This window comes from Pempheris klunzingeri, chromosome 16 (genome assembly GCF_042242105.1).
Source record: "Pempheris klunzingeri isolate RE-2024b chromosome 16, fPemKlu1.hap1, whole genome shotgun sequence".
NCBI lineage: Eukaryota > Metazoa > Chordata > Actinopteri > Acropomatiformes > Pempheridae > Pempheris > Pempheris klunzingeri.
This window is the reverse complement of record NC_092027.1, coordinates 10,942,344-11,003,291: the sequence shown is the minus strand read 5'-3', so window position 1 is coordinate 11,003,291 and position 60,948 is coordinate 10,942,344. Positions and strand designations below refer to the sequence as shown.

Below are 60,948 nucleotides of genomic sequence, written 5' to 3'. Positions count from 1 at the left end.
AAGTTCCTTGAGTCCTTGAATATTGAGTAGTGGTGCCTTCATACGTGTTTCAGTCTCTGAAAAAGCTTGACTAATATGGATAGATGGCAAGCTAATAGACCTTAATTTCACTCGGTGAAGTCAGATAAATCCTACGTTTTTATATCTTAGAGTGCTGAAATTGTTAATTAATCCTTAACTGTGTAAATGATAAATGGAAAACTGATTTCCGTGACATCTGCAGCGAGCCTTAACGGAAGCCAGGCGTACATCACGCGTATCGCTCGAAAGTTTTGTATAAATCTGACGATCTTTGAAACGAGAGACTGAGATCCTGTCGTCTGCAGCTGTCTGCCGTGACCGTGAGGCAATAAGGGCACGTAGATAATACGTTAATCCTAAACTCTTATCCAGCATTTGATGTGTAGAAGAATTAGTCAGTCAGTAAGAATATACAGAAAACACGTAGAACCCGTGTGTTCATATGATCAGATAAGATATTATAAGATATTCCCTTATTTGGGTTACAGTAGAGTAACATACACTGAAAACACATTTTTAACTTCTTCCAAAGAGGTTTACATCCATTAGAAAGCCAGTATTGCTCTGTGGTGGCAGATGAAATAAGTACAGAATAAATGTTGGTATTTCAAGTGATTTTTGAGCCAAAATTGTTTTTTACCGTGCATATATTTACACTAAAACAAAATAGATTGTCAAAGAAGCATCTTGAAGGATTTAAAGGTTAAAATTACAACAATTCAGGTCGGTGTAGTTTGTCTGCTTGGACCTAGGTGGCGCTATGACTATGGTTCAAAATTGGCAATTTCATGTCTTCAGAGTCGGACAGTCATCAAATGGTAGAAATTTGGTGAAGATAGGATCTTGGAGAGTGGAGTTTCAGCACTTTTAATGCTCATGGCGAAGGAACATTTATTATTGAAATTCGTTGCCTCGTCACGGCAACAGCTTTTGATGGAGACTCACAGTTTTCACTACAGACCAACATCAATGTCTTGAGTCTTTCCTGACCAAATTTGAAGTGGATCTGATCAACTGGCTGGTCTTGAGCCAATATAGTGTAAAACATAGCATTTCCTGTCGCCACCAGGTGGCGCTATGACTTTTCCATTACACAGTTTTAGCTCGACTCGACTCGGTTTGGTTGGTTTTCCATTACAGTTGCGTACTACCTCAAAGTGGTCGTCATAGCAAGGCGGCCCAAAACTGGCGTAATTTGTATGCGGCACAAACACAACTAAGGACATTGAGCGTTTGGTTTGCGTGTAGCCGTTTACCTCGTTCACAGAAATAAGAAAAACGTCCAGTCTGTTTCCAGCGTTTTAAAAATGGCGGGTTTGACTCTTGTGAACAAGTCGCTCTCATGACTCATCCAGTGGCGTCACTCCCTGGCCAATCAGTGGCCTGCAGTATGTTGACGTTACATTTTCAGCTCGCTTGGAACGCCGGCCGAGTAGGTACTAAAATAGTACCTGGTAGCTGGTACTGGTACTATGTCTAGTGGAAAACCAAAAAGGTCGAGTCGAGCCGAGTAGGTACTAGTGGAAAAGCGCCATTAGTAATTAGGATAGGATAGGATAATTGAGTGATAAAGAGTGTGAATGCTGCAACACAGCATTCACACTCTTGTTATGAGCCTGAGCTCCAGGTGACACCACAGGGAGCAACGTCACTGCGGCCTGATCTGCTCCTGAAGAACATCCCGTTTCAAACAGGCCACATGCTAATGCTACATGCTAACACTAGTCAGCGTGTTAGCCACTGATTAGCCACATGGTGAAACTGATCAGTGATTATTGACCCTGCAGTCCAGTCATTAGCAGCAAACTCACTGCAGACACACTTACTAATTAAACAGGACTTTAAATTAACGTTACACTAAGTCTGAGCTTTAACTCTCCTGCTGCTGCAGAGTGTCTGTGCGCTCACCCGTCTCCTCTTTCTCCCAGGAAACAGCCGCGAAGATCGATGAGGAACTTCTGGAGGTTCTAGTGTAAACACAGAGAACATTAGAACCATCAGTGTTTATTACAACAGTAATCTGGTACTTTTGTTCCCAAATAGGTTCACCAGCCACAATGAAACCACCAATATAGTGGTGTGCCAATATAATGGTGGTTTCAAAAATGGACCAATATGGTCCAACAAGCCCTTTTTGTATTCATCATATGTACATTACTGGCTCATTGATCTTCATCAGGGCCACCCACACATTACCTCATTTGCAGTGGGCATGGTAAGCAAAATAGTAGATCCCTGGTACGCTACAGGTGAAAATGCCAGTTGGTGGATTGTAGTCCTGGAAGTTTATTCAGAGCACAGTGAGTTCGTTCAACAGGAGACATATACAGTGACTACAAACAGCCGATCCAATGAACAACACAAACAGAGACGATAAAATGGGGTGGGTCCTGCCTCAGTCTGCAGCCGAGAGTATTCACTGGCTCATCCAGCTATTTCTGGACAGACTGACTGGAACAGAACTTCGACTGGATGAAACTAGCACACCCAGAGTGTCTGAATCAGAAACCATAGCTGAAATGCCACCTGCTATGTTTGTGGGGTGAAAAAGGTCTATTGGGACCTGAAGTCCCATCTCATGTCCAGCTTACTCTCTGTCCTACCAGCCTCAATTCAGCTAGTAGCACAGAGAGTTTGACCTGGATATGACATAGGACATCAGGTCTCTTACTGGCAACACAGGCGCCTCAGTGCTGAGCATGCGGGCTCACTGTGTTGTCTTGAGTTTCCTCTGAGTGCTTCAGTTCTACCCAAAATTTTAAATAAAATTTTTTTAAAAATTTCCAAATTATTTATATTCTTATCAAGCGGTGCGTAGGAGCATAGGTGTAGATGTGTAACTCAAACTCAATTGTCACTCAGGTTATATACTCAGGTATACTCAAGTATAAAATAAAAACACTATTATAGGTACAGTATATGTAATTCAAACTTGTTTGCTTTATTTGATTCAAGATTCAAGATGTTTATGCCAGAATTGTCTGTCAGTATATATGCTGGATATGTACTGTATTTGTATGTATGTGTACATATACAGTTGTGCTCATAAGTTTACATACCCTGGCAGAATTTGTGGAATACTGGCCATTCTTTGCAAAATATGACGGAAATATGAATATATGGCCCTGGTTAAAAGTTTACACACCCTTGAATGTTTGGCCTGATAATATTCACACAGGTTTAAATGACTATTAGGGCTAATAAAACAACCTCGCTGTAATTTAGTGAATTCATGTTACAAATCTGCCACCATCATCCCAGTACCAAAGAACCCCACAACAACCTCCCTGGATGACTATCGCCCCGTAGCACTTACACCGATCATCATGAAGTGCTTCGAGAGGCTCATTAAGAAACACATCACTCGGAATATACCCCCTTCATTCGACCCATGTCAGTTTGCTTACCGCCCAAACCGCTCAGCAGAGGACGCCATCTCCTCTGTTTTCCATCTGAGCCTGCAACACTTGGAGGAGATGAACACCCATGTTCGAATGCTGTTCTTGGACTTCAGCTCAGCGTTTAACACGATCATCCCTCAACACATGGTGAGCAAACTGGCACCCCTGGGCTTCAACACCTCTCTGCGTGAGCTTGAGCACAGGCTCTCCCCAGGACTGTGTCCTAAGCCCACTGCTCTTTACCCTGATGACCCATGACTGCAGCGCCAGGTCCACGACGGTCGTGGGCCTGATAAGGAACAATGATGATCAGGCCTACAGAGAGGAAGTGAAATGGCTAGGGGACTGGTGCAAGATGAACAGCCTCATCCTGAATGTCAGCAAAACCAAGGAGATCATTGTCGACTTCAGGAAGCGGCAGACCCAGTACGCGCTAGTGTCATGACCAACTACATCTCGGTCTGATGCAGCAGCTGTTCAGCTGCAGACTGGAAGGACCTGAGGAGGGTGGTCAGAAGTGCTGAAAACATCATAGGGGGGCCTCTTCTTTCCATCGAGAATATCGGGCTCAGTCGCTGTCTCACCAGGGCCACCACCATTATAAAGGACAACTCCCATCCCCAACATGGCCTGTTCTCCCTGCTGGCCTCGGGCAGGAGGTACCGCAGCCACAGAACCAGGACAACCAGGTTCAAGAACAGCTTCACCCCCCATGCCATAAAACTCCTGAACTCAGGCCCCACGACAATCTAATGTTTATGTACAGATTTTAAAGTGAAATAATTTATCTGCAAATGTAAATTTTATTTATATACTTCTTATAATTTTTATATTTCTTATTTAAAGAAAATGTCGTTTTGGAGAACAGATGCAACGAAATCTCGTTCATACGTGCACTGTGTGTATGTTGTGAATGACAATAAAGTCTTTTGAACTTGAACTTGAACTTGAAGTGTCCAGTAGCCTCTGGAGAGATTGCTGCACATTTCATCCAGAGCTGCACAGATTTTCTGGATACTGAGCCATGGGGAAAGCAAAAGAACTGTCCAAGGACCTGCGAGAAAAAGTAGTTGAACTATATGAATCAGGAAAGGGATATAAAAAGATATCCAAAGATTTGAAAATGCCAATTAGTAGTGTTCAAACTCCGATAAAGAAGTGGAAAATTAGTGGTTCTGTTGATACCAAGCCACGGTCAGGTAGACCAACAAAGATTTCAGCCACAACTGCCAGGAAAATTGTTTGGGATGCAAAACCCACAAGCAACTTCAGCTGAAGTACAGGCTTCTCTGCAAAAAAATAAGGAGGTGTGTATATACAATAAAAAGTTAGGGATATTCGACTTTCAGGTGAAATATATGGAAAACGTAAAAAGTGAATGCTACAGTGATATTATATCATGAAAGTAGGGCATTTAAGTAGAAGCATGCAATGGTAATGTTATTCATCTTAAACAATTTATTGAAAGAAAATCTAACAGTGGTAGGTATACCACAACAAAAAATTTTCGGTGCCTCAATAAATTGGGTCTCATGATGTCAGAATGTGAACAGCATGATGAGGAGGACCGTTTAAATACCAATTCTAACTGAAGCAGGAAATGTATTGGTCGATTCATGGATCAAACCTGTTGTGAATTTTGCTGTTAAGCTTCTTGTTAGAGAACAGCAACTTGTGCAAAAAGTACTGAAACACTGAACAGTTGGACATGTGTCACATTAAGTTCACCTGGAAAGGTTAGAATGCATTTTAGGTTCATCCTGAAATTTCACCTGAAAGCCGAATATCCCTAACTTTTTGTGAGTAGTGTATATATATATATATATATATATGTGTGTGTGTGTGTGTGTGTGTGTGTATGTATATGTGTGTATATATATGTATGTATGTATATATATTTATATACATATATATACACACACACACACACACACATGTATGTGTATATGTGTGTGTGTATATATGTATATGTATATATATATATATACACACACACACAAAGATAGAGATAAATAAATCAAAACTCTAAAAGCTGTGCAAGATAATTTGCATTCATCAGCCCAGAAGCTAATATGAATGAATAAATGAAATGAAATGAATAATGAAATGAAAAAGTAGAAAGATGTTTGAGTGTAAAGAGAAAATATTTGTATTTTCCTATTATTAGATTAATTTAAACATTTCTCTGTCAGCATGAGACAAGGTATTTTCTAAATAGTTCCGCCTGTATTCCTGTATGTCTGTCTAGCCACCCACCAGAGCGCTTTGTTCTTAGTCTAATCTGAGGCTCTCCCATCAGAGCTGTCCTACTGCAGCACTGCATTGCCATGGCACTTCCCCCCTCAGTCACGTCATACCTGACATCTCATCCAGGGGGCGTGCCCAACAGAAATCCCCAGCAAAGCATAGATGTAGCTGCAGCTCAGAGAGAGGGAGAGGCAGGGAGGGAGGAAGAGTTTGAACACACTGCAGAGGGAGTGCAGCTATGGGGAACGCACAGGAGAAGCCCCCAGGCAGTGGAGGAGGGGGAGACAGATCGGATCAGGGCAAAGCAGGGATTGGGCCAAGAAGCCGGGGTGGAGGCAGCGCAGAAAAGCCCCAGACTCACAGAGCTCCAGAGAAGGGGGTGGCCAATGGCACTAGGAGAGAAAACAGCCCTGCCGGTGGACAAGTGGAGCAGGGCGGCCCTGCAGTGGACACAAGTTACCTGGACACCCCTGCTGGGGCCCTTCCTCCTCACCTGGCCCGGCTCAAGAATGAAGGGAACCACCTCTTCAAACATGGCCAGTTTGGGGATGCCTTGGAGAAGTACACACAGGCCATTGATGGATGCGCTGAGGCAGGTGGGCAAGATATAAGCAGTTTGTGTATTTTCTTAGAGAATTCATGTCATGACCACCATTTCGTTTTAGAAGAAACACCTTTGTTAATTAGACAAATATAGCTTACAAATGTAGGTTTACTCTGACACCTCTTGGATTTGATCTGAAATCCTGGTTCTGAAAGCAATTTGGAGTTGGTAAACAATATACAGTACCACCAAAAAAATCTTAATTAACCCTAACTGACATTATCAGCGTCAATACAGTTTCATACCACATGAGAGCTTATGTCAAAGTAAATTACAATAAAGAGTGGAGATTTTCTCAGTTAATCTGTTAATAGTTTGCTCTTTAAAATGTATGGAAATAGTGAAAATGCCTGATAGATACATAAATATACCTAAAGAACAAGCTAAAGTATTCAAATAGCTTATTTTGTCTGACCAACAGTCTAACAACAATATTCAGTCTAGAAATTAGACAAATTCACATTTCAAAGATGGAATCAGTGAATTTCTGGCATTTTTGCCTAAAACATTTTAGGACATCTAAGACTAATCATTTCAACTCTAGCAAGAAGATATATAGGCAAACTTACAGCCTTACACTTCACTTGTACTAATCAACTTCACAATATACAGGAAATACTTTTCTGTGTCTTCAAAAGCAACGTCTGACGGCCAACATGTAGAGACAACAACAGATCGGTGGCACAGAGTCAGACAGAAAGCCCAGTCTGGCATCTGTGGAGTAGCTTCTCAAAAGGGTAGCAGACACACGTTGACTAAGAGTGCCATTTGGCTCCACAATCCACAGTATCCCATGTCGATTTTGAATGCATTATGCTCATGCTGTATAATTTTATGCCAAATATATGCCAAATCATTATGCGAGTGCTGTCCTTCCCACACGAGGCATCCTAGTAGAGCATGAGTATAAGGCACTGTTTCAAATCTGTCACCTGTGTGTTTGGTGAATTGGTCATCACAGGTTTTTAGTCTAACTTCCAAAAGCTGCAGCTGAGAGTTCAGGCATCATTGGTGATTTGTGAATGCGGTAGAGTGTTGGCACAAGACAACAGCAGTGACCGTAGATAGGAGTCACGTGCTAGCAGCTAGTGCGTAGGGCTTTTAGGTGAGATTGAATGTCATGTCGTACCTTTAACAGCACTCATCAACTTTTACTCTCGTAGCTGGCAAGAGGGATCTTTTATTTTTTCCGCAGCAAGGGCTTAAAAAAGATTAGACTTAGTATCATAGCAGGCTTAAGAGAGAGACTCTTGGAGGAAAGCACTGAAAAGTGTTTGTGAGGATGACTTTTTATAATAAATCACAAATGCAGAGGAGCATCAGTGCTGTTGACATCACTTTTTTTTCAGCTGGCAGTTGTGAGACTGCAGTGGAGGCTCAGAAGATAAAGGACAGAGTAGAAAATCAGTCTACCAGAAAGACTGGTCACACATCCGTTTATCATTCGCCCCTTCAGCATCTCTGAGCTCTCTGCACTTTACATTGAGCTGTTTCTGTCTGGATGTGGACTTCTTGAGACTAAGGCCACAAATGGTAAATGGTAAATGGCTGTATTTGTATAGCGCCTTTCTAGTTATTTCAACTACTCAAAGCGCTTTTACATCCTCATTCACCCATCATTCATACAGGAGGAATGTAATTTGGATTCTTTCATACTCATTTACACACTGAAGCCATGGGGATCGAACCCCCGACCTTCTGATTGAGGGACGACCCACACTTCTTCTGAGCCACAGCCGCCCCATAAGATACGTTAAAAGTTAAAAAGAGCTGTTCTTAATATCAAGTACAAGCCTGTCCTTACATCTGTGTGTTGCACTGAGATCAGGGATGACTGGAGGGTTCTTTCGGCATCTGGTCTTTCAGATAAGTGTGTTGTGGTTGTTCTCCTGCAGGCATTGATAGTCCAGAAGACCTGGGTATCCTCTACTCCAATAGAGCAGCCTGTTACCTGAAGGATGGAAACAGCACAGACTGCATACAGGACTGCACCAAGTACGTGTCAGCATGTGTTTCCGGCTTTGTGTGATCAGTTGCAAATGTTCTAATCCAAGGACTTAATTCAAAATGTTTTTTAGGTTAAATTCAGTCTATATCTTGTTTTACTACTTTAGGTAGCAGACATTACAATTTCATGTCAGCTTTTTCTTAAAGCTGGTAGTTAATTTCATATAATTTCTTCATGATTTTTTAAATTTAGTTTTAATTTTAACTCTAGTCGACCCTTTATGAAACCATAAACACACAACGCGCCTGTTTGTTGTGTTGAAAAGCTGCAGGAATCTCTTTGTGTGAAAGCCAATGCTCAATCACATGTTTATGAATGGCTGCAGATCAGCCCAGTTAAACCTGTGACACAGTGTGCAGGTGTAGGCAGTTTGATCCTCTGTCTCTGCGTCTCTCTGATCCTCTTAGGGCTTTGGAGCTGCAGCCCTACTCCTTGAAGCCCCTGCTGCGCAGAGCTATGGCCTATGAGTCACTGGAGCGCTACAGAAAGGCCTACGTGGATTATAAGACCGTCCTGCAGATGGATACTGGAGTGCAGGCAGCTCACGACAGCATCCACAGGTCAGCTGAAAACAGCCAAACTTAAGAAACTGTAGCTACTTGAAGTGGTTTCTGTAAGTGCTCTAAAGACTCTAAAGTCTAAAATCTAGAGGTTTTAAGATTAGCGTGCATTCAAAGGTGTTTTTAATAGATGTTTAGGAGCTTATTAATCTTGTGCCATCAAGGCCTGAGAGTTTGCATATTTTCATTCAGCCAACACATTGAAGAGGATCTTGGAATCACCTGCTGTAGTATTTGGTTTGGGTTATGTTGGGTTATGTATGAGAACTCCTGGCCTATACAACAGACGGCACACCATAGAGAGTCCCCATTCCTTCAGTGTTGAATTGAGACCAGTTGCACCAGGGTGGCTCAGTGCCAGTGAGAGCTGCTGCTTTGCTCGTCATGCCCACCTCCCAACTGAAACTTCAATAAACTTCAATAATTGCCTTTATACTTTCCTCATTCTAATTTACCCATTATGTGCCTAAAACTGTCTTGAAATTTAAAAGTGGAGAAGAAGGTTATGAATAAAGCTGACCAAGATGTGCACCCATTTTATTCGTTGTTTTAATTGACTTTGTTCAATTCACTTTTTTCTTTTTTTTGTGCTGGCTGTATTCTACACCTCATGATATTTCTTTTTCTTTTCTTGCTGCTTCATAATGTTGCGGCAAATGAGAAATCATCCAGACAATGGGAGATTGTCAGCAATGTATTCTAGCAACAAACACTGCCTGGCAACAGCCATTTACAGTATAGTGTTTTTGGAGTTAGTATACAAGAAACCAACATAACCACGTATTTTAATTCTCGTGATGTTTGACATCAATCAAAATGAACCTTTAGAATGTCAGTGTTAAACAATATAATAATTTGTTTCATTATCAGTTAATCTGTGGATCCCTTTCTCGATTAATGAATTAGCTGATGTCAGAAAATGGTTAAAAGTGTTGATTACCGTTTCTCAAAGCCCAGGATGACATCCTCAAATGTCTTGGTCTGTCCACAACCAGAAGATATTCGAATTCAAAAGATATTTGCTGTCACAGATGAATAAATAAATCACAAAATATTTGCATTTAAGAGGCTGAAAATCTGAGAATTGGAATTTTTTTACTCTTAAAATTGACTCAAAATGATTGATCAATTATCAAAGTAGTTCAAATTCATTGAAAGGTTGATGAATCAATTGATTCATTGCAGCTCTAAATTAAAACTTCAGAGATGTTTCAATCAAACCAAAATTAGCTTTACTTTATGTGTCACTCCGCCAGCCTGAATACACATAATATACTCAAAATATGCTTAAATCGGCGTGTGGTGTAATGATGGCTGAATTCCATTTAGCTGCCTCAGTACTCATGCTGTTGTTCTCTCTATTCCTTCTGCCAGGATCACTAAGATGCTTATTGAGCAGGACGGGCCTGGGTGGAGAGAGAAGCTACCAGAGATTCCCGCCGTCCCTCTGTCTGTCCAGCAGCAACACAGAGAGAAACCGATCAGCGCTGAGGTGGCTCAAGCGCGAGCCAGCAGGGCCGCACTGGAGGAAGGTCAGTGACACCACCTGCTCGTAGCCTAGAGAGGAGTTATGTTAACGACAGAAGTGGTTAAACAAACCAAGAGATATAAAGAGTATGTGACTTCCTGGTTTGGCCCTGAAACCATGCACACGTTCTCTTGATGCCTTTTCTTCCTACCTGCTAATTGTCCTTTTCAAATACTGCCTGATTAATTTTGGGCAGTAAAATTTAAATTAAACCCATAAATAATGAAACTGTATAGCACCAGCGGCAGCAGCAGAAGTCAGTCAGCGAGAATCAGTGTGCAGTGGTGAAGGCACTGAGAGATGGTGTGTGTGTGTGTGTGTGTGTGTGTGTGTGTGTGTGTGTCTGGGTGGATCATCAATAATGCAGAGGGGAAGGCGATCCACACAGAGTGTAGTGCTGCTGTAATGGAATAATCCAGGTCAGGTTTCCTGTAGGCTGCTCCAGCTCTCACAGACCAGAAGGCTCCACATGGATCATATATTCAAATACATGTAGTTTAGTGTACCGCCGTAAACACACATACAAGCAATTAAATTCTTTTATTTGTATGCATTACATAAAATGTTCAGGATTTAAATCATGTACAGATAAAGCTCTCAACCTACACACACATGCGCACACTCACACACACACACACACACACACATATATACACACGCACATATATATGCATACATAAACATTTAATGGCTATAGCACACACAGAAGGAGTTAATCTCAGAATAGCACACTGCTGTTGCTGGGGAGACAGATGGGAAGTGGTTCAACTTCAGTGTTTAACGCCTCGTACTTACTGATAAAAATCCTGCTTTGTGACCGCAAGTATGCAACAAACTCTACGTCAATAGTTTGGTCGTCAGCCATTTTAGGGGCAGTGATTCAGTCTGAAACCAGGCTAATAAGTCACAGACATACAAGCTCGTCAGCAGGAGACGCTCAGGATTACATTCAGAACAATTTTCACCATCACTCTCTCCACCTGTAGTAGTCTAAACTACTACAGATGAACATATAAGGACCATATACAGTAAGTCCGTCCGTATATGTCTGATATCAGCCAGTCACAGAAGTAAAAACAGCCTGGTGTTCAGACTAAGCTGAAGCCTGAGCTTTTTTTCTCACAGGGATTATTTTTACTTTCTTTACCTCATTTGAGACTATGTCATGAACGTCTAACGTTGTAGCATCATATATACACAACACAAAAACCACAACAGGCCCCCTTTAGGAATAGTGAACACAAATGGATGTGGATCACATACTGAAGGCAGCTCCTAAAAGGCAAAAAACAAAATGCCTCTTGATTGACTGACTGTTTTTAACACCAAAGGAAGCTTTTCTGTGAGAACATTTAAATAACTACAGATAATCTGCCAATACATGTTTGATATAATTCTGCTGTATAGTTCTGGTGCTTTGTTTATTCATTTATTTTATCAGATACAGAGCAGGATTGTTGGGTTGTTATTACATGTAACTGGGATTATGTAATCCGATTACATAAAAAAAGTCCTCCATGTGGCTTTTATAATAAAAAAAAACAGCAGCTCAAACTTACACAAAAGAAACAGCATCCTACATGTTGTAGAATACACACGGTCCACCTGTAGTTTGTGCCACCACTGTTTCTGTTGGGGAAATTTGATTTGACCAACTGTAAATGATAAATATTTGAAAAGCTTTATATTTCAATGAAAATATTTTGAAATGTTTTAAGACGAAAAAAAAAAAGTATTCATATTAGATTACATATTTTTGTAATACAAGGCATTACGTAACTATTTACAGAGGTTGCTATATAATTTATAATAAAGTGTAATTTCAAAGTAATCTGATCCAACCCTGCAGAGCAGTTTTTGGAATAAAAACTGTGTGTGTGTGTGTGTGTGTGTGTGTCTCCAAGTCATTAATATAGTGGCTTTCTCAGCACAGCAGAGAGCTCAGTAAGCAGGAGTCTGCTCCATTCAGGCGGCTGCTGACAGGCTGATGGGTCTATTGATCACTCCTGACTAAGTTTCTATGCTGAACTGATGGGAAGAGCTTCTTGAAAGACAAACATTCAGTACCGTCTGCCGCGACACGTGGAATATATCCTCTGGGAAGTCTAGTTCTCAGGTCGTCACAAAGAAATGTTTTAAATGTGTTTTTGTTCTAACTTTTTCTTCTTTCTCATGTTTCTTGTTTCAGCCAGAAAAAAAGAGGCGCGCTTCACTCTACTGAAACGGGAAGGCAATGATCTGGTCAAGAAAGGCCACTTCCAGGAGGCTCTGGAGAAGTACAGTGAATGTCTCACCCTAAAACCAGACGAATGTGCTCTGTACACGAACAGGTATGCATCAACCAACCAGTGTTGGAGGAAATATTCAGATCCTTTACCAAAGTAAAAGTACCAATATCACACTGTGATAGTCTATGAAAGAGTCCACCACAAGTATTCATAACATAAACTAAAAAATAAAAGAAAAAATCTAAATACTCACTCTGCAGTAAAATGCTCTGTCAGTGTTTTAATACTATATCGAAGTAGTGTGAAAGCAAGGGATGTAACAAATATAAAAATATATACAAATACAAAAATATGAGAATAATATAAAACATACACATGTGTATATTGTACAGGATATTACACAGTAGTAAGAAAACAAATGAGTAATGACAAAGTGCTGGTAGTGGCTATGATATTGTCGTTGTTGGAGATTTATGTAACGCTGTTGTTAAACAGCCTGACAGCAGCGGGGATGGACGACCAGCGGTAGCTTCCTCCACTGTGGGTGTGTGGACTGGTGTTGTTGAGGAAGAAGACAAGCCGGGGAAGGGGGAGGGGGGAGTGGAGGGCAGCTTGGAGAGGTGTGAAGAGGGGGCAGGGTGGGTGGGGGAGGGAGAGTAGGGAGAAACAAATCTGTTGAAAAATAGGTCCAGGCTCCGTCTCCTCTGCTCTGGTGTCTCCCTGCACCTCTTCCACGTCCCGAGATCCTTTTCAGTCCTCTCCAGACGTCTCTGGTGTTGTTCTGTTGTATTTTCAGCAGCAGCTCCAGATTTTATGTTTTTGTGACATTATGTGTTTAGTGTTATAAAATATCTATCAATCAATGAGTCAATCAATCAATCAATCAATCTTTATTTATATAGCGCCAATTCATAACAGCATTATCTTAAGCGCTTTCCATAAAGAGCAGGTCTAGACCAAAGTCTTTAGTTAAGAGAGAGACCCAACGATTCAGGAATTCAAAATTAAGGATTCAAGAATCCCCACATGAGCAGCATCAGATATTAAAAAATAATATCTCAATAATATTTTTTTTAAATAGTAAAACTGATGCTACAGACGCAGAGGCTGTCCCAGAGCTTGGGATTTAACTGCTGTTTCTGAAACTGGCTGATGATCTCCTGTAAGGACAGTATGAGAGTTAAAACAGCAGAGGGCACCACATGATCATCTTCGCACCATCACATACAGTCTTGCTTGTGGGAATGAGGTCAACCACTCTCAGTTTTTATAACAGATATTATCAGACTCGTGAACATGAGCTCAGTTTAACTGTAGTTTTATGACTTAATGTGAAATCTGTGACATCTGGACATAGTTTCAGACTTTTCAGTGGGGAGTGGATCTTCCAATCAAATACAGATGTGACAGGTAGACATTTATTTTAAACTGGGCAATACCACACCAGTCTCTCCATTTTATAACTTTCCTAACCAGCTTAGTTACCCGTAGCAGTATCCTAAATGGAAGACATTGACATGCTGCTTTCTATGACTCCTGTCCTCTTGACTTCTCTGCTTCAGAGCCATTTGCTTCCTGAAACTGAATCGCTTTGAAGAGGCCAAACAGGACTGTGACTCTGCACTGCAGATGGAGCCGAGCAACAAGAAGGCCTTCTACAGACGAGCCCTCGCTTATAAGGGTCTACAGGTGCCTGTCACCGCGCATCACAAACACACATTCATTCTTTTGACGCAGTTGGATCAGAAAGGTTTGTTCAAATAGTTATTGATTACATCTTTTCACCGACTCCCACATGTGTGTGTATCTGTGTATGACCCCCAAACCCAGGACTACCTGTCGGCCAGCAGTGACCTCCAGGAAGTCCTCCAGCTGGACCCCAATGTTCGGGAGGCGGAGCAGGAGCTCGAGACGGTGACGAGTTTGCTGAGACAGAGTCTGATGGACAGCACTGCTCACACGCCAGGGGTAAAATACGGTTTATCACACACACACACACACACACACACACAGAAACTTCTTCATCTAAACTATCTTTTTTATTATCAATTTAGCCTTACTAGTGTCAAAATGAATGAAAAATTTAATTTTTTTGCATTTTTATTTAATTTAACTTTGAATTGATTCCCTTAAAAGTTTTATAGAGGATCCTCATTTACTTTTAATGTCCGGGAGATTACTCGTTTAAATAAAAGTTGGCTTTAAATATAAATAAGTGTTGATTTAATAGAACATCTGTTGAAGAACCAGGGTCAGCTGTTGTTTAAAAAAAAAAACAGGAAAACATGCCATGTTTTTAAAAACATAAGATACAAGAAATATACATGTATATTAAGGGTTCGGCATACATGTGGATGTTCTCGCTGAAGCATAACACATACCAACTTATTCATGTGTTCAAATGCTGGAATCAAATGCTGGAGACAAACAATAACGAAGCACTTGCATTGTAAAAAGTTAAAAAGTAAAGATATATTGTGCCTTTTTAAAAGTTGCATCAAGAGGCTGACTTGTCCTCATTTCCCCCAGGTTTGATGTTTGTTTGTGGAGCAGAGGACTGAAACAGGTGTGGACTCTGACTGTACTGTAGCAGCTATGGAGGAAAAGGACTTTTTGTGAAAAAGGAAATGGCGGCCATTGACCCCGGGTACGACCAGCTCTCTCTCAGCTCTGCACCAATCGCACCGTATCTCCCGAGTAAGCCACCTTACATATTGGGCAGCTTTATTTAAAAAGGCTAATGACCTGCTTGCACTACAAATCATTCACATTATGACGTTCATGTACTGTAAACATACAGGTTCATGTAACAGGCTGCAGAGCGCAGTTCTATGGTGGAGCAACACAGGGAAAGTGAAGCGTGTATTATGTGTGCCTTATTGAGATTTCTACCACATCTGGATGAAATACGCCAAGATTAAGAGCTTTATTTTTATTTGTTTTAAAGAGGTTGTGTTTGGCTCCAAAGTGGTTAATTAAACTGATTCAACTCACTGTATTTTATGTAAAGATAAATACGTCCAAAGGTGAATTTATCTGGTTTGTTCTTAATATGGGTTTCATCTGTTCCAGCTTTTTCACTACGTTTGACATAGTTTGTTTTATCATTACAGCTGCTACTAGTTTAACAAGATGAGCCAACAACCTACTTTAAAACATTTCTACGGCTAACGAATCTCTAAAGTGCAGAATTATGACCTAAATGGTTAAAAAAAATGATTTACCACAGTTCAAATATAAAAAAACAAACAAAAAAAAACCTGAGCTCATGTCATTATTTATCACATTGTAGGTCTCAGGTTCAATCTTGAATGTAACAAAGATGACTGCGTGTGTCTTTGTGTGTGAATAGATGTACAGTGTTCACGTTTGGAAATCAAAACTCTACACTAATTATTCAATTTAACTATTATGTGATGAATTCTTTATTTATCCTTTATTATAGTTTTATTAATGCATCCGTGGGGACTTTGAATCCAGTTGCTACAAGGAACTAGGCCCTTTTTATTTGCTCTGCTCGGCCCTCACAGCCTCCATTCAACCAAAGTCAACTATGCTTGGTAACAAACGTGCAGGTCAGAACAAAAGAAAAGTAACCTGCAGCGTCACAGCTGATTTGACCCCATGCAGTCCAGTCTGTGAAGTAACGTCTATACAGGTCAGTCTCTCCACCCTCAGACTGTAACATATCCAGACTTGTTGGTCCACATAATCAGATGTTTTCCCTTAAAAACACAAATTAGAGCCCTCAGACCTGCGTGGTTTGTACAGAGAGCGTTTGACTGATGGCTCCCCTGTTTGCATTTACACACCTGTTCAGGAGGTATAACTCTGACTTTGATTTGTGACCTCAAGTAACCAAAATGTGTGCAGGGCCTTAAAAACATCTCTTTTCAATCATCCCTACTCTGGCTTTTTAAATTTCCCATGTCAGCACGGTACACACGAGAGAATGAAAGTCTTTGTGCAGCACAATGTGCCAACTTTTACTTCATTCATTCTTTGAGGTATTAATGTATCAATACATATCTTCTCTGGCACCATATTCCTCATATTGTCTAAATAAAAGCATACAAATCTAAACTAAATGAGAACACTTGATATGAGGCTTGACGTGTTGCTTCATAGAATGTAAAGAGCATGTACTGTATGTAAATAGTTTGAATGCAAATGTAAATAAATAACTGCTATGTGGACGCTTTAATGAGCCTTTTTTTTTTTATTACAAGGGTAAACTGAATGTGTAGCCAGATGGAACCAACAATAACACTGAAACCACATTAGTAAAAGTTAATGCCGATGTCAGTCACTTGGCATGTCATAATAAACGTAACCCACACCCTTTAACGCTGCTCAGATGTCATCAGGTCCACAATAAATGACTGAAAGGAATGACTGAGAGGAAAACATCATTTCTATGTCAAAAAATGCAGACAAGCTTGATTGAGAATTTTATTGTTTATGGATATGCATTTACATGCACATTATAAAGCAAATAATTAGAGATAATATTTATTTTTTCCAAATAGCAATAAGCCTCTTTTGACCAAGTTAGAAAATAGACCTGGCACTAGTCTTCAAATAATAATATAAAACTCACAGGTGTTTAACAGGCATGTTTACCAGGAGGGACATAAACATGGTGGGATTCTCCTGCAGCTGGACACTTCTGAGGTGCACCAAAAACTCTTTCAGTCAACACCACAGCTCCTCTGGTAACCAGCTCTTTACTGCCAACGGCTGGTTGGCTGGCTGACATCCCAGCAGGGCAATCTGTGGTCAGGCTGAAAATTCACTACAGCTGCTGAGCACAAACACCTGATGCTCAAAATGCTGATGACTTTGGATAAACAGGGTTTTTATTGCCAACAGGAGCTGACGACATCACAGGTGAACTGACTTTGGCTACTTTGCGGAAACATTTTGGTCTCGACTATTGCCCCCAAAATCAGGTTTAATTCACTGTTGTATTGCGATGGCTTTCTGATCTGAAGGAGCCATTTACTGACCCTGTGGACTGAACTCTCCTCGTGAATTTAAAAAGAAAAAAACATTCAGGTACCATCAGTGGCCTGACTGCAGTCTTTGGTGGGCTTAACAGGCTTGTGTGGCCTCTAACATTAGCACTCAGGGGAGGGTGAGTATCTAGCATCAACTTTTTTTTTTTTTTCAATTTTTTCTTTTGAGGCAAATATTAACTCTCTCATGATGTTTATGTTTACCATTTGAAGACATACAGAATGAGGAAAAGAAGTTAAAATAAAAAACACTGTACAAAGGGTTTTTTCCCCAAAAGGCACTGTGGGTCCAACAAATATAAAATTATTTGCATTAATCATTTGCAAGGATTTAAGTAAACGACTCAAAACACATAGTAGTTAAAATACACCTAAAGCTCTGGATCAAAAATTAGATTTTGATTTGGAAATTACTCAGGAAGAATCAAAAGTGTAACCCTTTGTCATCATCATCATCATCACATGTTCACAACTGAAGATTAAATCACTGAAAGATGTATGTGCTCAAATACACAAGAGGAGTTTGTCATTGCACCTTTAAGTATATCAGAGCTTTTTTTGCTGTTAAGTTGATGTGTTCCTCTGAATGGACACATCAGAAAGCTTCTTTATCTTATTGCAAACACAATGTTTGGTTCACTTTCCAGTTTAAGAGACTGATTAATTGACAATAAATTGTAACAATTGCTACCGTTTCAAATTTCTTTTCTGCTTATTTCCATTCCCTTTCTTTAATATTCCACTTTATACTATAAACTGCAGTGAAAACGTTTGCACAGAGGCAACCACAAACAGGAGAGTTTTTTGTCTTTTTTTTTTTTTTTTTTTTTTTTACCAGTGCAGACATGGGCTTGAGAAGATTAATTAATGCAAGATGGCAACTGTCTGAAATCCACAATATTTAATAAAAGGATGAAGGGCTACGGTTTGAGTCGTCGTCAGCACAGTTCCCACCTGATCATACTAAAAAGTTTGGACCCAACACAGGGCATCAACATTAAAACCAACTTTCCCAAAATGGAAAATAAAAATAAGCAAAGACAAAAGCACAAAAAAAACAGGGGTCACATTTTAAACAAAAGCAACAGTAATATTTCTTATAGATGATTATGGAAAAATTATGAAATTTTCTGAAAATGTGCTACTGTGTGGACTGGTCCCTGTTAGGTCCAACAATCCTTGAGCTGTGGTGTTTGCGCCATTTTAAGGAGTCACAGAATGATCTGGTGGCACAGCGGTGGACCACAGTGATGACATTTCCGTCTCTGATTCATGCAAACCCCAAAGAAAACCAGATGTTTGCAGATGTCACAGGAGAGAACAGGTTTAGGCTTTAAAATAGCAGCTCAAAGTATTACTGACTCCTGTCCAGCTTTATCAGATCTCTTCTGTAAGAAAAGGGTAGGAAACCACTTTGAGCTTAGATTCAGAAAATAAAATGGGGGTCAAACTTTGCAGATCGTCATAAAAGCTGAACGGACCTTCTGCAGTGTCTCACCATCCAGATAACATGCTTTACATCTGTCCACATACATTCGACTCTACCTCCTCTACGCCTCGCTGCTCCACTTCGGCAACAGGCTGAAGCTTCTGGTTCAAACACATCAGCTTGTTCTGTCGCTGAAGAGCAGAACCCACCGACCCGCTCTGACTTAACTCTGCTCCTGTTTACTTTAATCTCAAATCTCTCTTCAACTTGGACCTCAACACTCTATGTAACTCTTTAGACTGACATTCACATAATATTCCTGCTTCCACAGCAAATAAAAACAGAATTAGACTTATAGCCTTAAATTTGACTGACAGCTTCCCAAGATGCTTCACTAAACGGTGAAATTAGGTGATAAGGCTGACTGAGCTAGCAGTGCTAACACCGCCAACACCCAAAGAACACCAGAGGTTCCTTTAGATGTCTGTTTGTATACAGCGCTTCCTTGTTGGGCTTACAGGCTGTGCGGCAGTGTTTTTGGTGTCTTTCTCTGGCTTCGTGTCTGCAGTGTCGCCTCCGCTCTCCTCGCTGATGTACAGAAATGTCCCACTACTCCCCTCTTTTGGTGAAGCAGGTGGAGATGACGACAGCAGGCGGTGGGTGAAGGCTGCGTGGCTACTCTGAGGCGGATAGTGCTCCAGCCGGTCGTTCTCCACCTCGGGCATGGGCGTGATAGCTACGTCGCTGAAGGCAGTGGCGGGATGATGAGGGTGCGTGTCCATCGGGGCGGAGCAGGGTGGTGGGTCTGGTCGAGAGGTTTCAGGGTCCGAGCAGCTGAGCTCGGACGACAAGTGGCTACAGTGCGAGTCGGCCACTGAGGGCAGGCTGCCGCTCAGAGATGGCGAATCAAACTCAGAGGAGTTAGTGCTGCGCTGCTCCAGGAGCTGAGCATCCATATCTCCTCGTGTCTCGTTAATTCTCGTTTCTCCTTTGCTGCTGCCGTCTCTGTTCCAGAGCTTTCCTTTGCTCTTCCTGCCCCCAGAAGTGGAGGGATCCTTTGACCAGGGGGATGAGGGGCAGAAGTGGTTGTCAGGCTGCGCACTGCAGCAGGCAGAGGGGCACGAGCACGATCCGTCGCCGGCGCCTTTGAGGCCGGCAGTGCTGCTGCTACAGCTGGCTTCATCCAGGCTGCTGCTGGCACTGCAGTGCCTCACCTTCTCCTGTTTGGACTCCACGTCTGCCTGAACCTCCAAACTGTTGTCTCTGCAAAACAGTAAGAGCACAAATCAGTTCAGTGTTACACTGTCTATGGTATCTGTCATGCATATTCACTTAAATGTTTATTAGGAATCAAGTGCTCCTTACTTCTCACTCACTACAGGATGAAACCTAACTTTGCACTAATTTGTTTTTGTGCTTCCAGCATTATTTTCCATTAGAGCAGAAAGCATGCAGCAAATGTGCTGCCGCAACAAGTAGGATGAGGCTACTGACCTCTCCAGAGGCATATAGGCGTTGAGGATGGAACCCGCCATGGCTTTTGTGCTCGCGTTGTCACTGATTGTCCCAAGACTGACGGTGGCTGACTCTCCACTCAGACTGCAACGCTCCTTCTGCACATCAGCCTGCACTTCCATCCTGAAGAGTGAAAGGTGTACATAGTGTAAATATTTATTATTATTACAGTATTACTACTGTATTTTTCTTATTCTGTCTTTTTATGGTAATGTCCTCTTGTTTTAAAGGGCTACATAGTGTAAATAATAATTATTGTTATCAATATTGTTTATTTTTTGTTAATTTTATCAGTCTTTGTGTCCTGCATAACTTTTCTACTATTGCTTATCTTTTCTATTATTGCTTATCTTGCCCCTGCCCTTGTTGCTGCTGTAACATGTAAATCTCCCCTGATGGGGGATCAATAAAGTCCATCTGATCTTATCTTAAAAAACAATTGGCAGGTACTAACAATTGGTGCTAATGCAGCTCACGGCCATGTTTATGCTTCATTTATGCCTCAGTTTTCTCACTAGTGATGCAGAGATCATCCCGGTCCAGTCTATTACCTGTTGTAGCAGCTGCCGGAGAGGCTGCCTGTGATGCTGGTCCCAGCGAGGGCTGTGGTGCTGGCATTGTCACTCATGTTGTCCCGCTGGGTGGAGCTCATGCCGCAGCGCTCCATGTGGCTCCCGCTGACACTGAGGCTCAGGCCCGTCAGGCCACCAACACTCGCTCCATCCCCGAGGCTGGGATTGTTGAGCCGAGTCTCTGCCACAGAGGTTGTGTCTGAGGCAAAAAAAAGGGGTAATCAGGAAGTGTCCCTTTATTAATTTACAGAAGGTTAGGACTGACGGGGGCAGAGCCAGGCACATCGTTTCTGATGAGCACTAAGAACTATTTAGCTTAGAAAAACCAAAGTGAAAGAAAGAAATAGGTTGAGGGGGAAGTACAGATTGAGCCTTGTGGAAGAACTGGGGCAGTCGACCCCAGATAACAGCAAGCATAACAACATTACCGAAGTTATATAAATAAAGTACTGACTTTTATAGGCTTTATATTCATCCTCAAACAACAGGTTGATGACTTCTAAGGTGTGAATATGTGTCATCAAGTCTCACACCTTATGTTCCTGGAAAGGTCAAAGTCTCTGTCTGTCATTTGGATTCATAATTATCAGCTGCAGTGTTGATGGAAGCTGTGAGAAATACAATCCGTCGCCTGCTGGAGAAGCAAGATGAGTTCGACCTCGCACGGCCGTCGTTGTGACAAATACACGCCGACAGGAAAAACCACTGACAACGCACTATTCATTTCACTCCATCACACACACTTGTCTCCCATCAACTGTTTTGGCGCTTCGTGGGCTATGAATAATTTACACGCACACACAAAGGCACTGACAGATGAAGGTGTACTTCTGCAAGCCAAACAGAGATGCATGAACACAAATGTGTCCGTACTAAGAGCCTCCACCACCACACGTGTGATTGTTGCGAATAAGTTGCTGGTGCTTTCCCAACATTCAGGTGCTGTGCTAGATGTGACTCAAGATAATTGTGTCAAACTGATACATAAGCCTGTCTTCAGTGACAGGATGGTAAATGTTTATAATATGCAAGCAAGTCATTGTCAATCCGACAACAATATGATAACGTTATTAAACGTGAATAAACTTTGGTTTTGCAACAACATTTGACTGGCATTGATAAAAATAATATGAATAACAAGTTAATAAGAATGCATAAGTGGCACAAAACAAAGCAGCGCGAGACTGGAACTGCAAGAAGCGTTCAAAGGAGACAGATATGCAACAGGTTTACTGATATTACTGTGTTTACAGGTGTCTTTTAATCTGATATGTTTCACAGTCTGTTGAGCTTCTTTGGAAAATGGCTGGATGTCCTGTGGTTTTCCGTTATGCTGGCACCTGATGTGCAGTGTTTAATATGAGGTTACATGGTTTTACACATTTTTATTACATGATTTATGTATTTTATTTTAACGTCTGTGTTTCAATCGACTGTGAGACAAATCTCTGCTTAGGGACATTAATAAAGACATGTTGAAGCTAAAGTTTAAGTTGTACTTCTTCCTCAGTGGCATTGCTCTCCTTTGTGCGTCACCTTTCTTCCCATCAGTTAGAGGTGCTCACCTGTGGCTGCTGCCCCGCTACCTATGTTGTCATTTTCGTCATCAAACTCGATGCGCACCCCTTTGCCATTGCCGGCAGACACTCCACAGCCACCGCTCCGGCACAGTGAGATCGGGACAACACCGTAAACGTACGCCAGCATGATGGGGACACCGATGCCTAAACAACACAAACGAAACACACACTTAACCAATGGAGGTTTTATTGACTGTATAACGTATAGCATCTTCATTTAATACATCTACCTTTTCAGAGAATTCAAAGCAGACAGACAAGAAAAGCATGTGGCAAACTTCCAAATCTGGGATGATGCTGTTATATGGTACTACACCAAGGAAACCCTTTTGAATAATTTAAATGTTGTCTAGAAACAGATGGTGAAGGAGATGGCAAGTCGAGAGGGGAAAGAGAGAAAATGCTTTCTTTCTTACCAACAGTGACTGCTGCGACCACGGGGGACACGATCACAGACAGCGTCACACCACCAGCTATTACCAGGTTCCTCTTGTGTTTTGAGATGTCCTTGCCCTCGTAGCGATTGTGGATCTGAGGAGGAAGATCATTGCTAATTACACAAATTGAATTAAAAACATGAATCTCTGGAACGGAGACTGTGTAATTAATAGCTGGGTTCCATCAGATTTCATCAGATTTGACCACAGTTTCATCTCACCTTCCTGCCGACGTAGACTGGGATGCCGATGATCATTGCAGGGATGGCAATGCCGGCTATGAGGGCGATGCCCACGGGTGCACCCACCAACGTGCCGAGCTGCCAGAGAATCTTCTTTTTTCTGCTCCAGGGCTTCTTTCCCCAGAAGGTGCAGCCTGACGGACTGTTAGAGGATTGGAGGGAGGGAAAAAAAAGATCGTCAGGGCCGTCGGACACAGAGAGTCTGAGTGTATTTGTCATTGTTATCGGAATACCTGAAAACGGGGCTAAACATAGGTTAAGTATTGATATAAAATAATTTTTTATCATTTAATTTCTAATTTTTGACTATACCCAGACTATGAGCGCACAGAGGAGACACTCACCATACATGCATCATAATCAACCACGAATAACATGCACATACTCATCACAATGTCATGACAGTAAATCATTCTTTGAAAGTAGACAGAAAACACGCAATACAAATATTCTTTAAAACAGGAGGGAAACACAGTTGAGTGCTTTTTTTATTTTAACCTTAAATAGTGCAGATCAGAGATCTCCTTCATGCAGAGCCAGCAAAACTCGCAGCCGCAGACAGCACAGGTCATGTGATTACAGCTTCCATCATTCATCTTGATGATGTAGGCAGCACAGCGAGGGCACGGCTTGATGTCATCACCTAGTGGAGGGTGATTGAGGGAAAGAAAGAGAAACATTTTGCTTACAATACTCTAAATACTTTCAGCATGTATTGTGTACCTTTACACACCTGTATGCATGAATACGAGGCTAAAAAAAGTTGACGTGTGTACACGGAGGGTGCAGGTGTGTATCTATCGTACCTGCTGCTCCACTCTCTTGGCTGTAACTGAGCGAGGAGGACCTGAAACTCCTCAGCCGGAAAGTTTGGGCCCGTTGTTGCCGTGCGGTGTCACATGTCTGGTTGGGATGCCACAGCTGTTTGCAGTGGTAGCAGAACTCTGTCCCACAGCCCTCACGTCCACAGGTGATCTTTGGGCAGCTGGCACAGCCGAACGCTATGACTGCGTAACTGAGAGCGTGAGAGACATCAGCCAAAATGGTGGTTAGTATTCGCTGGAGGGAGAGCATGGATGTTGTAGTTTCACACAACACTAGGGGTCACCAGGGCTAAAATGGCGAGAGCAGGGGTAGAGCAGGAGTGTAAAACTAGACTGGGTAGAACCAAGAACTAATTTCAATTGTTTACTGTGAAAGTGAAAGTGGATTTTTGTATTTACACACTGTTGCTTTACATCTTTAGCAATCAAACACCTTGATAAGTGCATTACATTAACAGGAAATTAGCTGATTTTCCATGATGATTTCACCAATGAGCTCTGTTGCAATAAATCAGTACTGGTTCAATCAATTCTGCATGACTGCATGACACCACAGTAGCCCTCGACCATTACAATGGTCTGCTTATTGAGAAGTAAATGGAATGACCAAGGCAAAGTCCAACAGCTCTTTTGTTATAAACACACATAATTAAAACAACTTGGCAAACTGTCCATTTAATCCGTTGAATCCAGAAGACAAATAACATCTAAATCTCTTGTGAAGCAAACCCTGATCCTTGTACTAGGCATTATTTTTATAAACAGAGACATCTAGTAGTAATAGCAGTAGTAGTAATAATAATGATAATGATAATAGTAATGATAAATAAACTTGAGAAAAGTAGAGTAGAAACTAGACATTTTTTAGGGTAATCGGCCACCATTTTGGTCTTTAAACTGTAGGTGTGGCAAAACTACACATTTCTAGAGAATGTTTTTATAAAGTATTAATTGATAATGAATAATCATTATTTGCAGCCATATTTGAGAGATAAACAAAAAGTGCTCAGTGCTCATTGCACTGGAAGATGGAACAAGGTAATGAAATGGACAGAAAAAAAATGAAACAAAATGAAGGCAATCTAGTTTATAGCGGAGTAGGAAGATCGGATTAATGAAAAAGTCCTTCTTTGCATGTGTTGCGTAATATCTTAAGTATTTTATAGTGTTCTTCTGTGCTATGATGTTAAAGATAAAAAACAAAAGTAAACAAAAACATATGTACCGATAACTCATGACATCATTTTACGATGCTTTTTTCAATGTTTCCGTAGAAACTGACACATTTTGCAGTCCAGTATGGGGCGGAGGGTGTGTGGGCACCGTATACCCACAGAGCAGTCAGTCTAGACAGTGCCCAGACAGTCTCCACTAACACCTCAGTGAGGCAAACTGATGGCAAATGTTGTAAACGTCATAAAGTGGATGGGAAACCTTCCAAATTGACCTTTTGGTATTATTACTGTCCTGTGTTTTCCCACATACACTTCAATATGTCAAAGGCCCAATCTATCAGTGTAATAGCTGCATTCAGGTTCAGGTCTGACTCCTGTTTAAATGTTGATAACCATTGGTCCCCTTTAAAACTTCATTTGTATAAAATACAAAAACAGGGATGATCAAATAAGACTTTGATATGAACTATGTTTGACAGCACTGTAGAGTCAAGGGTCTATTCTGTGTTAAGTTGAATGATTAATGTTCATGCAGAGGATTCTTAAATTTGGCAAACCCAACTGCTGAGCTGACCACCATAGCCCAATTACTCAGCGAGCACAATTACACAACAATAAAGAGCGACAGTGGAGAGAGAGAGAGACAACGAGCCAGAGCTTAACTGATTAGATTATGAGAGCAAGAGCTGAAACAAGCTCATGAAAGAGCCATTATTCTAGCACACAGGGTGAGCAGTGTTGGTGCAACAAAGCCAACAGAGAGAGTGATGGGTGAAGCCATTAATGAACACGGTAATCACTCGAAACTAAAGTAACTGTAACTGGACGCAGGGAATGTGGGCCAGATGCTGCTTCAAAACTTTCAAACACTCCTGACGGCATCTGTATCAACAGATGCTGCAATGCAGATGGGAGCAGTTTTAATTATGCTGTGTTTGTGGTGGTCGTGGCCTAAAGGTGCACTAAACAAAAGGTAACGCAAGGTGACCTAGCGAGCACAATGTTAGCCTCCGTCCAGGCCCCTGTGAGCAAACTGTTGAATCCCAACCAGCTCCAAACACACACGACCCTGACCTGACCCTCACAGACGCCGTCGCCTCCTCGCAAAACAGGCAAACCAGAAAAATTGTTTTCCCCCTCACAGGATCAGCACAGTGGAAGTTTGTTCTCCACTTTGGCCATTTATACTTTGTCTTACTCATCATCACTTGCTCACATCATTTTTGGGCCTATTACTGTTACGACTTATTTATAACTCAGGCATTAATGCAGAAGCTGGGGTGAACCTCAAAAGGCCAGATTAATGCCTTGACGGTCCCTTGATGTAGCTGCTTACGGTGTTATTTTGGGACTTGTGTTTTTGTTCTATCAGAAGTATGAAGCACCAGTCACATCTCAGGTAACCAAAATAGAGAGTTTTTAAAAAAAAAAATAAATCAAATAAAAGTTCAGGAAAATTCATTCTTGTCCTTGAGTTACACCTGATGGCACAACTTAATGTTACTTTTTCTAAAGGTCACCACCCCTTTCTAGACCATCATGTCACAATGTCTCCCTTAAAGACTTCAGGTGTTCCTAATCTCTGCTCTTGTTCTTACCCACAGTCCGGGGCAGGGCACCAGCGGCAGTCAGGTTCAGCTACCAGCCACCTCCTCAACATGAACTCCTCATATTTCTCCATGAGGGCTCGGTCCCCCAGAATTATGCGGATGTCGTGGGGGTTGAAGCGCTCTGAGCACTCGGGGCAGCAGATGTTGACACGAGACTCTGAGATCTCGATGCGCAGATACTGTCGCAGGCAGTCTGCACAGGAGCGGTGGTGACAGGTCATGATGTCAGGGAAGCGATCGCGTGCATGGCGCAGTAGGCACAGGGGGCACTCCAGCAGCTCTGATGAACCCGACACCGAGGAAGTTGACGCTACGCCCAGGGCAGAGTGGGCAGAAGTTTTATCATGGAAAGTATCTGGCTGGACACTTTCGGTACTGACAATGCCGTCCACTCCAGCTGCGGCCTGCAGAGGCCTGGACTTGCGCTTGGGGTCACGGTCAGGCCGGCGTCTCCGACCGAAGAGTGAGTGGAGGGATAGACGGCGCTTCTTGGGGGTCTTTCTGACTGAGGGGAGGCTAACAGATGAGGCAGCAGAGTGAAGGTCTCGCTCTGAGCCTGTGCTGCCATGATGCTGCTGGTGCAGGCTCATCATAACGCCAGAGGGGGCACCGCTGGTGCTGCAGCCAGAAATCACCACATCAGGAGAGGAGAAGAGGGATGGGGAGAGGGAGGAAGATGGAGGGAAGGACTGGGGTTTAAGGGGCAGGATGGTGAGGGAAGGGGACTGGGCCTCCTTTAGCTAGGACATAGTGGCTGCAGTGTGGTCTGGCTTTAATCACAGTGATGAGATGCCGATGCGCAGATGTAGGACATCAGCCTGACAGAGACAGAAAAAAAAAAAACAGAAAATCAGGTGGAGAACCAAAGCTGAAATCATTCATTTTTAATGTTCTGCAGCAAAAACAGAAGCTCTGTGTAGTGGTGTGATCCTCAGGATGCAGAACAACAAAGCAAGTGAAGAAACGACATTAAAAATCTGACACGCTCTGAGTCAAGGCATCCATCACTGAGGCGTTTCACTGGTTTCTGTGTGAGGAAGGACAATCCCTCTGATAATTAAGAGTTTTCTGGCAGGCTTTAGGCATTTCTTCAGGCGTGTCCTCTGTGCCTCTGTGTATGCGTGTTTGTCTGTGTGAGACTGCTTACATAAAATGACTGCAGGCATTCCCTAGAGTGTGTATTAGTCATGTGTGGGCAAAACAAGACAAAATCCTGTGTTTTTCCTATTGTATATCTCAGATGTGGCCACAGCTGTGTCAGTGTGCCTCTAAAGCAGCCACACCTTTCCTCAAATGCTTCCACATGTTCTTATTTTACACAATATGAACAACTAAAGCAAGTATATATGTAGTGGATGTGAAGGATAGTCGTTGGTTCTCATGATTCTATCTTGCCGACATACATCAACACAAAAGATGTATGCAAAAACAAGAGAAGCAAATTTCATGCTGAAATAAACCTGCGATGCAAGCCTACACAGAGTTGACAGATCCCAACCCAGATGATGAATGATGAACAGGTTTTGGATAAATATTTGCTTTGGATTCAATCCTAAAGAGAATCAAATCTTACTGTCTCTCTATTTGCATTTTATCCAGACATGCAATCCCCAACAGGTGCCAATGTTGAAACATTAGCACCTAATTTATGCTGCATCACACTTTTAACAACAATAACACCAGGATTCAAGTTCAGAAATGCTGCAGAAGTGATAGCTTTAACTCATCAAACACTCATAGCATAGTTGGGAAATCAGAGATTTTCCATCTGCAATCTTTTCAAGGTGACCTGTCCTGTTTGAAGCAGACCAGTCCAAAATCCACAACAGGCCTTTAAAAATCAATAACCATGGCCACATTAGGTTATAATACAGCCTTTAAAACACAGGGTGTGTTCTCAGCATAGGTGAAGAAACTGCATGTTCTAATTATGTCCATAAATTTGTCCAATTCTCATTTGGAACATAACAAAACAGCACTGGCATCAGCAAGAGGCGCTACACCTGAGGGCTATGCAATGTTATTAAAAATACTTGGATCCCTTTGGAGTATACCGTCCTTTTGACCATGCGCACGCACACACACGCCTTACAGTATGTTATTTTATTAGTTCTTTTCAACATTGATGTTACAGCTGTTCCAACATAAACATATTGTGCCTTTCATAAGGTTTAAACCACAGGAATCTGACCTAGAGCTGTCCATAAATGTGACAAATATAATATATATTATTATATATTACAAGTTATGGTGCTTGTGTGATACCTTGACAATTTGCCTGCTTTCATTGGTCCCGACATGCGACATGATCCTACAGCATATTACCAAAAAGACAAAATGGAGAATGAGGAGTGATTCCCCTCTGATTCTGTATGCTCTAAACTGAAGTGTATGTGTGTGTGTGTTTTTGTCATTAGGGACTAATTTCAGGGAAATTCCAGTGGGGACCAAAAGGTGACTAATTAGAAGTGAAGTTTTACTACGGCTACTCAGGTGTTACAGGAGAGTTTTAATAGACAGGAAAAGTCTTTTAGCTGCACAGCAATAAGCAAGGTTCAGTCTGGTGCCTAAACTGCACGTGTTGAGATACCGACGCTCCGTACTCCTCCATATCAACCAAGTTTAAGCTGAATTCATTTTGCACGCTGGATGATTTGATCACAAGATGTGTCTATGTCAAAAAGAAGATTTCACAGCTGAGCTACCAGAACACTAAACTTCTGTACACTTCTCAGACTGAATAGTGACAGGTGCAAATGTGTGTTTTTAAATGTATGTGTCTTTTACACCCTTTTTTTTGAAAAACTCTGTGCTATAAAACATGGGGAGCATGAACATCTAGTCCTTTTACTGCATTTAAGGAAAAATGGCACAGATACTGTGACTGCTGTGGTATCACAGTGATAACAGGGCTGTTAGGACTTGGAAAAAAAGCATTTCAAAAGCTGCAGATGATTGCACACATGAAGTGCAGTTTGAATGGCAGGTGGGACATGCTCACAAAATGACTCCTTAGATGGGAGGAAGGTAAAGTGGCTGCCATTTGTCCCATTATTGTTGAAAACTGGAAATTACTAAACTGACAGTACTGCATCAGCGACTGTCTGCATACAAGATGGATGAAAAGGGACTGTGATTAAACACAAACAGAAGACGACATTTTGGAGGAGAGATTTAAAGGCTCATTTCTACGATCAGTCAACGACAGAGACAGAGCTGCTCTAGCTTTCCAGAACATGCAGTCAGTTCCTCCCACATACTCAGGCGACCAAGACATGTTCAGGTTTTTTTTTTCTCTAAAGTTTCACAACTGGAGTCAAACATCTTTTCAGTTTTTACTCAACACTAGAAGATACAAAATGTATGATGTGTAAGTGCGATCAATCGTTGTCATCTTTCAGTTTAGTCTAATTTAATCACAAAATCATAAAAGTGCTCATTAAAGACCTGCACTGTGTGAAGTAGTAGCTGTACTCATTTTCTCAGTTCTCACTCAAAATAGAATTTACTGAGAAACTAAATAAAGACAAATAAACATGCGGTGTAGAGGACTAGATGTTACTATGCAGCCACATATAGCTGACTACAACGTAAAAGTGAATATAATATAGAATTAACCTATATGCTCAACGGTGAGCTAAAGATAAATAAGATTTAAAGAAGTCTAAACCATAATTGCATCTCATTAAGCCATTAGCACTGCAGCCAAGTTGTAAAGAATAATGGGCTTAATTGGTGGTTCTGACAGTTTTAGAGTCACAATTAAAACCCAAAGCCTGCATGCGACATCTGAAATTAAAGCAACACAAAACACCAGCGGGTAACGCGACATGAGATGATGCGGGGTGACGTGAGACGACACATCAGACAGTTTGCTGGTGTTGCTTCCTTGAGGTGTGTCAGGGCGCTGAGTGTATCTCCGATGAAAGATAAGGACACAATGATGCCACGGACCCAGAGACGGACTGTGCTGAATTTTTAATGGCGACTACTGAAAACGTTTTAGCCGGAAATTTCTAGAGCCATCCTTGAGTTATCCTAACACTGAACTGTGCCATTGACCAACAAAAGCAGCGAATGCTTTTCTAATGATTAAACTAGTGGCCGTGACCCTGAAGTGATGTCCTAACATTACAGTTCCACATCATAACAAAGCTTGATGATGTATTGGGTGAACCAGCCAAGTAAAGCGAGCAAGAGGAAACTTTAACAAGACAGAGGAGCAATTTCAAGCTACCCGCAAGTCAATGTGAAATTACACTCCCAAGGCGTAATTAAACTGGAAAAGCCTGCTTCAGCGCTGTACCGAGAGTGAGTGGGACTTTCCATGTGACTGTGGTCAGCGAATTTGTGTGTGTGCGCACATGCATGTATTCAAGTTCTGTGGCCCGGGGGCAATCACATGCAATCGCGGCTCACACACTGGGATGGTGTCCCAGTTCCTGAGACAACCCCGGGCCAGGAAGCCTTCTGTGGCAGAATAAATGGTTTCAACCCTCTGTCAACTCTTAAAAGAAATCATTGAGTTCGCATCAGCTGATGCTTTATCATGACTGTAACATGGTTTAAATATATGGGTTTTCAAGCAGGAATCCAGGGTGAAGTAAGGTTACTGACATTCGGTGGGAGTCGCAATATAATTTATGGGTCAAGGTGGATAGGAAAAACAGTGTCACGAACAAAATGTGTCGCTGCGGGCTGCAGTGTTAATGGTTTTAACAAGTGTGGCCCTTCAGACCACGAAGCAATAACATGTTGGGTCCCGCACTGCAATAAACGAAATAAATCTAGGTTAACATTGCCTGTAATTTTGCAAAGAGACAATTAGGTGCATAACGTAAATAGCATTAGAACATTTTATGTTACAGGTCTGTGCCTGGCACGTCAAAACCCTGTTTCATAAATGCGTTTTGTAATTTTTAGGACAATTAATAAGCTATAAAATTATCATGGCATCTCCCAAAGAAACATCCTTTTCCTGAACATTCACATTAACATTGCTCTGCGGGGCGTCTTCTATTTCCAAAGTAAATAGAAAGGCTGTAGTGTCAATGAAACCAGGCCACGGTAAACATGTCGCCACTGCACATTGCCAGTGAGTGGTTTCAAAAATACAAGTATACACTAGTGAACTGTGTCATTTCCCAGAGTCCAATCAAAATGGTGTCTGTGGTTTTACAACCCCAAAAATACATGAACCAAAAACATGTTTGATTACTGGATTATTCAAATAGTGTGAAATGTACTTGACATATACTTACTGGATGTAATTTCAATATAAAATGCAATTTAAGTGAAAACACTGTGCGTGCTGCATTTCTCAGCCTCACTTATTTTCTATTAATATGAATTGTCTTTTTGTCAGTCTCACTCTCAGTGCTTATAATAATAGTTAATAGCTAATAGTGTAACCTTTGTAGTTCATGTCCTTTTTCTCAGCTCTTATGACTTATGGTGTATCTTGTGTTCTTTTGTCTTGTTAAAAAAACTGAACACAAACAAAATGTTCATCAGAACATTACATTTTCTCATTAAAGAATTGTGAGAAAGACATATTCACTTCTACTCTTAACATAGCTGTGGTTGAGCCACCTCCAATTTATCACATTCCCGATAATACACATATCATCTGACAAACCAGCTGCACTGTACTCTCGACTGCAATTCTTATTCGACAATGTTCTTGTTTAACAATGTTGACTTTAAATGGTGTTTACTTGGGTATGTTTGGGCTTCGGGGAATCAGGAGTGCATTAAGATGGAATTCTTGCTGTGTTTCTCAAAGCCGAAAGGCAAATTTAGGGAAAGAGGATGTAAGCTTCCTGGGATTTTGTGAGTTTGGTAGCCTTCAAAGAAATCTCACATACACTGATCAGCTTCTAGAAACGAGTGGCTCAAAGTGTTCATTACGTACGCTAATTTCCGGTGACATTCCAGCTGGAGGACAGACTTCCTGATCATGACAATGCTTTCTGTTACAGTTGAGGCCAAAAGTATTGGCCCCCCAGGAATTATGGAACATATTCCTAAAATTCTGCCCAATGTTTGCATCATTGATAAAACTTGATATAATGAAACATTCACCAGTGCTATTAAGTAGCTTTTGGTACATTTTGGAATGTAAAATAAATGTTTAGGCTTGCTTTATATCAAATAGTGAAAAATGGGGTGGTCAAAAATATTAGCCCCCACGTGAATGTTTGCTTTCAAAACACACATAATCAACCAATCAGCTTTCAAACCACACCTGTGCAGTCAATCGGCACAAAAGCACAAAATTTCAAGAACTCTGGAGAGGAAAATAGTCAGAGATGTCAGCAAGAAGCCCCGGACATCTGCCAAGGTGATTGTTGCTGGCCTGGCCTCTTCTGGAGTTGATGTTTCAAGGAACACAGTTGTGAGGGCTCTTCATCGTGGTGAGCTTCAGGGCCATCGTCCCAGAAGAACCCCTTTACTCAAAGAGCGGCACATCAGTGCCAGACTAAGGATTGCCCGTGAACATTTGAAAGGTAAAGACGAGTTTTGGAAGTCTGTCCTTTGGTCTGATGAGACTAAACTGGAACTGTTTGGGCACATGGATGTTGCTTATGTTTGGCCCAGATCTCAATCCAATTGAGAATCTGTGGCGGATGCTCAAAGTGAATGTCCATGCTCGGAAACCGTGCAATTTGGACTAGCTGGAACAATTTGCATTAGAAGGATGGGCCAAAATCCCTCGAGAGACATGTGCCAACCTTGTAAAGAAATACTCTAAGAGGTTGTCACTTGTGCTTGCTCAGAAAGGGTACACTATTGACTAAAAATGGCCAGGGGGCTAATAATTTTGGCCGTGTCATTTTTGCCTTTTTCAACTCATTGCATCAATAAAATATCCTAATCAAACTGAACATTTTGTCTTTGTTATTTTGGAAACAAATAAAACTATAAACACTTGTTGTTAATGGTCATTTCCATGGAGAAATCAAGGGTTTTGCCTGATTTCACAAGGGGGGGTAATAATTTTGGACTCAACTGTTTTGCGGTCTGAAATGGAGAAACAGCCCAGAGACTGGAAGACAAACTCTATAGAAAAGGTACTTGTTTACCTACTACATTGACAGGAAATAGTTCAGCTTTTTCTAAACTGTAGAAACAGAGTTGGGGTTTCTGGCACAATTTCAACTACTTCCAAGGTGCATGGAGAAGGGAAAAAGGTCTGAAGTCCAGCAACACTTGTAGAAGATAGAGCTACTTTATTGGTAGACCAACACGTTTTGTTGGTTGGTGGCCTTCATCAGGGAAGCCTCTTCAGCTTGCCTCTTCAGCTTTATTGAAACTGTCGCTGCTGTCTACAGTACCAAACACTGGCGGAAAAAGTTATTGTTAGACTGCCCAGCATGTCATCAGGTGTGGGCCAACTTTCTGTCAGCTGGTCATCGATATAACCCTGTAGCTTAATGAATCTCTATTTAGCCTATTATCTGCCAGCCAAAGTATAATAATAATGTCTGACGTTGAGCAGAGAGTGGGAATAGGAGGTACTGGAGTGAATGCCTCTGAGGCTGCTTTCAGCACTGTTTACTAAACAGTCTGATTTACAGCCATCAGGGAAGGTACTTTTCCACTGCATCTGGTACAATATGATGAGGTTTCATTTGAATGTCTGCGTCATTAAAACTAAGGATGCGACTGGGGATGCAAAGATTGGGTCGCAAAATTCTCTTAAGTATAAAAACCCGGTTTATACTGAAAAGCAATTTAAACGTGAGGTTGTGTTTTTCCATTTTCCATTTCGCTCCATGGAGACAGCAAATAAAGATGGCCAGTGTTTGCCCCAGCTACAGAGAAGATACCATTTGCCTACTACATAGAGGGACATCAATACTGCCCAGTGGGGTTCTGACAAGAACGATAAAAGGGCAAGAGCCACATCATGGATGTATTCGGAGTCTAATCTATACTGCCCATTCATTTCAAGGACAGCTTGAATTCTTAGAGTTTCTCCCACGTCTGTGTGCCCTTTCAGGATCGCAGTGCCAGTAATGTGTTTAGTGATGTTTGAATGTCTGGGATGTTCAGGAAATTTGCCGTTATTTTTACAATAGCTATGAATGGCAAAGTATTTCCATGTGTCATGTAAAATACATTGTCACACAGAGGGCTTGTGTTATAGTAGGAGCCACATGTGCAGCCATGGGACCTTACCACCAGGAGCACATGTTTTTTTCCTCCAAGACAAAGCCTTTCAAAAGTGCCCTGTCAGATTTTTTTCTTAAACGAACAAAAGTTGTATTTACATATAGTCTTCTTCCTCGTCTTTGCTGGTGCTTCATTGCGTATCTTGGCACATTACTGCTGACTGTAGGTCAGTGAAACAGTGTGAAGACACCGGGAGGAACGTGTATCACCTGCATGTGCATACATCCTTTTGTACATGCACGAGACAAACAAAAACTGCTCCATAGGTGCTACTAGGGCCACATGGTGCCTTTAACAATATGGACATTTCCCAGCCAAACCCAGAGGCACCGCCCATGCTGGCTGCTGTGTCTTGGGCGATGACCACTCCAACTTCTTCGAGACGTCTCCGTATGCTGAACAACTGCACAAAAGAGGTGAGACCGCCTCTATTCAAGCACTTATGGACGTGTGCCCCGGCCTCTCCAACAGCACCCCTCTAAATTATGCAGCCAACAGCTAATTTAGTAAAGGAGACATGCTGAATAATTCCCACCATTCTGAACTGCAGCAGGAATTTAAGGGGGAACAGAATACCTGAGGCGTATGTAAGGACTTTTTTTATAGCTAAGTAAAGTACCTAGAACACCAATTGCTATGGCGGTTTTTAGTCGTGTCTCACCACCATCTGTGGCTGAAACCAACTCTTGGATAATTTCAGTTTCACACAGGAAAAGAATGGGTGGTACTGGATAAATTCACTCCGTTAACCCTCTTCGGCATGCATCTTCCAATCACTTCATCCCATGACAGTCTCCTCACAGTCTGCCTTTTCACCCAACACAGCGGGGGGGGGTTGCAGATGGGTGGTGTGATGGGGGAGGCGGCTCAGTTCAATTCTGCGCTAAAGACACACCAACTGTTATTCACAATTTGTGGAGCTCACAGTTTAATCACAGCTATGGCTGTACTGTGACTCCTTTAATTCATTTCACTAGAAAATGTACAAGATTTGTGTGAGAAATTGGCGAATATAATTACAGTGCCTTTTGACCTTATTTATAATCTGACATAATGTAGAAAACATGGTATGTACAGGACCTGTTCATACCCAGCTGTTGCCAGATAAAAAAAAACATTGCTGAACTTACTTAAACAGATCACGGAACAAGCAGGACAGAAATTGCAACATGGAGCAAGTTTTACAACATGAACTTTCTCTAAACATACTCTTGATTCTTGTATAATCTCCATTGGAAGACTATCTTTTAAGTGCATCTCTGGATTCTTTCTTTCCTTTGGGTTTACCCCTTGATTAACAGGAATTTCAAAGATAATCTCAGGCTGTGACAATACTCAATTGTCCCACGTAACAAAATAAACATAGAGACTGAAACTAGAAAAGCCTATACTGACATGATAGCTATCAGTCCCTGGTCCACAAATGTTTGCTAGCTCATTCATCAAGTGAAAGGAAAGTCAAGATAAGTCTGTGCTTGTAGATAGGAGACATTATTGGGGGGAAAAGGAAGGGTTTGCTTTAATCAACAGCTCACGTCTTGTTTGTCTCTGTCACAGGCAGCTGTCTGACTGTCAGCGTCACACACTGTGTGAGAGAGGGATAGAGGGGTGATGATCACTGGATTATACAAATACATTTTTAAATAAAATATTTTGACGGGCTAAAAGCAAAGAATTTAAAAATTAACAAACTGCATATCTACTGGTATATACACAGACATGTGGTCTCTTTCAAAAACACAAATTTTCCCATCTGAATTCTAGCTTTTTCCCCCCCAATATAAACAATAAACAGGACTATGACGTAGCAGATTGAAAAAACTGTTAAGCGGGTAACATAAAATGTTTTTTTATCATAAAAGGATGGCCAGCAAATTTAGGTCTGTTAACCTTAACCTAGTTCAGCCTGGAGGAGTTTTGCCCTACTTTAGATTTTCCTTTACAAATAAAGGGGGGGGGTGTGTGATGCTGCAAGCCCTGTGAATCAATAAGCGACAAGAAAGGCAAAATTAGCTTCCTTCAATACATGGTTACTCACAGGGGAAATCCGCGTTATATAAAATGAAAAATATGGGTTTTAAGACGAATTCCTTGACTCAAAATACATAAAACAACAGAATATGCTTAAAAATAACCCCACATGTCAATATTTGAGGAACAATACATTGTTTGTAAATGTGCAATCTGCCACAAAAATTTAAAACACATCACTTGGTAGAGAGAAACGCCACTGAGTCACAGCAAGACCTGAGTTTGAGGCCATGTCATCTCAACAAACACAGGAGCACAAACGGCATCATTCTGTTTAGGTTCAGTAAGTGTGAGACTGAAGTCAAAGTTAAACAATGACAGGCCATTAAGAGAAAGCAAAGCACTGCACGTCAGTGGTAGAAAACTTGGATGAAGTTGGTGTGCATGCTATAAGATCACAGATTAAATATGGGCCCAGCAACTGACTCTATTCAGTAAAACATTACCGAGTATGCTATAAAGTGACAGAAAACCACTGAAGGAAAGTATTTCCATTCACCAGACCATATCTGTGTTTAATATCAGGACAAGTCAAACCTCAGACAGACATTAACTGAACCTTAAAAAAAATCACTTAATGCAAACGTGTGGACCGAAAAATAGGTAAATGCTCAAAATAGGGCACCCACTGACTGATTATTAACTGTACTAACAAAGGGTCAATTATTATTGTATATATGAAATTAAATCATTTCAAAACACTAGTTCTGGCACTTTGAGACATGGTTTCACTGTATAAAACGAAACCAAACCCGCCTCGGCAATAATAGTACAAAAATGCAAAGAAATAATGCATTTAATGCAACATGATTGTCGAGTAAACAAAACAATTGCTGTGTGAATCTGTTCCAGTGGGTTATAGTGGTCAAGTTGTACTATTTTTGCTAAAAAAAAACACGCGAACGTGTCTTTTAAAGCCCTAAACTGTGAATCCAAACTAAGTACTGAAATTAAGATACTGAGGATAACGTTATTTCGCATCCACAAACACCCCGTTACATTTAACAGAAAAGGCTTCTATTACAAGTAATGACATTAAAATGATGAATAATAAACAACATTATGTGTAAAAGCACCATATGCGTCTTCTGTCGCTCGGCACAGAAAGGACTAAATTATGTTTACACTTTCCACCTGGCTAGCCAGCGTTAGCCTGCTAGCTAACGAAATCAGATTTGGCTAGCAGCAGGAAGCTAAGCTAATGCCTAACTTTAATCGCCCAAAGAGTTGACGACTAGCCGAGCTGTGGTGTTGGCTCAGTCGCTATACAGTTAAATCAGCAACATGGTTAATGGGAGTGAGTAATCTTGACGGGCATAAAACTTTATCAGGTGTCAGCAGCGGCTTTATCAGTTTAACGAGTAGAATTTACAAGCTAACAAAGCTAAAAACTAGCTAGCATCCCAGCCAGCTTCAAAGAGGAGGAAGTTCTGATCTGTGCGATATCAGCCGTTAACGTTAGCTACTTCAAGATCGCTATTAAATACACTCACCGTTAAATCTCCCCTGCTCTCCTTTCACTTCACGGCAGAAGTGCATGCCGCTGTCTCCATTTCTCAGTCAGCCGCAGTTAAAAAACATTTTGTTGCAGAAAACTTCGCAGGACAGCCGAGCTACATTTCCCGAGTGGGTCTGACTGTTAGTGTAAAGGCGGAGAAGAGAGTAGCTACAAAAACATTCACACTTCCGGTCAGAGACTTTGGTTTTTCACAATAAAAGACATCACTCTGGTTTCAATAGCTATTTTAACGCTGTAACAACACTCCTTACTGGCAAAAGTAAAAAATATTAAAAACGAAATTCTTCTTCTTCTTCTTGTTATTATTATTGTTATTATTATTATTATTGGAGTATTAACAAGTAAGCATCAATTTAGTGCTACAAGTGCAGTATGGTTGTTTGATTGATAACTATGATATTTCCGAAACTGACCCTGCGTTTTGAATTAAACTGCCTATGTCTTCAAATATCTTTAAAGGATACACACACTGAACCTCTTACAATGATATGATTCGTCTGCTGTGTGCTCTTATTTGTGAGCCACATTATTTAACCGGAATATTTTTCTTTGTTAGCAGATGTTAACTTGACACGTCAGACAGTGTTTACCTAACAGAGGAAGTACTGCCTCCCTGTGGCCACCAATGTTTTTTTGTTGTTGTTTTTTTTTATGAAACCTTAACGCAACACACACACCCTAACCTTTAAATATATCAATTTATGGTCTAAAGCTTTTTTTTAAGATGAAATAAAAGATTAAACTCATTTTGCTTTAATTTTTGTATCACTTTGATGTTGCAGCTGGTAAAAGTGGGCCTACTTTGAATTACTTTATATAGCCTACTGCTGGGGAGTTTAACCTGTAATAATACATCACCATCTATTGTTGATTATTTTTTGTTAATAATCTCAATCTGCAACAATAGCTAACAGTAACAGTAACTAAATGTTTAAAATAAATACAGTGGTCTAAAAAGTACAATATTTGGACTTTTGCCTCCTGGAGCATAACGCATACCGGCCTGAAAATTGTACTTAAGTGAGTGTACTTAGTTTCCACCACTGCTCACAACGTATTACATCAGATGATAAAAGCAACCTTTAAATTCCCCCTGTGTAACTTTGACGTCACATTTAAACTGACATTTTTATAACCTTGTTATTTTAAATTGGAATATTCTAGACATCTCATGTATCATATATGTTATATTTCTTCAAAAACTTTGATTCATGGTCTTAACTGGGGATGAAATAACATCCCGTGGGGGTTTACGCTGATTACCAGAGGACGGAGATCATTTCATCACTGTAGTGTCTTTATGCTTCAGACACGTTCAAACATGTCCAACCATTTAACCAAGCACACCACATTGTGAGATGTTTTCTCAACTCTGTTTCTTAGTAACAACTACAAACTCAAAAAGGGAAGTAAGTGGAAGGAAGATAAAAGGAGATTAATTGCAGCACCGAGGCCCAGTCTTAGACGAAAAGGGAAACAGCAGCTCTGTAACGTTAGAAATGCTGCTTTTGACCTCTTTGTTGATCTGTAATCGGCCCCACAGGAATCAGATTACTGAAGAGTTTGTTGTCCAGCATCACATTTCCCTGTGTGATGGTGTTGTTTAACAAACGGTGTGTTACTGTGAAATTATACAGATGTTGAGATATCAATTCTAAAACTCTAAAACAAATTGAATACTAATTCAAGGATGCCACGATCCTTGAGAACTATATTAAAAGGTTCACTCTTTGTTGTAAATTGGTTTCCTAAATAATTGTTCAAAGTGACACATTCCCCTATCATTTTGATATTTTCATATCTAGATTTTACATTTGAAATGATTAGTTTATTAATTGATTGAGAGATATTTGATTGGCAATAATCCACTTAATTGATTTTTATAAACAAAAATGCCTCAGACTGACTCAAATGTGGATATCTGAGGGCATTTTGTACAATTATTACATTTAACAGACATTTTATGGGCCAAATGATTAATTATGATAATAATTATTGATGGAAACACTTGTTAGTTGCAGTCCTATTATGACTTGATTATAATCTAAATCTGAAAAATCATTGCAAAATACTGTATCAACTTAATAAACACACAAGATCTCTTACATTCATAAATGGATGTGAAACAGATGCATGCAAATCAATTTAAAGCGTACCTCATTTTTATCCTTAGGGCAATTTAAACTTTTAATCTCATTTTACTTCACATCCAGTTTAAATTTCTATCTATCTAGGATCATTTGTCAGTGTTTTACACTACATATACACCATATTGTAAATGAAGTCTTTACCTCAATGTATACCCGAGTTAAAGTAAATGTAAATAAACTACATATTTGTTTTGTTATTATATCTACAGACTGTATTAGGTGAAGTGAGGTCCATTTATCCCCCTCAGACTGAGTGTTGTAGTTGTTGACATCTCGTCTGCTCTCTGCAGGTCTTTGCAGCTTTTACTTTGACAGCTCCTGCAGGACCTCCTCTACGGCGCATGCGCACACGTCATTCCTCAGATGTCAACTGCACCGGGGAGATAACGGACAAGCAGCTAGCCGGAGCTCGTTAGCGCAGGGAAGTCACAAACTCTCTGACCAAAAACCCCTCTAACCTGAGTAAAGTAATGAGGTAGATAGTCGGACAACTACTCACAGGTACCTTGGTCGAAACAGACTGGCATTGCCACCGTGAAAATGGACCAGGATTTTGAGCACATAGATTCAGAGGGCCGGTGGCAAAAACTGTACCTAGTAAGTCTGTTAGCATAGCTAGCATGAAGCTAACATAAATAGTACTTCAAGCGCGCATTTAATTTAGCAAGCTAACAGTTCGGCTAATATCCGATATTTAGCCTGTTTTTCATCGAAGATTTCCTTCATATTTGTGTCTTTTTGTGTGTTATAAGTTTTTTCTTGGTTTCAGATTGTCTATAGACGCTGCCTGACGTTAATGTGATAACGTAAATGTTACCGTAAGCTTAGTTGGTGTCATAAGCTTGTGCATGTGGTTGAAGCTCACTGTGATAAGCTACATTATCGAGCTATTTTGTTGTTTCACTTTCATACTACTCAGATTTAATCCTCCACAGTGTGATCTCAGCGTGATAACTTCTATAATGTCCTGAAAGTGTGTTTGCTCACTGTAAATATTGGACACATTTTTACCAAGGATGTCATGTGTTTCCGTCTAGCTGTGCTCATATCAAGTGCTCCGATAGTGGTGGCAATGGGCCATAATATTTGATGTCCAAACAATCATTCTATTGTTTTCAGGAAATCAGGAACCAGTCCCACGAGTGCTCCTACAAAGTCGCAAAGTATCCAGAGAATCGCAATCGAAACAGATACAGAGATGTCAGTCCATGTAGGTAAACATTTACACTGTGACGTTCCTCTGAAACAGCTCTAACTGTGTCTGTCAATTTAACAACCGATCCCCCAAATGATTTTCTCTCCACCTGCAGATGATCACAGTCGGGTGAAGCTGGAGAACACCGAGAACGACTACATCAATGCAAGTCTGGTAGTCATGGAGGAGGCCCAGAGAAGTTACATATTGACTCAGGCAAGTTCAAAGCATTTTGTTCAACAGCCTAAAAGGCTGATTACATCTTTAAAGCAATATCATCATATTGCTTGGTTTGTATAACCAAACAGTCTAAATTACAAACATATTCAGTTTACTATGACACAAATCAAGGAAATCAGAAAACCCTCACAACCGGGTATGGGGTGTGTTTTATATTTGGTTGAAAAAATTACTTTACCATTTAGGCTTCAAGAAAGTTCAACTCTAAACTAACAAAAACTACAAAAATGTTTGACATTTTTAGTACTGTAATATAACATATTAACAACACACTCAATTCAATTCTTATTCATGAAAATGGTTGCCATCACCTTATAGTAAAACAGCAGTTCAGTTTCCTAAATAGAAGTCTTGTTAGTGTTTGTTTGTGTTATCAGAAAAGGCCAGTTTCGTTTTCCAGACTGTATCTTGAATTATGTGTGTGTGTGTGTGTGTGTTCTGTGACTGAGCAGGATGTATGATAAGCCGTTCTTGTTTGGTTTACCTGAATCATTTAGTGATTTTAACAAAAAAGTAACCAAGAGCTGGTGAATGTGTGTTATTTCTGATGCTATATCTTTGAAATCTTTTTAAATTAGAGAGTAGTAATAGCGATTTTCAGTTTCAAATAAGTAAATAATGAGTTTTCACAACATACTCTTATTTATCAAGAATGATTATTTTATATACATAAATCAGAAAATAATGAAATTCATGGTATTTCTTTATTTGTTAGGAATATTCATGTAGAGGTACTACAGTATTTTGTACCTAAGCTTTTTTCATTTTATGATTATTTACTACATTTATCTATGTACAGTTCAGACAGCTTTCAGACAAAAGCTAAGAACTTTGTCCTTAATCACACTGATACATCACAAGTGGCAGTTTCCTATTTGAAAATCAAGATTAATCAACACTTATGTGTGTCATATGTTTTTTCCTTACAACTCCCTTGCCTACACAGTGTTGTTTGTGTACAGAAGCTCCTAAACCGACCTCTAATAGCAAAGAAGTAAAGCTCCAGAGGAGAATCTGTTTCCAGACGACTTTGATGGATGCTTTTTCCACTTATCTGGTTACCACATAACCAAAAGGAGAACTCAAGTCGCAGGCTGATCCTAGTCAGCTGATTGGTAGTGACGTTTGCTTGTGGGATCATAAATGTCTTCCTAGTACTCTGTATTATTTGAGAGACAACTGCTATCTCATCATCAGTTTTGTGTGCATAACACTACCAGTCATAGTGAGTTTTGTACGATGTTTGCATTTTTCAGTCTTAACTGCTGAAATCAGACACTCCACCACTGTTTATGTGCTACTTATGACACAGGAACCAGCCGAAATACAAGGGACACCACAGATGCTTCTTATTTTCTAACACTCTGAGAGTGTTTTATTCATAAAAGGAGATACTCATTTTTTCATCTTGTCAAGGTTGTTGCTGTGTCTCGTCTCTCCAACCTTTTACCTTTATGCTGAGGGTACATGTATAAGGTTATATGTAAGACTGAGATATTATGATTACCCACTTAACTTTTTCATGTGATGTTTTTTTTTTGTTGCCAAGAATGACCACAGAAAACTAAGACTAATGTGATAAAAGATTCTTGTTCACAAAATGATACCACTCGCTGTGCACTAGATTCTGCTTCAGTAATTTAAAACCATGGAAAGTTTGCTCGGTTCAACATGAGATTAACATGTCAAGCTTCTTACAGTCATTGTGGATTGTAGCCTTCCCAAATAGTTCAAGAGTCAAAAACAGGACAACGGGGAGACATTTTTGAGGCTTTATCCAGCAAATATTATGCCAGTCTTTTGTGAAACTCATTGTTGGATGCTCAATAGCATGTTACAACAGATGTCATTTGTTCTCAAAGCCTGTGTGCATTTTATCTTTTGAGATAAAGCATAGCTAGATAGTACCATTCATCTGCAGTATGTTAAGTTATCATAATGTATGTGATGAACTCTGATCAGAGAGGGTTTGGGATTAATTACCATTATTAGGTTTCTTGTAGCATAATGAAAAATATGAAAAGAAAATGTTCCAAAAAGCTAAAATGTCCAGTTAATTTTGTGTATCCTCAAACAGTGGAGCCATAAGCAAAACTGCAGAAGTCCTTTAGTTATTTGCATCCTAATTTACATGAGATCAAACAATGTGTTACTGCACATGAAGGTGTTTCTATTAATCCTGTCTTTAGATGATTTTAAGCAAAGATTTTATCTCAGCATTGTCTATGTCTGTGTGTTTGAGAGACATTTGACATTTAAAGATATTGAAGCTTACAGGTTGCACATCCACCACATCATAACCTTTAGCAGTCTTGACCTTTAAGTAAACGTGTTATCATTCTGCAGATCTCTTATGCACAGTTATCACATTAATGAAGACACTCCCCGACCAGCTGCTTTTTTAATGTGCTCAGTGGATCTAAGGTTATTGTCCTTGCCTGAAGGATTACACAGATTTCCATTGTAAATGACTTTCCACTCGCCCATGGACTCATTCCTTCCTGCCATGTAACTGATCAAAGTGTTTTTGCATGTGTGTGTTTGTTGTCCACAGGGCCCCCTCAGGAACACCTGTGGCCACTTTTGGCTCATGATCTGGGAGCAGAAGACCAAGGCGATCATCATGCTCAACAGGGTCATCGAGAAAGGCTCAGTAAGCTCACAATAGTGAAAAGACATTTTGCTGTCTGGTCTGACATCTGTTTGCCTGGTGCACACACACCCACATACAGAGACTGTAGCAGTAGTGAATAGACCACAGAAAGACAGCAACACACACACTTTGTTGAAGTTTGCAGCCTGCTGATGGTGTGAAATAATTTATGCAGCTTGTTTAATTAATCTTGATATTTCTGTTCATATGCTCAACTGTGAAGCTTCACTCTCCTGTCAGCAGGATAACTGGAATTCAGTGTGTTCACAGATGTATGTGAGGAACAACTCTTTATAAATCCAGCGGTCATGCGATGTGCAGATTGAACACACACACACACACACACACACACTCTTAACGCTCTCTCTGACCCAGAGCAGCTGTGAACTCTCTCTCTCTTTCTCAGTACAACAGCTGGAATGGATCTCGCTCAGTCATGAGACTCACCCACAGTTTTCTTGGAAATAGAAGATAAACAGCACCTAGTCCACAGATATTATTAACCTCACAAGGATCTTTTATGTAGGCCAGCTCTCCGGTCCTGCAGAGAGGAGCTTACATAATGGACTTATCCTCAACAGTTCTGCCCATCGACTGTTTATTAAGAAAATACTCTATGATGATGTTTATTGCAGACACAAGTACAAAATAATTCATCACGGTATTTGACTGCTGTATTTACAGATGAAGATTAGGAATGCTTTTAGAATTGAGCCATGCTTCTCATAACAAGTTTGATTTGATTGTTTCCAGTGATGGTTTAGTGTAATGATAATTTGTTAAATATATATAAAATTCACCAGAAAGGGCAGGAAGTAAAATTTAAAAGAAAAGTATAGTTTTGCATATTTTAGTATTGGAGCTGTTTCTTTGTTCAAAATTAATTTCCTGTAGGTTTGTTTTTTGTATTTATAACATAGTGGTGCTGTAAAGGTTAGGGCTGTTGTCCCAAAATTAAAATACCCAAAAGTATTACATGAGAAAAATAAAATACGTGCAACAGATAGAATCTTAACTTATTCAAGTTTTTTAACCTTTGTTACAATTTTACAGGTATTTTATTTCAGTTTTTATTCGTGTGATGTGGCAAACAACAAGAACAAAACGTACAGACAATAAGCCAGTGACATAACATGTTTAGATGTGTAGTTCTTTGTTTTAATGACAGAGCAACATATTGTATTACATAAGTGTTACATGCCCTGTATGTGTAAAGGTGCCTGTATGTGTGGAGAGAGAGAGGACAAAGACATATAAAATACGGAGAGGATTTTCGGCCTCACCATTATTTAATTTGTGATACAGCATCCTTCTCATTGTTGAGGATCAAACTGTTGTTCTGTTGTTAAGGTTTACGTGGCCACTCAGCTAGCAATCGGGCTCATCAGGTGCTTGTCTTTGTCAGATGTTGAACTTATTTGGTAACTCTCACCGGGTTCGTCTCCTTTTTGTCTTTCTTTGACAGGAAAAGTGTGCTCAGTACTGGCCCATGGCTGAGGAGAAGGAGATGGCCTTCAGAGACACACGTTTCTTGGTCACACTGTTGTCAGAAGACACCAAGTCTTACTACACCACCAGAGTGCTGGAGCTGCAGAATATTAGTGTAGGCCAGAGTTTTACTTGATATAAGGGACATTCACATTAAGGAGACAAAGGAGAACTGAAATGGTTCAAGCATGTCACACCAACAGCCCAACGTAGACCTATGTTGGTCAAGGCTTCTGAACTGAAAGCAAGCTTGTTCATTACTAAGGCTTATTGTTTCTCTGTTTCCACAGACTTTGAGTCTTCTTTGAAACAGAAGACTTTTATGTTCCTACGTATGCAATGTTTTGTAGTGTGTAGGTGTAGAGAAAATGCAAATCAGCTGCAGATAATGCAGCAGATAATTTTAAGTATTTAAAATACACATGATTAAACTACAATGTTTCCACTATAAATAGTACTTTATAAAATCAGGTTTTAATTAACTAAGAAAAAACAGCATATTGCAAAAGAACATGCTTTGATTTACTGTTTTCAGAACCTGGTTTTGAATTGAAACTGAAACTTTTGGAAATGCTTGCTTGGTTCAGCTGTCAAACATTAGTGAAATAACCTCAAATCACCTCAAACAGAACAGATAAAAATCACCTCTGACCAGCTCACTGCATGTAAATAAGCTTTGTACCTGCTGATGGGGCCTGTTTGCCTGCTTTCACAGACGGGGGAGAAGAGAGAGATCCACCACTTTCATTACACCACGTGGCCCGATTTTGGCGTTCCAGAGTCCCCTGCGTCCTTCCTAAACTTTCTCTTCAAAGTGAGGGAGTCAGGGGCGTTGGGGGTGGAACATGGGCCGGCTGTGGTGCACTGCAGTGCTGGAATCGGACGCTCTGGGACGTTTTCTTTAGTCGACACGTGTGTGGTCCTGGTAAGTCCTGCCTCTTCGCTCTGTGTCACTCTGTTAGCTCAGATTGAGTGTTGCTCACAGTGGCCAAATCCAGGTGGTTTTCAGTTTTTCTAGATTAGTCACATTTTGTATGATCACAAAAATGGTAGCAGAGTATTTAGAGTTAAACACTAGTCTCAAGTTTCTTATAAGCTGTAAGGTTTTCTGTTCAACATTAAATTTCAAGATATGGGCTCATTCACTCAAACTTACCTTTTTATTAAAAGTCACAATTAAATATGAAATCTGTGTTTCCATTGTCTGACCAAGGAAGGACACAGACTGTGACCCTTTTTTTTTTTTTTTACATTTAAGGTAATTCTGCCTCTGACCTGCCTCTGACTATTTAAAAGGATTTAAATAAAAACATTTGACATAAGTACACAGTTTATTTACAACAAACTGATAGTCAGTCAAATATGAAAAAGCAGATGTTATCAGTAATTTACCTGAATCACTCTGTAACCCTGTGAATTTGCCTCATTAGCACTTATTGTGTCGATAAAAATAAATATGTTTTCTGTTTTTTGGGCAGACAGTCAGTTTCATGATTGAACATGGTGACTAGATTTAAAAACAACAATCAAACTATTTTAGATAACAGTTTAAATAAATCTATTTTAACCCTAAACTCAAACTGCTGAGAACTACTTAGACTTTTCTTCATAAACAAATTATTACATGTTTATAATAATAATAATAATACATTTTATTTATAGGCACCTTTCAAGGCACCCAAGGACACCGTGCAACACACAGTTAAAAACAAACAGTGAAAAAGCAAGTTAAAAAGTCCCCCAAAAAATTTTAAAAAACCAAGGGGTGGGAGATCTGCAGAGTGGTGTTACAGAGAGTAGGCTTGTTTAAACAGGTGGGTTTATGTACAACCCGCAGCTGAAATTCAAGTTGTTCTCTTGAAAACATGATGAAGAGGGAGATAAACCAGATCAGAGGATAACATGGCACTATAAAAAGTCAGTAACAACATTTCATCCCATAGGACTGGCGATGTGTAGTTGTGTATGAACATGTCGGGCTTAAATTTTCCCTCAAAACACAACCAACAAACGTGTCACCAGATGCTGGGAAAACAGGGGGTTCATCTGATCTACTGAGCTGATTTACATTGCTGTCCTGCCCAGATGGACAAGAGGAAAGAGCCCTCATCAGTAGACATCAAAAGCATCCTGCTGGACATGAGGAAGTACCGCATGGGCCTGATCCAGACCCCTGACCAGCTCCGCTTCTCTTACATGGCTGTCCTCGAAGGAACAAAGTACATCATGGGAGACTCCTCTGTGCAGGTACCCCCCCCCACAACCATATTACACTTAAACACAGAAACTTTAGATGCACCATAAGGCTAAAGGGAAGTCTGTGCCAAGAGCAACTTTTAAAAACTCCTCAACTATTCACGTTTTGTTAAACCACTCGATTGTTACAGCAGAATTGTGTAATAAGTTGAGCATCCAACTGGAGTAAATACATCCCAAATATTAATAGTTATTCTCTTTATTTATATGGTTCAAAGGCAGACTGGATGTCTACTTTTCAAATTCAAATTAAAAGCATATTCCAACCTAATAATTAGGTTAATGAGGAAAAACGTATTTATTTCAGTAGAAAACCATCTATCTAAAAATAAACTTTAATCTAATAATCTTTCTCGTCTGTCTACATTTGCTGTTCTCTTCATGTAGAACCGGTGGCAGGAGTTGTCCAGGGAAGACCAGGAGCCGACATCAGAGTCTCCCCCCTCCACTCAGCCTCAGGCCAAATGTCCAGAGCGATGCAACGGCAGCCAGCGGGGAGGTCAGCCGGAGGAGGGAGGGGACTACAGGCAGGATGGCAAAGTACCTGCACAGTCTCCCTGCAAGGAACAGGAGCTGGACAGCAGCACAACACAGTCAGTACACTCAGGATGATTAAAGAAACATGCACCGCTCGATAAATGATCTGAACAGGTCGTTGGCGACTGGCTAAAGAATACATTTCTAATAGAGAAAGGCAAAATGAACGCATGCGGTTGGAAAGGGACAGACAGCCAAACAGCTGTTTAACCATTTTCTTTCTTTTTGATGCAGCAAACGACGCAGAGAAGAGACCATCTCCAAATCAGGCACAGCCAAGACACCCCAAAGCAAGCCCCGGACAAATGACTCAGAGAAGAAGCGAAAAAGGTGATTACGCTTGATAGGAGCCACTTCTTGTTTTTCATTCACAAAGCATCAAATTGTTGTTTCCTTCTAGGATGTTTGGTCGTGCACCATCACATCGCCACTTCTGTATTCATTACACACCCTAATTCATTCGGCCTAGTGTGATATTTATACATGTACGTATCAGACTGTAATGACCAGATCTAATCCGTCATAATCCCTGTATAACGTTGTAGAAAATCTGCAGTCTGACATACTGTTGCATGCATCTGTTGCGATGTAAAAGAGATGTCAAAGAAGAAAAGATATGAGTCAGTTTTCAGAGTCATTTCCTTTAACCACAAAGAGGAAATCCAGACAGGCTTTCCCACATCATGACTCACTTCAAGTTAGGCTTCACTACGCACCTAGGCTTCATTTTCTGTCTCTATTTCTAATTTTTTGTCTCTTTCCTGAACATTCTCAGTCGTTTAGTGTGAAGCCACCAGTCTAGCTAACTCACGTCGACTTCCTGCTGTCTAAAAGGCGGTGCAGGTTAGACCTGATGAGGCACTTATTTCTGATGACTGTGCACCTCCAAAATCGGCTCACTAAGTCATTTCTGAGAAGCCCCTCCTCTGTTGTGTGACATGTCCGTGTTGTTCCAGTAATTCGGCCCAAACTGCACCATTTTTGACGAGGTCTTACTCTGCTGTTTTGGTTCTTCTCGGACAGTCTGGGCTGCATTTGCTGCACATGACAAGAGGCCTGTCCAGTGGGGGGAAGTGTACCTTTGCCCCCCTCTGTGACAGCAACAACCACCACGGAGAGCACATTTAGAGGACGAAGTTTACCCACAGCTTTTAAAAAGAACGCCCAGTCTTGTACATGGAGGTGTGTGTGTGTGTGCGTGTGTGTGTGTGCGCTTGGTGTCTGCTGTGTTTTTGTTACCGATGAGGATTTGCTCTTCTGTTTGTGTTTTGCTTCTCTCCTCTGGTTTGGAGTTGTGTTCATTTTGGCTGCACTTTCGCATGGTGTGTGTGTGCGCGTTTGTGGCGTGTGGTGTATGTATGTGTGTACATTTATGGTTTATAGTGGATGAAGCTCTGACATTCTGGGTTGAGTTAGAATAATGCAAGGTGCCAATTTATACTGTGAATCATATATTTAAATTTGGTGGCATCTTTTTATCAGTCTGTTCAATCATGCCAAAGGTTACTAAGCAAAGCCAGCCTTATTATCAACAACCACTAAAGTTTCACTTTACTAAACCACTGCTTTGCTCATAAAAGCGTATTTTGTCGGCAAGTAAGGTGGCTAAAATAGAGACTAGAATAGGATTACTGACGGTCCCTTGACAATCGTATGATCACAGGTTGTTCTGGTTGAGGATTTTTGTTGCATGCTCCCGTGGACCTTGGCATGGCAGTGTCAGTTGTGCTGTGGCCTTGTTAAAGTTTGAATGGACATTTGGATGTTTGTAATTCACCAGAAGATTCATGCTCAGACCTCAGAGGGCCTCTTTTGATTAAATAGGCTGGAGGACCATTGAACAGTGGTAGATGTTTCTGGCTGCAACTGACAATTATTTTCAGTGTCAATTTATCTGTTGATTAAGGAATTCAGTCTAAAGAATGTCAGGAAATAACTAAAATGCTAAAGCCAACATTGTCTCATGTTTCGTTAACAGCCCACAAGCCCCCAAATAATCAGTTAACTATCACAAAGAAACAAGACAAAGAAAAGCACCAAGTCCTCAAAATTAAAAAGCTGAAATGGGAGAATGTGGGTATTTTTGCTTGAAAAACAGCTTAGAATAACAAGATAATCAAAATATTTGCTGATTTTCTGGCAATCGTTTCAGTCTTTTAACAAATTAAACATATTATTTCTGCAGGCTTTAGCAGTATCATGCACAGGACAATATAAGTATTAAGCAGATTTACATGTGTGCATAACTGATTTTGAGCACAGCGCTCATCTCTCGCTCAAAGAGCCCGAGATTACTTTAACAGATCAAACCCAAAGATAGTAAGTTCACAAAACTGAAAATGAAGGAGACACTATTAGGTTGATAAATAATTGACCTAAATGACTAGTCAGTGATCAATGTTGTTCAGGTCTACTCACAGCTCACAGATAATCAAATCGTCAGTACCTAAATGGGAATTTCCTTGAAAACCTTTTCTTACAGCTAAGAACATCTGAACAGAGTGCCGCTTATTTAACATGACGGCTGCTTTCGCTGCATTGATAATCTAATGTCGGTATGATCAAAGTCATCCCAGACAGTGGGTGCTTTTCATTACGCTAACTTGTGCTTCCTTGCCTCCTCCCTCCTCCGATGATCTGGAAATGGTTTCCCTTCGGCCATCATGGAGGATCCTCCAATCCCTTATATGGACCTGGAGGAGAGAGGAGGCTTCTGGAGGAGCTTCTGCCACAGCTCCTGCTGGCAGCTGAGCAAAGCCTCCTCCAGTTTTCCGCTCTCTGTGAACGGGTTTCATCTTTTAAATTAAGCCAAGCTGAAGAGACTAACTTGATGTTGCGGCATTCTTGAGCTTCACTGACTGAAAAACTGCCAGAAAAGATTCTGAGTTCAGCCCCTTTAAATACTTTGTGTCTTCTGACAGGGCGAAAACCAGTGACTGCTAACCACCTCCACCTGCGGCCACGCAACAACAGCTCTGGCAGCAAAGCCAACATCGGCAGGGAACTCCAGCTCTCTCCCAACCTCTGCGTCCTCCTTCCTCGACTCCTAACCACTCTTCCTCACCTCCACCTCAGCAGCCAGCTCTCCTTTCTTCATCCCTTTTGTTTTTTTTTTCTTGTCTCAACCCAGTAGCATTATTCGCCCGCCCCGTCTTCTTCCACCCGTTAGCAGCACATCACTCCCACATCCGCAGCTTTCCCCTCATCCTCCTCATCTGAACTGTTTACAGCAGACACTTTGACATTCTTTCAAGAGAGCACATTTGAAAAGAGAAACACACCAGCGCTTTATCCCGCGGTCACACCTCAGCCACAGCCTCCACTGCTTCTGAATACCTTGTTTGTTTTCTTTATATTATTATTTGCAGCTTTGTCATTCTATTTTGCTTCTTTGCATTTATGAAATTAAGACTGATAATGGGGCTATGCATCGCCAATTTGTAATGCTGTTCATATGTGTATTTTTAGAAAACTTTTTTTCAGAGGGGAAAATAAAAATGTTCTATTTTTTATAAGAAATTACTTGAAGTTTTTCACAGCAATGGGGGGTTGGTCAAATGAGAAGCACTGCCTCCTCCCATATGAGAAATTCAGTGGCATGTAATGTGTCCATGATGTACATAGTGTTCTTTTTAAGATGTGTGTAAAGACATATTTTTGCTTGTACAAAAAACCAAAAAAAGAAGACGAACGACAATGTTACAGATTTGAATATAGTAGAAAAGCTGACTTGATGACTTGTTCTCCTTTTGAAATGAATTTGTCTTAAGTTTCTCTTTCTCTTAGAGTGTACTCTACAAATAAAACTGGTATTATCTAGTTTACATAAGAACCCATCTTTGCTCTTCTCTGGCTTCTTCATCACAAACCTGTTGAGGAATAACTTTGGTATTTATTTATTTATTTTTTACATATTTTGGAATTGGTCTAGCAGACTGATATTGACTGATCTATAGTGTTCGTCTACATGGAATCTAATATAATTCTTTACTTCTAGGCCCAGCAATGTTTTTCAAATGATTAATATGTCCTCTACAGATCAAATCTTCATTTAGGTTTTTTCTCGGGACATTCTTTTCTCACAGCCCATCTACACAGAAACCACATAAAACAGATCAGACAGAAAGGGAAACCAAACACTCAGCAAAGCAGCTTCACAAGGTCAAAGTATGAATCAGACCGCTGCTTCGCTGTTACCACAATGGAAGTAGTTGAAGTACGTTGTCAAAAGGAATCAAATTTCAGAGAGGCGGGTGTGCCAGGAATACAGAGTGGCACCTGGCCAACCACTTTCAGTTAAGCAGGCAGAGGCAGCGTCCAGTGTGAGTCACACAAAGTATTTGTTGTTATAGATAGACTCACATTTGATTTTTTTATTAAGGAAAAAAACAAAACATTCAAATGCTGCAGTACTAGGAAGCAGTATTTCAGAAGTGCACGTTTGGGTCAATTCCTGTACATGTTTGTACATCTAAAGACTTTTATAGAGTGATGGTGGGGGTTCCTGTGGGGTCCATTTACAGCTATATGTTATGCCCAGGCAAGGTATTTTAACCATAAAACCTCATCTAAAAGCAGTATTATCAGCCCAGGACACTGAAAGTCAGATGTGACGACAGTTAAGACTTCAGTGGTCTGAAAAATGTCAACCTGTCAATGGCTGGACAGCAGAGACGCCTAAGAAAACATTTGAGAGTTTTCAGAGCTTGCTGAATTCCCCAGAAGCAAATCATGAGCTAAAAATAGAAAACAAACTAAACTTGTGTGTATCAGAAGAGTGCGGGAGGGATGCCGTTGCCAAACAGAAGACTCCAGGAGGCTGGGATCTTCCATGCGGTGGGTTTTTGGCTCTGAAATACATAAAACATAAAAGATCCCCGGTCACTAGTTGTGCTGTAGTTTACAGTGTTTTGCACTTGATCAAACTAGGCATGTTGTTCACTATGACAGAATGCTCTTCTCTAAGTCTTCAAAAGTTTTTTTTCTCACTGCGCTGAAAAGGGTTAAAGGCAAATGTCTCTGTAACCTAACTGCAGCGAGGCCATCTGTTCAACTTTGCCACTCACGGGATTGTCCAGCAGATGGAGCCAGTCGTTCAGGTGGTTCACGAGCGTGAAGGCGTCCGGGATGTTGTCGCCCTCTGAGCAGAAGAGCAGCAGCACAGCCAGCGGGACGTCCTCTGCACAACTGGACACAACATCCAGCACACACGGTGAGACACATTTTAAAAAAAAAAAAAAGAAAAAGAAAAAGAAAAACCCATAAAAGAGATGTTTCTGTGTGCTGGATTAAAAAAAAAAAAAAAACTTAACTTGACTCAGTTATAACTAGTGGTTATTTGAGTTACTGTTGCCTTTCTGTCAACTCAAACCAGTGTGACCTCTGACCTCAACAAGGTATTTTCACCCAGAGGACTGCAGCTCTTTCTGACCACACTCTGTAAACCCTGGAGGTTGTTGCGTGCTAAAAACTCAATATATCAGCAGAGTCTGATTCATTCTGATGCTCAGTTTGAACTTCAGCAGATTGTCTTGTCCATGTCTTCCTGCCTGCGTTGCTCCCATGTGATTGGCTGATTAGATATTTGTTAACAATCAGTTGGACAGGTGTACCAAATTAAGTGGCCGGTGTGTGTAAATGTAGATACACACAAAACTGTGCAAAATGATACAAAGAGGTAAAATAAAAAAAACATCCAAACTATCAAGAACAAACTGAGATTCTTTTATGATCTATGACAAAGAATATAGACATTTCAGAAACATTTATGGTATAAAAAGTCAACATCTCTCTCTGTACCTGTCTGTGTAGAGTCCTTTGGTTATGCCTCCTCCGGGGATGTAGAGGCGTGGCTCCGTGTCGGCGTCTGTCAGCCCGGGGAATGCTGACACTCGCTCCATCTCCCTCCAGCTGAGCTCTTTCAATGCGTCGGCGCTCCCCTTCAGCAGGGACGGGGTGACCAGGTACCTCAAAGGAGTGCTGACACGGACACACATTTGTTAGCAGGCGTGACTGTAAACACAAAACACGTAAAGACAAACACGTGCAGTGATGACGTGGAGCCCGTGGTTAGGTACCCTTGCAGCTGCTGGTCGTCCCTCTGGTAGGCGTGGCTGCTGGACAGAACAACAGTCCTGGAGAACCCGCTTTCTTTGATCCAAGACACGAGCAGCTGACGGAACTTTTTGAATTTTGTCTGCAATTAAAACAAAATTGTGAGCCACAAATACAATAATGCCTATTCCACCCCTCTGTATGTCCACTGGTAAAGATAAAGATGTAGCTCACACTCTCTGATAACATACAATCACTAAAAAACTAGATTATGCAAATAAAAATGGAGGCCACAAACCCCATAAACACTCCTTTGGATCTTTGGATCATGAAAAATATCAAATTAAAGAAAAAAGACACACGGCATCAACTCATGCTGATGAGACAGACGTTGTCTTTACCTGAATAATTGGCGCCCTGATTTGAAGAACTGCCAACTTGAGCTCAGCTGCTGTATAAACTGTTGATAAGAGAAAGTTGACAGATTCAGTGAGGATTAGATTTTAAATGTGTTTGCTTCTCTAATAGCTTTCAGTACAGATCAGCATTCTTACTACATAGAAAAGGTCACGAAACCACATTTTCACAGACAAAAATCAAGTCAGTGTCAGTGTTAAGTCAGTGTTAGTCATATTAGCACAATTTAACAAGTTACAAAGTAGCTCAAACAGGCGCTCAGATAAAAAAAAAAAACATACTTCACTATTAAAATGTGCACATTTACTCCTCTACAAGACCCGAAGCGGTAATGAAATCCACATCATGGCAGTGACCAGACGGTACCTTCTGCGGGTGTGTGCAGCTCCTCTGCGTCTTCTTTGCAGGTGGCGTACGGGTTGTTCCCCGCCATGGGAATGAGACAATCCGTGTGCATGTAGCCCACTCTGCTCATATTGAGAGTGGACACTATGAGGTCCACAGCCAGCTGGCCCACATTACCCACAGCCACTGCAGGCTGGGGGGGGGGGGGGGGGGGGGGGGGGGGGAGAGAGAATAAAACCATAGTCAAGAGTCATTATTTTGATAAGTGATTGAGTTTGTTTTCTTGTAAAAATGCAGCCTCCAATGTGTGATGGTTTTCTGCTTTTCCTTGTCTTAGATTAAACTGTATTATGTTTAGGTCTGGTTGGAAGACATCTTCACGTTGGGCTCTGGATTGTGGACATGGTCAATAGTTCATACAAATCAAACAATTAATTAACTGAGAACATAATCAGCTGCTTATCGTGATCATATTACTTTAGAGTAAAATGCTGCTTACACATAAGTGCACGAGTAATAATCTAATATCTAATAGTTCAGTCACAGGTGATATTTATCTGCAGTAAGTAATTTTACTGTTACCAGGCAGGTTTTTAATGAGTAGTTGTAGTACTTTAACAGTGTTGTATCGGTACTTTTACCAAAATAAAAGGTCTGAATAGTTCCTCCACTCCTCAACTGATAATAACACACACTAATACACACTAAAAACACACATTATACAAGACGGACACGACATTAACTCACTAACTACAGTCTGTGAATGAAACCACACACTCACCATGACGAGGGTGAAATCCTTGAAGGAGGGCGCTGAGTTTTGTGAGGAGATAAACATGTTTCTGTTTATCTGGCAGACACAGAGAGACACACAGCTACCGAGGAAGAGATTTAATGTTTATAATGTGTTTCTGATTATATCCAAAGTTATATCCTCCCGGTTGTTTTCACTTCCGTCTTCATGCCTGGTGCTGGGGACCTCTCATCGGCGTCGACTGATGATGACGGAGCGGCTTTAGTACCTGCTGCGATTGCCTGAATAAAAAGAATCTGTAAAACTTTATTTTGGGGGGAAATATTAAGTGAAAATCTTTGCCTGTGTTTATCAGTCCATATATTTCATATAAGCTTCATATTTGAAATAATTTTGTAGGAGTCACTTTTATAATCAGGCATTTCTACGGTCAAACTTCAGCTCTGCAAAGATTATTTGCGTGTTAGAGATCTGCAACACCATTTTTTTTTTTTAAAAAAAAAAGGGCCGTCTTAAACACACATAGACTATATAAAACAATCTTTGTACAGTATGTAAGTACAATGACCTATATATCACCGCAACTATTACTACTACTAGTACTACTACTAATAATAATAATAATCTTGTCTGTAAAATGAAATAAAAACAGTAATATACAAACATACAGATAAGATAATAGAATAAGTAACCTATACTTTTTTAGATGAAAGTCATCATAAAAATCAAAATATGACTGAATGTTACGTAATACAAATGATGTAATAATGTAAACTATATACACTATATACACTGAAACTAAAATGACTGTGAATGAGTGACATGAGTCCTGTACCAATAATATGGATTCAAAAATGTTAATATATTAGATTGAAAAGATGTGCATTGTTAAATGCACATACACAGGGGAACACTAAAGGGGAAAAATACCCTGATCGGTTTATTGTTCACAAAAATTAAACAAATTAATTTCATCTTTGCAAAATGAAACTGTCAGTTGTCGACGACAGTGAGGACTTTACAAGATGGTGATAATGTTCAGCAGAAAATTCCTCTGAGATTGTTAAAGGTAAAGTGCAATCAGTCTGTATGTTAATCAGTCAATTTTAGTCATTCACTTTACACAAAGTCATAAATTGTAATCAACATGTAATTTCATATCCAACATTTGTTTACAGACAAGTGATGTTAAACATTTGCTAAGCTATACATTAGTTATCTTAATGTACCATAAATTCCTACGTTTATCACAGTGATTGTGACGCAGGTATGAACTCATTTATAAAAAGATAAAAAGCACTTAAGAAAACACGTCTCACGACAGACAGTAGTGATTTTCAGTGAAGTCATTTTGGTTTGACTTCATTAGGAATAGACTGGCCTTTCACTGCAGCCAGAGCATTTTCTACCATCCTCTGCACCATGTTTCTTGTTGTAGTGTAAGTGTGGGTGCCAACGTGTGGGGTGATCAGCACATTAGGAAGGCCAAGGAGCGGATGATCCCTGCAGGAGAAGAAGAAGAAGAGGAGGAGTTTTTAGCCAGCAAATAGTTTTTTGTGTTTGTTTAAATATAAAAGGTGGTTTGGTTTGGTGGCCACTTGACATATTATGACCTCATACAGTTGTTGGTGTGAACGTGTTAGCAAACACCTGCCTACTTACTCATCCAGCTGACGTTGAGCATCATTATCATGATTTAAAGTCAGGTTTCTGGTCACCTGACAAATGTACATTCAATATTCACTCTCCTTTTAGCTCTGTTTTTGGTCTCCACCATATCGGAAGGAAGAATCTGCCTCTTTAACTGCTAAATTCTCCACTTTGTTCACAAATGAGTCGCTAACTGTGTCTATCTGCTGAGCAAGTAGTGTACAGCAGGTTTTTAGAAGCTTTTTAACTGAAAATAGAAAAACAAAACAATGAGCTAAAAGACACTCAAAACCTCAGTAGAGTCTGCATAAGTCTGCAGGCTGGTTCATTACTACAAGTGACGCCTTTCAGATTACACATTTTATCCATTGTTGATAAAAAAAAAAATACTGAGTAGAGCAGCTTTAAAGGAAAGTGGAGATAATAATCATCTATATGTGGTAGACATCCCTCAAAATGAAAACAATTGTATCTCATTGTAAATGATGAAAGACACTGACTGTGTTAATATAACTGTACGCTCCTTTTACACTGTATTACAGTGCTGAGGTCTCTGAATCCCCTTTGTGTCTGTAGATATTGTGCTCCTTTGTAATCTACTTCTTTCTATTTCAAAAGTTGCATGTTGGTTGAGGAGTGTGGGTGTGACCTTGGTAAGGGTTCAGGGTAAGTCACGTCTAACGCTGCCGCACGGATCGTTCCAGACCGCAGAGCTTCGACTAAAGCGTCCTGGTCAACAACCAGACCTGAGACATGAAAATACATCAGATTAAAGACCAGCGTTTCTTCACAGGGACTAAAAACCAAAGTCGATACAGTCCAGGAGACACCTTGTGCTCACCTCTGCTGATGTTGACCAGTGTCGCCGTGGGTTTCATGAGGGACAGCTCTCTGTGGCTGATCAGGCCTCTGGTGTCAGGGGTCAGGTTGACCGCCAGCATGACGAAGTCTGACTCTCTAAGCAGGTCGTCCATGTTCCCACGGTAACTCGCCCCGACTGCCTGCTCGTCTTCAACACTCCTGAACCAAGAAAAGATGAAGCTGATGGTTAGGTTGTTTGATTCCCTGCTTTAAGATGTTGGATATCTGGTTACAGTAGTGATATATGACCAAGTCGAAGCTTTTTTGGTCCAATATTGGATTTTGGTGTGATATTATATCATCATTTCAACATTTCCTATATTTATTGGTTATACGACAGATAGAGTTTAAGGAATTAGACCCGTTTTCGATACAAACTCGTCTGAAATCTTAATCTAATAGCTAATACTAGCTAACAGATTAACAGATTGATCTTCATCTCTACAATTGTCCTCTAATATTGTTTTTTGATTCCTTGTGTATAATAATTTCAGAACTTGTTAAAGGTTATGTCAAATTCAAAGGCAAAAACACACATATACAATATATATATATTGTCTATGTGTAACGGCATTGGATCACATGATCCTTTTTAAGGTTTTTTTTGCTTTTCAACTAAAAAGTGTTTAAATGAACCTACTAAACTATTTACCTCCTGTTCCTGTTGTGATACAGGATCTTCATGTCAAATCCTTTGGCTCTTTGAGCGATTTTACTGCCAATGTGTCCCATTCCAATAATCCCTAGAGTCGACCCTGTGACTTCAACTCCCAGCAGGCTCTCTGGTGTGTGGATGGTATTTGGGCCCACAGCTTCTTGGTGACCTGAAGAAAAACAGTCAGCAATGTATTTTTATCAAAGATTTGAATATTAACATGTAAACAGAAAAACAGAAGAAATCATTTGTGAGATTAAATGAGGCTTGAAATGCAAAATTGGAATTGGAAAATAATTGGATTAGAAAAGAATAGCACAAGTATTAATACGCGCACTTCAAGATGATTTTAACCAATATTGTTTTGAATAACATTATCAGGGCTCAGTCTTAAACAGATTTAAAACCCTTTCGGATCATCGTTTAATGATCATGATTTTGGGCTCCATTAATACAACCGATCTGACTTGACTGACCCTCGACAATCCTCCGTGCTGATGCCAGAAGCAGACCCATTGCAATGTCTGCAGTGGCATTGCTCACCACCCCAGGTGTGTTGGTCACCTTCACCCCGAGGCCGCTGATGTAAGGCACATCCAGGTGGTCGATGCCCGCTCCTCCGTTGGCGACCACCTTTAGAGAGGGAAGCAACCCGAGCAGCGAGGGCTCGGCCGCAGGACAGGCGTTCCACACGAACATGGCCTGGATTTTGGGGCCGTGCAGCCCGGGGTTATGAAGGAAGTCTTTGTGGCAGATGATGTGGAAGTGTTGTTTCATTATGTCAGTGACCTCCTCAAGGTAACCGTGTCCGCCCACCTGTGAGAACAGAGCCCAGGGTTTGGTGTCCTCCATCACCTGGAGAAGGAAACACAGCGTTTACCTCACAGGCATGAGAGGGTATCCATGTTCTCCAGGGTTTGGTCATAACAGATTACCAGGATAACTAGGATACATAATCACAAAATC

The 60,948-nt window shown here is 40.7% G+C and overlaps 5 protein-coding genes across 6 annotated transcripts in view; 2 read left to right on the top strand and 3 right to left on the bottom strand.

The window, feature by feature from the left end:
- Positions 1 to 5,907: 5,907 nt before the first annotated feature.
- On the top strand, positions 5,908 to 15,197 carry spag1a (sperm associated antigen 1a). The gene is made up of 8 exons (XM_070847106.1): positions 5,908 to 6,265; positions 8,169 to 8,268; positions 8,689 to 8,841; positions 10,216 to 10,373; positions 12,558 to 12,699; positions 14,160 to 14,286; positions 14,428 to 14,565; positions 15,127 to 15,197. Exons 1-8 carry the CDS (start codon positions 5,908 to 5,910, stop codon positions 15,130 to 15,132), a joined length of 1,182 nt encoding a protein of 393 aa, XP_070703207.1. The 3' UTR covers positions 15,133 to 15,197.
- Positions 15,198 to 17,036: 1,839 nt separating this feature from the next.
- On the bottom strand, positions 17,037 to 38,833 carry rnf19a (ring finger protein 19A, RBR E3 ubiquitin protein ligase). Its single transcript, XM_070847104.1, has 10 exons — positions 38,702 to 38,833; positions 26,988 to 27,817; positions 24,197 to 24,405; positions 23,889 to 24,033; positions 23,370 to 23,532; positions 23,128 to 23,242; positions 22,697 to 22,855; positions 21,111 to 21,330; positions 20,539 to 20,682; positions 17,037 to 20,307 (listed from the first exon to the last, which is right to left on the bottom strand). The coding sequence occupies exons 2-10, from the start codon at positions 27,590 to 27,592 to the stop codon at positions 19,521 to 19,523; spliced, it is 2,547 nt and encodes an 848-aa protein (XP_070703205.1). The 5' UTR covers positions 27,593 to 27,817; positions 38,702 to 38,833; the 3' UTR covers positions 17,037 to 19,520.
- Positions 38,834 to 41,259: 2,426 nt separating this feature from the next.
- Positions 41,260 to 53,050, top strand: ptpn2b (protein tyrosine phosphatase non-receptor type 2b). 2 transcript variants are annotated; one of them, XR_011585536.1, is made up of 11 exons: positions 41,260 to 41,474; positions 41,997 to 42,087; positions 42,188 to 42,288; positions 44,867 to 44,965; positions 46,431 to 46,568; positions 47,169 to 47,378; positions 48,539 to 48,700; positions 49,097 to 49,302; positions 49,481 to 49,576; positions 50,270 to 50,428; positions 52,168 to 53,050. XR_011585536.1 is itself a non-coding variant. In XM_070847105.1 (10 exons), the coding sequence occupies exons 1-10, from the start codon at positions 41,418 to 41,420 to the stop codon at positions 52,187 to 52,189; spliced, it is 1,182 nt and encodes a 393-aa protein (XP_070703206.1). In that variant the 5' UTR covers positions 41,260 to 41,417; the 3' UTR covers positions 52,190 to 53,050. The 2 variants fall into 2 exon arrangements, 1 of the variants encoding a protein (XP_070703206.1); XM_070847105.1 differs by lacking the exon at positions 50,270 to 50,428.
- A 548-nt stretch (positions 53,051 to 53,598) lies between these two features.
- On the bottom strand, positions 53,599 to 57,166 carry psmg2 (proteasome (prosome, macropain) assembly chaperone 2). The gene is made up of 7 exons (XM_070846520.1): positions 56,844 to 57,166; positions 56,084 to 56,255; positions 55,702 to 55,760; positions 55,324 to 55,442; positions 55,046 to 55,225; positions 54,313 to 54,433; positions 53,599 to 54,096 (listed from the first exon to the last, which is right to left on the bottom strand). The coding sequence occupies exons 1-7, from the start codon at positions 56,898 to 56,900 to the stop codon at positions 54,016 to 54,018; spliced, it is 789 nt and encodes a 262-aa protein (XP_070702621.1). The 5' UTR covers positions 56,901 to 57,166; the 3' UTR covers positions 53,599 to 54,015.
- A 730-nt stretch (positions 57,167 to 57,896) lies between these two features.
- LOC139215590 (probable 2-ketogluconate reductase) overlaps positions 57,897 to 60,948 on the bottom strand; it is a 6,805-nt gene continuing 3,753 nt past the window's right edge. The window contains exons 3-7 of the mRNA XM_070846595.1: positions 60,459 to 60,837; positions 59,980 to 60,151; positions 59,308 to 59,486; positions 59,116 to 59,212; positions 57,897 to 58,319 (exon numbers count right to left, since the gene is read on the bottom strand). Of these exons, the coding sequence (XP_070702696.1) occupies positions 58,163 to 58,319; positions 59,116 to 59,212; positions 59,308 to 59,486; positions 59,980 to 60,151; positions 60,459 to 60,837 (984 nt within the window). The 3' untranslated portion in view covers positions 57,897 to 58,162. The remainder of the gene's footprint in view (positions 58,320 to 59,115; positions 59,213 to 59,307; positions 59,487 to 59,979; positions 60,152 to 60,458; positions 60,838 to 60,948) is intronic.

Bases quoted from the DNA above. Each gene is read 5' to 3' on its own strand.
- spag1a (XM_070847106.1), top strand. From the start codon at position 5,908: ATGGGGAACGCACAGGAGAAGCCCCCAGGCAGTGGAGGAGGGGGAGAC. The intron at 8,269-8,688 runs GTACGTGTCAGC...TGATCCTCTTAG, and splicing joins TGCATACAGGACTGCACCAA to GGCTTTGGAGCTGCAGCCCT. The intron at 10,374-12,557 runs GTCAGTGACACC...TTCTTGTTTCAG, and splicing joins CAGGGCCGCACTGGAGGAAG to CCAGAAAAAAAGAGGCGCGC.
- rnf19a (XM_070847104.1), bottom strand. From the start codon at position 27,592: ATGATGAGCCTGCACCAGCAGCATCATGGCAGCACAGGCTCAGAGCGA. The intron at 21,331-22,696 runs GTGAGCACCTCT...TTTTTGCCTCAG, and splicing joins TAGCGGGGCAGCAGCCACAG to ACACAACCTCTGTGGCAGAG. The intron at 20,308-20,538 runs GTCAGTAGCCTC...ACTGTTTTGCAG, and splicing joins GCCTATATGCCTCTGGAGAG to AGACAACAGTTTGGAGGTTC.
- ptpn2b (XM_070847105.1), top strand. From the start codon at position 41,418: ATGGACCAGGATTTTGAGCACATAGATTCAGAGGGCCGGTGGCAAAAA. The intron at 42,088-42,187 runs GTAGGTAAACAT...CTCCACCTGCAG, and splicing joins ATACAGAGATGTCAGTCCAT to ATGATCACAGTCGGGTGAAG. The intron at 44,966-46,430 runs GTAAGCTCACAA...TTTCTTTGACAG, and splicing joins GGGTCATCGAGAAAGGCTCA to GAAAAGTGTGCTCAGTACTG.
- psmg2 (XM_070846520.1), bottom strand. From the start codon at position 56,900: ATGTTTATCTCCTCACAAAACTCAGCGCCCTCCTTCAAGGATTTCACC. The intron at 55,443-55,701 runs GTAAAGACAACG...TTTTAATTGCAG, and splicing joins TCAGGGCGCCAATTATTCAG to ACAAAATTCAAAAAGTTCCG. The intron at 55,226-55,323 runs GTACCTAACCAC...TGTCCGTGTCAG, and splicing joins GACGACCAGCAGCTGCAAGG to CACTCCTTTGAGGTACCTGG.